The sequence below is a fragment of the Somniosus microcephalus genome, chromosome 22 (assembly GCF_052327205.1).
Source record: "Somniosus microcephalus isolate GS21.2 chromosome 22, FLI_Smic_1.0, whole genome shotgun sequence".
NCBI classification, from domain to species: Eukaryota; Metazoa; Chordata; class Chondrichthyes; order Squaliformes; family Somniosidae; genus Somniosus; species Somniosus microcephalus.
The window spans coordinates 59,251,082-59,323,170 of NC_141008.1; the positions used below are offsets into that span (position 1 = coordinate 59,251,082).

A 72,089-nucleotide genomic window follows, 5' to 3' on the forward strand; every position below is an offset into this window, starting at 1 on the left:
GGAACTCTCTTCCGCAAACGGCAATTGATGCGAGATCAATTGTTCATTTTAAATCGGAGATTAATAGCTTTTTGTTAACCAAAGGTATTACGGGATATGGGTCAAAGGCAGGTATATGGAGTTAGGCCGCAGATCAGCCATGATCTCAATGAATGGCGGAGCAGGCTCGAGGGGCCGAATGGCCTCCTGTTCCTATGAGGGTTCCAGAATAGTATCGGTGGCAGGCCGGGAGCACGCTGGCAGCAGATGGTGTGTGGAGAGCCTTAAAGGGGATAAGTGGAGGAATATCTTAAACAGGAATCGTGTGGTACTTTCAAATTTGTGCTCAGGCTCCAGAAGAAGAGCAGAGTCCAACAATGTGTGTTTGGCTGGCTCCTGTTGGAGGACATAAAGACGGAAGCGGCTGTTTTCACTGTCTCTGATCTCTATTCTCAGGATCCACAAAATGTTGGATTCCGGATGCTATCAGGTACATGGCATTCATCTTCTTTCTATCACAGTGTGCGGTCAGTGGCAGGAGTTCCCTTGTGTTGCTGACTGCACACTATTAATATAAAACTGTCTTCATCGGCAAACTAAACAGGACTAAACTATGCATGCAAAACGTATCCTATTTAGTACAAGGTGTGATAGCTCACTCTTGTTGCAACTATTTGTGTGGAGGAAGAAGTTTTGTAATTTATGTTGCTACTATTCCCCCCCCCCCCTCCCTTTTTTTTGCTCTTTTAGTTTCTGGACACCTTCCTTGAACCAAAGGACAGACAGGGGAATCTACTCCAAGACCATTAATTCTACAAGTCGGCTTTAATCTTCCTTTCCATCTCAGCACAGTTGATGTTGTGAAGTAATTCACAATGCAGATACAAACCTGCTGTGTGAGGCAACTCACTGGAACTCCAGTATTCTATAACCCTTTATGTCTCTGCTGTTTTCCTGCATGAATGCATGACTTTGTAATATGAACTAAAATAAAAATCAGAATACTTTGCGTTAATACTAAATAATTATAGAACCTCGATCCTTGCCATTTAGCACTAATGAGCCAAGCCAACCATGCTTTGTCAGGGCACGTCGAGTCTCTTGCTGTTACTCCTTTGAGACTGAGTTTTTATTCATCTTAATCCTGCCATGGTTTCTTTGGAATCAAAACTGCCAAGTTAATGATAGAGATGCACAGATAATGGGATTTCTTAGGGGTCATTCTGGTCTTAGCTTGATTTATTTTAATCTGGCTTCTACTTCACTGTTTCAGCCTTTTAAATTTTAACTAATAACCTAAGAAGCTTAGCTTAGCAATGGTCTAGCCATTTTAAGATGATGTCTGGTTTGGCTGTGATATTTGTGAGGCTTGTTATATTGAATGGGGATAAAATCTAATTACAGTAGGAACCCAATGTTAGTTATTTCAAATATTAAATTGGATGCTTAGCACTATTCAAATACAGGTTTTTTTTGTTGCTACCATCTTGTGGTCATTTTAATAACAGCTCTGTACATTACAGTCCTTTTCTCAACAACAAAAACTATATAGTGCCTTTAACGTAGTAAAATGTCCCGAGGAGTATTATAAAACAAAATTTGACACCAAGCCACATAAGGAGAAATTAGGGCAGGTGACCAAAAGCTTGGTCAGAGAGGTAGGTTTTAAGGAGTGTCTTAAAGGAAGAAAGAGGTAGAGAGGCGGAGAGGTTTAGGGAGGGAATTCCAGAGCTTAGGGCCTAAGCAGCTGAAGGCAGGGCCACTAATTGTTGAGTGATTAAAATCATGGATGCTCAAGAGGGCAGAATTAGAGGAGCAGTTTATATGCCTATATTTGGTCATATTTTCAAAAGAATGTTGCTAACAAAAGGTTGGAAATATAATGCCCCGTGTCTATTTCATTGCTGTTTGAATTTCCCTGATGCATAAGTAATCTAGTAGAATGAATATCACCACTTAAAGGGTTAACAGGATGCTTATCTCCAGTCTACCCATCTGGAACCTTGACATTTGTTCTGATTTTCTTTGATTTATATTGAAGCTGACAGGCAATTGAATTAAATATTTCTACTGGTCTGGATGCTCTGAGGCTACACATTGTTGATTAGTTATGTTATTTTTTTAAATTGGTGAATTTTTCTGCTCAAAAGGTGAGGGATGTTAGAGCTAGGGAATGTTAGAAACGTTAATTTTTAGGCAGCAGTCATCAGTATCAAGCAATCCCAGATCAAGAATAGAACAGCCAACTGCAAAGTAAGGCTTGTTCTGCTCTGCCCTATCAACATTCCTTAGCTCCAAGTTCAGAAAACCACCAGTGCATCATTTCCCACACCAACTATCTGAATAATATCCACGCTTTGAGCCAACTTCTTGGCAGTTTTGTGTTGTGGGTGAAAACACACTAGAAACTGGCATTTTACATATGACTGCTTCCAGACTTTCAGCTAATTGGTCTTAGCTGAATTTGGCCCCAGTTTCCAGAGGTGAAAGGGCTGTGTATCAACAGACTCCACCAGCCAGCTCCCCCTTTCAAACCCATCTCTTCCCTCCTCCCCCAAACTAAGTTTTGTCACTATGAACAGATGGTTGCCACAACCTTCAATTGTTCTGCCTACTTTGCTGCATGATTATATCTGACCCCTGCTCAGTATATTCCAGAGCTGGAGATTGGAAATTCACGATGTGGGAAATCACAAGTTTGAACCCTCATCCAAGGCAATGCGTGACACAACACAATGGGGTGCCAACTTGTCACATCACCTGATTCAATATTGATTCTTGAAAAATACACAGCAGGAAGAATTACATCCAAAAAGTTAACTTCTCTCAGACCTGCTGAGTACTTCCAGAATGTTTTCAGTTTCAGATTTAGAGTTAAAAAAAAAACTTGTTATTCAATTATTAAGTTGATTTTCAAATTTTGCAACCAATTAGCTCAGCCTCCTAGTTAAAAAAAAATGACCACGTGGAAAGGGTTTGTTGGTTGGAGGTTAATAACATTTCCCTCACCTCTACTGACCAACCTGCCACCACCTGGGCCAGGTAAATCGCGATGTCCAGTGACGTTATGCTTACTGATGTCACGCGGACGCCCGCCGACGTAAAAACGTCTTGACGTGTTTAGGAACGTCAAGCTCCCGCGCGCTTGCCTCGCTGCCGGCGTCGCCTGTCGGGCGCCATTTTGTTCTTCTGTCGTGTGAGGAAAATTCGAAGCGCCCGATTCACCTCAGCAGCCTCAGTGGTATATATAAAAAAGAGTAAGCTAGCACTCCTTGGCATCTTTTAACCAAAAAAAACACAGTAATGTGTATCGAAGCTTTACAAAGTGCCCCATTTGATTTTAGGCTATCTACGTGGAACAGGTTGAGGCCAACTTGGGCCTGCCTATAAAGCCCCATCGTCGATTTGTCAGGGAAAAAAAAGTCTCTTGTCTCCATTGGCGCGCAGCAGTTTTTGTGCTGTGGGTGAAAAGGTACAAGAAACCAGCCAAACTCATTCCACGGGTGACTGCTTCCAGATTTTCAGCCAATTTGTTCTTGGCTGAATTTGCTCCCAGTTTCCAAAGGTGAAAGGACTGTGTATCAACCACCCAGTTCCCTCTTCAAAGCCCGTTTTTACCTCCACCCTCCCCAACACCCCTCAAAATGCTAAGTTGTTAAGGGGCAGAGTGTATGCATTAAAGGAGCATTAAACACCTGCTAATGTAAGGTGACCGTATTTTCTAAACCGAATCCGGAACACGCAGGGTGGGAGCACAGCAAAGAAGCCCAATGGAAAATGTAGGATGCGCAGCGTAGCGAGGCAAAATGTTTTAGCAGCCTATATTTTAACAGTTGCACATATACACTACAAATGTGCATATAATTATCGCGGGTGTGACGTCACACTATTGAAGTGCATTCAGACACCGTTTATAAATAATACAATAACATTGTTCAGGAACGTCAGTTTTTCGTACCCACTGTCTACGCTGCTGCAGGCTCCTGCTGACACCTGTCCTTTTTGCCTCCGCTGTGCTCGCGCGTCGCCGACCATTTAACAAAAAATTAAACACATCATATATTAACGGAATCATTGGGCGTAATTGTCACCGACTGTCCAATTGGTTTCCGAATTATGACCATTTTGCCGTAGGTGGGGAGCTGGTGGGGTGAAAATGACAAAATCAGAAGCTCGCTGATCAATCAGCTCGCGACCGCCTGCGATTCAAACTGATACATCCCATAGCAAGGCAAGAGCTGGGAAAACAAAGTGGGGGTTTGGTTGTCGAGTGAGGCTGAGTTGGGAGCCCAGCCGAACTCGCTGGTGGTGCATGCCTGCCTCTCTGTGCTCAATTGGTGTGGAAGCTAACCAATAGACCAGCCCCTTACACTGCTGAGTCTGCCTCAGGGCTGGCCTTCCGACCAGCGCTCACGGTGGGCATGATTGACGGGGCGCCCGGGAAGGAAACGTAATCAAGTTAGGGTGAATTGGTACAGGGTATGTGTTCTGTATGACATATTCCAACATGAGAAATTAAAAGTTGGGGTATTCGGGGACAAGTTTCGTGAACCGGGGTCTCTTCTGGGACATTGGTTGCCCAGCGACAAGGTACCTCATCCGGGGACTGTCCCCAGCAAACAGGGATGTATGTTCACCCTATGCTAATGGGAATGCACAGAAAGGTGCGTTATTCTATTTGTGTTTAACGTTTTTTCCCCCCCCCTCTATTGGGTTTTCCATACTGCCTGCCATCCTTCACCAAGATGATGGACAGCCTGGCCCCAGGCCTCTGCTTTAAAGCTGGCTCCTCGGTAGTGCAGCAGGGATTAGGAAGTCAACGGGTGCTACTTTAGAGCCACTATTGCATGTTTCAGGAATCTGTGGTGGAGCATATTAGCATATACTGAAGCATCAACCTTTTAGTTCAAGTTGAGGGTGAGCTGGCCAAAATGATGGTGATGTAGCAGGTAGCCTTCTGCACCCTGCGTGTAACTGAAATACCCGACTTTCCAAAATCTACTGCAACATCAGATAGAATTTGGTTCTAGCCATTAATTTTGCATTGGTGCTTGTCTGAAGTACAGGCACTCCAGATGGAATGTGGACTAAAAATGGAAAAAATGATGAGCACTGTTCATTATCGCACCTCTGACATTGAGAGATTATTCATTATCTCAGCTGGTTGCAATGATGACTGTGTGATTTGGACTGTGGACTTTCCATAAGTCGTTTTAGTGCTGCTCCATGATCAGCGAGCAGAAGATATGTGCTGACAGTATGGTTTACTGTCTTATGTCAATTTGATCCCAGCAGTGACGGGCAGAATGGTGACAAATAGTTCTGAAACTTTAACTGGTCACAAGATGCTTAGGTGGCAGGAGTTACTGTATAACCCTGTGCTGCTATTTTGAATAGGCAACATTTTATTTTCCATGCAGATTAAAACTGTTTGTTTTAGGTTAAGAAAATGTATTACTATTAGTATTAACTATTAATATTATACACATAACATATATGAAGGTAATTTCAATATATTTGAAATGTTTGTTTCCAGACACACACAACTTCTGTAAAATTTTCTTAGGTTACTCAAAAATTATTTGTGCTTCATCATAGTCATTATTGGAGCCCAAACTTTGATCACATTTTTGCAAATTAGTAGTAATCAGAGTTAACTGTGTCTTAAAATGAATGTACATACGCATTTTTATTTATAACTTAACCAATTCAAATATTAATGCACACAGCCTTAATTTTACTGTTTTCCCCAGTAATGTTGGTTTTACATCATGTAGGCTGCTAATGTATTACTGAAGTTAATAGATGCTTGTTGTGATACAGAAATTTAACGATGAAGAGGAATATTACAGAAAATTCAACACGGGCTACAGCAGGTACTTTACCTAAAGATAGTTTTTTTTGGGTAGAGAGTGATCATACTTGACACATTCTATTAATTTGTATGATTCAAATTTTTATTTATTTACTAATTTCCTCCATATTATGTTTTCACTTCCCTCCTCCATTTTTGGGTCTTCCACACTAATACTTATCCCAAGAGTCGGCAGGAAAGTTGTCTGCTGTAAGGAATTTGCCAGTGATGCTCTTGGGCTAGCTACGAGAAAGTGTGCGACTGTGTCTAGGTGATGTCCTATTGGTTTTTCCTGCCTTCCTGTGGAGAAGTGCTCATCATTGACGCTTTGATCTTTGATAGCATGGTCAAAATTGGGAACCGGCCATGTGGGCAGTCCCAGTAGGAAAACTACATCCCACCACTCTTTGATGCAGTGTATTGGAGATATCACTGTTGATATTCTGTAATAATTAACTGTTTTTACACCTGTATCTAGCCATGACATGTTTATATGCACGTGTTACTCTTCTTGCAAGGGTTAGAACCATTCTGATCTTATCTTTTTGATATAATAAAGCCAGGTTTACATAATCCTTAATGAGAAATGCAAACAAAATAACAATCAACCAATCTGTGGTCAATTTACACAATTGTTTTTAATCCTGTTATCTAAACCATTGGTTTACAAACTTTTCTGTGTGGGGTCCCCTGCAAATATTAACATACTCCAGAGGCTCCTATAAATATTAATACACTTCCAAGGACCCTTATCCTAATTTCTAAAACACAAGATTAAATACCTAAAACAGCTGGGATGTTGGCTGATAGGTATAACTCTGTGAGTATGACATTGTCGGGCTGTTGCTTGACTAGCCTGTGGGATAGCTCTCTCAACAGTTCCCAGATGTTAGTGAGGAGGACTTTGCAGGGTCAACTGAGCTGGAATTGCCTTTGTCATGTCCTGATTGGACGCCTAGGGCGCAGCTGAGTGGTCTGGCCATATGAATGCAGTATTCAAATTCACCAGTTGTGTACTGGAAACCAGAAGCTGCACACGAAAGGGTAAAACTAGGTTGCTGACTATCCACATCAACCAGTAGAAAACATCCAGTCTGAAGTATGTTTTTTGCTGTGTAGATAAAATGATGAAAATGAATTAAAGAAAGACTTGCATTTATATAGCTCCTTTCATGACCTTGGGTCCCAAAGCACTTTATAACTAATGAAGTATTTTTTAAGTGTTGTCATTGTTGTACTGTAGGAAACTTGACAGCCAATTTGCGCACAGCAAGCTCTGACAAACAGCAATGAAATAACTTACCAGATAATTTGTTTTTGGTGGTGTTGGTTGAGGGATAAATGTTGGCCAGGACACCGGAATAACTCTCCTACTCTTCTTCAAATAGTGCTGTGGGATCTTTTATGTCCACCTGAGAGGGCAGACGGGGCCTCGGTTTAACGTCTCATCCGAAAGATGGCACCTCCGACAGTGCGGCACTCCCTCAGCACATGATGTCTGATTGCACTGAAGTGTCAGTCTAGATTTTGTGCTCAAGTCTCTGGAGTGGGGTTTGAACCTATAACTTTCTGACTCAGGCAAGAGTGCTGCCACTGAGCCAGGCTGAATTAATGCTAGAACGCCAGTTAATAAGGCCATATAAAAAGCATGGTGTGGAGATGCCGGAGTTGGACTATAACCTGGTGTTGTGTGACTTCTTACATATAAAAAGCAAACAAAGCAGAGTGGTGCATTTCTAGAGCTATAGAATTGAAAAGCGGAGAAGTTATGTTAAACTTGTATAGCACCTTGGTTAGACCACACTTAGAGCACTGGGAACAGGTCTGGTCTCCATATTATAACAAAGCATATAGGGGCACCGGAGAAGGTGCAAAAAAGATTCACTGTGATGATACCAGAACTGAGTGGTTTTACCTATCAGGAAAGATTGAACAGGCTGAGGCTCTTTTCTCTGGAAAAGAGAAGACTTGAGAAGTGACTGATAGACGTCTTTAAGATTATGAAAGGGTTTGATAGGGTCGACATAGAGAAAATGTTTCCACTTGCGGGGGAGACCAGAACTAGGGGCCATAGATATAAGATAGTCACTAATAAATCCAGTAGGGAATTCAGAAGAAAGCTCTTTACCCAGAGAGTGGTTAGAATGTGGAAGTCGCTACCACAAGGAGTAGTTGAGGCGACTAGCATAGATGCATTTAAGGGGAAGCTAGATAAACACACGAAGGAGAAATGAATAGAAGGATATGTTGATGGGGTTAGATGAAGAAGGGTGGGAGGAGGCTGGACCTGTTGGGCTGAATGGCCTGTTTCTGTGCTGTACATACTATGTAATAGAAGGTAGATATTAATGAAGTGTTCCATATATTAAATGTAATTTATTTGAAACCTGGAGATCCCCTTTAACCACTTTAGGTACTTTGAAATGCTAACAGAGAAAGATCTTGCACAGACTTCTTTTTTAATACCAGAATTTCCAATGTCTGAAAATATTAGATTAACTCTGGCCTGGAGCAAAAGGAGAAGCAGGCTTAGACTTTGGAACATGGATATGGAACTTTCAACCTTCTTTAACAGATTTGTGTAGAAATTGGTTACTAAAAAAATTGTCACTATGAAAGAAAGTTAAGTAAAATAACAGGTTAAATCTGCTCAAAGTGACTTTGAGTTAGCTATTGAAATCACTGTCTTTGGGATTGTTAATAAGTTTCTTTTGAGTTCTATTCATTTTGTTTAGTAAGAACATTTTTTCAAAGTTTAGTTTCAAGTTATGTGTTCAGATTGTCTGATTGAAATATTCACAGAATTAACTATTTTAGTTTCTTTTTGTTGTTGTGGGGTGGGGGTATACTGAAGAGCAGTTTTGGCTGTGTTTGAAAAGTATCTGTACAATATTTGCCTTTTTTCTGGTACATATGATTATGGAGATATCATTATCTGATTCAAATTGCATTTTTCAGGATGCCTTCCTGTATTACTGTTCAATCAAAAGAAAAGAACCCGACTGCCACTGACTTCAAATCCTATGGAACATGAGTCAGGCTCAAATAACCTTTTTCCTACACCAGAGAGTTTTGATTCACCACCAGCAGGTAATCAAGATGTTTCCCCTCCACTCTTTCACCATTTTGGTACTTTATTTTTCCTCTTTTTGTGCTTTATTTTCCGTCATATCTTTTTCACCGTTCCCTATCTTTTTTTATTTTTGCTTCAATGGAAACCTCTTCAAATAGGAGACTACCTGTGCAGTATCATACCTGCTTACAGGCCTCTATCACAACTTCTGTGAGTTCATCTCTAGGAGGGATGTGAAGATGCTTGGGATGTCTCTTCTGTGCCTCTTCTGTTTCCCTTCTATCCAGTGGGAAATGTCAAGCTGCCACTTAGTGCCTTTTATGGCTAAGATTGAGAACAATCATGAGCATATTTCCAGACTGCCATGGTTTAGCTGTTTCGAGTTAGTAAATCTCTATTGTGATGGCAAACATTTCAGTGTTGGCCAGCATACGATATATCACTGCGGTACCATGTTAATTACACAAATATAGTTAACACTGTAGAAAAGTTATTCTTTGTCATTTTTACATTTGAAGGAAAAGTTTGATATGTTTATTTGTTAAACTTTAAGGCAACAAAGGATTAACACAAACCAGAGCACCAGGCAATCAGACAATGGCACAGAACAATTACAGGGCCCAGTTTCAATATTCCAATGTAAGGAGCAATGTGGACAAAACAGGCAGTGGGATGGCGCCGCTGCCGAATTCGGCAAAATCCACGAATACTGGGTAGGTTATAAAATACTGTAAGGTGTGTTAATTTTGAGGATATCATTATGTTTTAATTGCTTTGGATATAAAATCTATTTTAAATCAAAACTCCTGAAGAAAAAGTATCATCATTAGATGCCTTTAGGGAAAAGAAAATCCAATTGTAAAGAATTATAGTCAACTTCAGCATCCTTTGGTTTATTTCTGCTTTCAGTTAAAACAAAAAGCATTGGAATAATTTGATTGCTGATGACATCCGGGAACGCAGGGCAGACTAGCTACGAGTAATGCAGCCTGTTAGCATCATATTATGACCATCGCAGCTTTTCCTGCAGTACACAAAAACATAAATTTCTCAACCTCAGGGACAGAAGTTATTATTCTTTGTATACTGAAAGCTTAATGTTCTTTTCAATTGCATACTGGCAGATGAGTGAGAACGCAATCGAGTGATTCACAGTGAGTATAATGGGATGATTCACCTGCCTATTTTCTCTTCCTCTGTGGCCTGCATTTGCTGTTTCCTCTTCATGGCATAGCTGGAATTGGGGGCTTGCCAAGTTTGAATCCCTCTGATCCTAATTCTGTCCCTGCTAAAGCACCAAAACGACTCTTAACTAAAGTTACGAATAACATTCTGTGTGACTGTGGCGTTATCCCTCCTATCCTCCTTGACCTCTGTGCAGCTTTCCACATGGCCCACCATACCACCCTTCTCCAAAGCCTCTCCTCAATGTCCAGCTTCATGGATTTGTCCTCACTAAAGTTCCACTTTTACCTGTCTGATCATAGCCAGATCATCTCTAGCAATGCCTTTCTCTCCCACGCCCACACTGTCTTGTGTGGAGTTTCCCAAGGATCCATCCTTGGCCCTCCTTTTCATCATCTACATGTAGCCCCTTGTCCACATCATCTGAACACTTGGGGTCAGCTCCCTGTATACTGCTGACACCTGGCTCTACCTCTCCACCACCTCTCCTGACCCCTCCACTGCCTCTGTGCTGTCAGATTGCTTTTCAGACATCTAGTCTTGGATGAGTTATAACGTCCTCCAGCTAAACATTGGAACAACTGAAGCCATTGTCTTCAACCCCTGCCACAATCTCTGATTCCTTGCCACTGACTTGATTCCCCTTCCCAGCCACTGTCACAGGCTGAAACAGACTGTTCACACTTTCGACATCCTGTTATAACCCGAGCTGAGTTTTCAACCCCATACGCTCTCCATCACAAAGACTACGTACTTTAACCTCTGTAACATCGCCCACATCAGCATTTGTCTTCCTCGTGCTTCTGTGAAGAATCTTGGGATTTTTTTTGAATTAAAGATGCTATATAAATACAAGTTATTATTGTCGTTGTTGTGGGAATTTTGGGCCAAATGATCCTGTGCCTCAATAAACATTTTTAATTTTTTTTAAATTATATTTATTTTGCTGTTTTCTTTATTTTGTCATTTTTCCTTTCTCTGTTTAATTCTCTGTGGGGCTGATTCTGCGATTCTGTGATCATGAAGAGCAGTTGCTTCATGGGCTTCGGGGATTGGAGAATTGGGAGAGCAAGTCATTTTACTGGGCTGCAGTTCTGCTGTCTGCGCCATTGTGTGTGAGAGTGCTTCTGCCCATTTTGCGCCCGAATCTCATTAAGGTCCCAGATTTGATGTAAAATATTCAAACGAGGGCCTAGCACAATTTTGTGACTTTCCCCATTTTTGTCCTTTTAGTGCTTATTTGAAATGGGTGATGGAATTCTTAAAGGTGAACAGGTTTAATGTTTTTATTACAATGCTTACAGTGCATTTTTACAACTGCGCTGTTTTTATTAGACATGTTTCTCTGTCTCTGAAAGTTTTGTTAATATTTTTGAAAGAAAAATGTTTGGGGCTCATTTTTTTACACCTTAAGGTAAGTTTGTTTTTAGTATCCTTTAATATTCCATTTTTTCAATTAACTACTGTATCTAATTTGCTTTTAAGAGTTTATGGACTCTGCTTCAAAAACGGGTTGTGGCAAATGAATTCAAACCACTCTCTGTATAAGGAATTATTTTCTAACTGTAAGAATAGACAGAGGCTGCAGTCCTTGTCTATGTACCAAAAATGAAAGTTCTAAATGCAGGAGTCAAGCTTATTAAGGGCTACATAAATATACTTACAGACAACACCCTGGAACACACAGCGATCCTTTGCTATAGAAGATCACACAGTTGAGCTCAACTTTCTAGATCTCTTCCTTCTGTTTCATCTTCTAACTTCGTGTTAACAATCTCATCCTTTTTATATCTTTCTAACTATATTACGTCATATACATTCCATGACCTTTATACACATTGCACCAACTCGTACCAGTCTTTATCAAGAAGTTCCAGGGCCTAGCAGGAGCTGTTGGTGTTTAGATTAAGCAAAGCATAGAATGTACCCTATTATGGATATATTACAGATAAGTTAGTGTCTAAGCATGCGTGAATTGTGTGAAAGTTCAGAATTAAATGGAATCAATGTGTTGTTCAACCCTGAGATCAGGCTGTTTGGGACGTCTGGGAAGACGGCCACTGTCAACAAAGTCCTGCAGGCTGCTAGCCTTAGGGCTTAATATAAAATGGATTCCTCACTTGCTCTTGACATAACCGTCCTGTCATCAAGGGCAAGCACTGGCGAACCAAACAGTAACAGCACATATACAAAACTATATGATGGAAATAAACTGGCTGCATTTTCTTTGGGCTGTATTGTGGAGATTTATTTTCAAAAGGGACATAATAATATAGCTGACAGTGGGTGGACATGTATGTATGGTAATAGAGGTAGTATTATTAGGCTGTGCATGTTGTTGAAGGGGACAATATAGTGTAATCAAGACCCGAGGACTGCTCATGCAGGGGCACATTTACAATATTAGTAAAAGTCCTATTAATTAAGGATTAATGTACCAGTCTTCCTGGCTGCACGTTGTCCGCAACCACTTCTTCCTCCTCTACCAAGGCTTCAAGCTGCTCCTCTTGATTCTCTTGCTGCATGTTTTTCTTTCTTATATAGTGAAATTGTGTAAGATACAGTAGACACATCATTTTAGACACCTTGTCGTAGCTATAGGGTAGAAGCTCCACCCCTCCACCTCCCTCATCTGCTCAGACATTGAAATCTCTGTTTGAGTATGGCAGTTGTATGTTCCACCAGAATTCTGGTCGAACATACGAAAATGACTGGCAGGAAAGGACCAGCTGGTCCATCAAGCCTGCCCCACACTCATGGTGCCTGGAGCATCGTGACTAGACAGATCCTACCCCCAGCAGCCATGTCATCTCTGGGGAGAGGCAAAAAAAACAGAAAAAAATCCAGGTCCAATAAGGGAAAAGAAAATCTGTTGAATTCCTCTCCGACATCCTCAGGCGACTGAAACCAATCCAGATCACATTAACCGTGCGTACATTAACTGCTAAACCGCTTACCTTTTTATATGATGTGATCTCTGCCCTCGCCAAAAACACCACGGCCCAGCTCTCTTTTGAAGGCGTGCAGAGAGTCAGCAGACATCGCACAAGCCGGAAACACATTCCAGAGGCTCACTATTCTCTGGGAAAAGTAAAACTGCCTGACATCTCGCCTATTCCTACTCTTGAATAGTTTAAATGCATGTCCCCTGGTCCCCCCAATCTGTCAAACTGAAATAATCTATCATTAGGTACGCAATCCAACCCTTTCATTATTTATCTATCGCTATCAGGTCTACTCTATAAAGGAAATAGACCGAGCTCTTTAAGCTTATCTGAGTAACTAAGGTTATTTAAGCTAGGAATCATTCATGTAGCTCTCCTCTGAATCACTGAGCGTCATTATATCTCTGGTCCACCTTTGATTGAAGAATTCATAATGGGGTCAATAGCCAGGGCTACAGTGGATATCGATGATGTCATTAGCTGTCCAGTTTGCTTGCTCCTTTGAGTAGCGGTGGGATGATGGATTGCCACAAAATGAGGGTGATGCGCCTCAATAAATCCGAGACTCGATGTTAGCGAAACAAAACAAGGCTTTTATTGACTTAGAAGGTAACACACAGAGGAGAATGTATCTTCCATCCAAAGGTCTGCCGTACTGGATGTGCTGCAGGCTGGGCCAGCTTACATAGGAGCCAGGTATGGGCGGAGCCCTACACACAGTACAATACAATGGAAATGAAACTGAAACCAACCACAGTCACAGGCAGAGAAATACTGATGAGTGATGAATGGAATATTTCATCACATTCACCCCTTCTATAGATTTAGTCTGTTCGGGGGTTTGATAGTCCTCTGCGACCGACGTGGCTGTTGTGGTGCCGCGGGTGTCAGCTGGGTGTCCCCGGTGGCCTCCTGGGTCTCTGCCGGGGGTGCCGCCAGGGTTGTTGAAGGGGTAGTTGGTGGGGGTACCGTTGGTCGATGTTCTTCCGGGGGTGATGAAAGAGTAGTGGGTGGGTAAGAGTTGCTGTGGTCGTTGTTGCTGCTGTTGTCGTGGTTGTTGTCGTTACCGGCTGGGGCGACGTCTTTTATGGACACGGTGTCCTCCCTTCCGTCGGCGTGCCGGACATACGCGTATTGGGGGTTGGCGTGGAGTAGGTGCACTGACTCCACGAGAGGGTCCGTCTTGTGGCCCCTCACATGCCTTCGCACGAATACTGGACCTGGGGTGGAGAGCCATGACGGCATGGATACGCCTGAGGTGGATTTCCGGGGAAAGACAAACATTCGCTCGTGAGGCGTGGCATTAGTGGCAGTACACAATAGCGACCGTATCGAATGGAGCACATCTGGGAGGACTTCCTGCCAGCGGGAGATAGGGAGGCCTTTGGTCCTTAGAGCTAGAGTGACTGCTTTCCATACTGTCCCGTTCTCTCGCTCCACTTGACCGTTACCCCGGGGGTTGTAGCTGGTGGTACGGCTCGTGGCGATCCCCCTGGACAGCATGTACTGGCGTAGCTCTTCACTCATGAAGGACGCCCCCCTATCCGTATGGATGTAGCTCGGCATACCGAACAGGCAGAACAGGCTGTTGAGGCATTTAATGACCGTGGCGCTGGTCATGTCTGGGCAGGGGAAGGCGAATGGGAAACGAGAGTATTCGTCCACACTGTTCAGGAAGTAAACATTGCGGTCGACGGACGGGAGGGGGCCCTTGAAATCTAAGCTGAGCCGCTCAAAGGGCCGTGTAGCTTTGATTAAGTGGGCTCTATCTGGGCGGTAGAACCGAGGCTTGCACTCAGCGCAAGTGCGACAGTTCCTGGTCAGGGACCGAACTTCCTCAATCGAGTAGGGTAAGTTGCGGGACTTTATGAAGTGGAACAGCCGCGTGACCCCTGGGTGGCAGAGGTCATTGTGGAGGGTCTGTAGCCGATCCCCGGTGGCGCTGGCACACATCCCTCGTGAGAGGGCGTCGGGGGATTCGTTAAGGGCCCCTGGCCGGTAAATGATGTCATAATTGAAGGTGGATAGCTCGATCCGCCACCTAAGAATCTTATCATTTTTAATCTTCCCCCTCTGTTTATTATTGAACATAAACGCTACCGACCGCTGGTCGGTAAGTAGGGTGAAGCGTTTGCCGGCTAGGTAGTGGCGCCAGTGGCGCACTGCCTCCACGATGGCTTGGGCCTCCTTTTCTACGGAGGAGTGTCTGATCTCGGGCCCTTGGAGGGTCCTCGAGAAGAAAGCTACGGGCCGCCCCGCCTGGTTGAGGGTGGCCGCCAAGGCAAAGTCAGACGCATCACTTTCCACTTGAAAGGGAGTGTTCTCGTCCACTGCCTGTAGCGTGGCCCACTCAATATCCTGCTTAATGCTTTTGAAGGCGGCATGGGCCTCAGCAGATAGCGGAAAAGTGGATGCTTTCAAGAGGGGGCGGGCTTTGTCGGAGTAGTTGGGGACCCATTGGGAATAATAAGAAAATAACCCCAGGCACCTTTTCAGGGCTTTGGGAGTGTTGGGCAGGGGCAGCTCCCGTAGGGGGTGCAATCGGTCGGGGTCTGGTCCGATTTCCCCATTCTCCACCACGCTGCCTAGTATGCAGAGGCGCGTGGTGTTGTAAACGCACTTGTCCTCGTTGTAGGTGAGGTTGAGTTTTTTTGCGGTTTTCAGGAACCTCTCGAGGTTCGAGTCGTGATCCTGCTGGTTGTGACCGCAGATGGTGACGTTGTCGAGGTAGGGGAAGGTTGCCTGCAAGTGGTGGTCATCGACCATGCGGTCCATCTCCCTCTGGAAGACCGAGACCCCATTCGTCACCCCAAAGGGGACTCTGAGGAATTGGTAGAGGCGTCCGTCTAAGTCAATAAAATTGAGGCGTTCTAAGTCAATAAAATTGATGTGCCTCAATAAATCCGAGACTCGATGTTAGCGAAACAAAACAAGGCTTTTATTGACTTAGAAGGTAACACACAGAGGAGAATGTATCTTCCATCCAGAGGTCTGCCGTACTGGATGTGCTGCAGGCTGGGCCAGCTTACATAGGAGCCAGGTATGGGCGGAGCCCTACACACAGTACAATACAATGGAAATGAAACTGAAACCAACCACAGTCACAGGCAGAGAAATACTGATGAGTGATGAATGGAATATTTCATCACAGAGGGCCTTGTGGCTGCTGCCAGGGGGTTGCACATCAGCCAGAATTATTCTGTTCCTGTGGTCCGACACTGTCGGTACATTAATGGAATGAAAGCCCTTCCTGTTCATATATACCTTTGGGTTGCTACAAGGGACCTTGATGGTGATGTGTGACCTCAATGAGACCTGTCACTTTTGAAAAGCCCAACCCCATGTATAAGTGCTGAGCCCTCTCAAGCTATTGCCTTCTTTCATTGGAGGAAATAATGAAAGAGTTTTTCTTGGCAAACAAGGCTCTTGTCATTTATTTCATTCATCACTAGACTGAAGACTGGTGTGACAAATGGCCTTGGAAGGATCCTGTTGCATAAAAGTTTAATACTGTGGTTCACAGCCACAATCAGAGTTGTCCTCATGGTAGATCTGTTCTGGAGGTTGTGCTTGACGAGGCAGCACACCTCTGACTGCTGCCCTAATGAAACATAAATGCTGAAGGCAGATCTCCCTAAGGAGATGTGCCTAGGTTTGAAGACTCCGCTCCTGGGATGAGGCCAAGTGGAATACAGATGCCAGAGGTGCTAGTTACCTGTCTTTTTTACATCTGTCAGAACTGTTTTCTCCTCATGCTGAACAGTGTGGCTGTTGCTGAGGACGCAGCTATTAGCAGCAATAGTGTTGTGGAAAAAAGTGTCTGCAAAAAGAGCCTTGCATTGCAAGAATGTAGCAGGAGCTTATGAGCCAAAGCTAATGCAGATATAGAAGAGCAAAAAGCACAGAAAAGGAGAGTTTTGGTGTGGAACTACAATTATGTTATAATGACACTCAAGTACGCTCTGTTTGAGGCCTCAAAAAGTTGGCAAAATGACTGAATTTGATATAAAAACAGAAAATGCTGGAAATGCTCAGCAGGTCAGGCAGTATCTGTGGAGAGAGAAACCGAGTTAACGTTTCAGGTCGATGACCTTTCCTCAGAACTGAATTTGATGCCTTGTAAATCAGGCGCTCAGGCCTACTAACGCAATTGAGTGAGGCAGGCTCCTGGAATGCACTTTCACTGAATCAGTTCTTAAGTATCCCTAGTTTTGTTAATTTATCTGTCTCACATAGTTCTCAGATTCTTTCACAGTGTTTCTCTATAGCTCTCCTTTTTTGTGCTTTACTCGAGGTATAGAATATACATTTTGTAGGATAAATCCAGCTAAGTAAACTTTGCACTAGCCATTAAGGTATTCAAAAATGTACAAAATATTGCCCGCCTTTCAGTCCATTGGCCTGGCTGCACTCTAGCAGATAAGACAAAATAACAGTCAGGGTTAAGTAAATATGCTGCGGAAAAAAACACACAAATACTTTGCCCTAAAGTTGCCCAAGTGGGATGCATTGTGAAACCAGTAAGCTTATTTTCCAATTACATTGTAGAAATAAAAAGAAAGACTGTGCACTGGAAATTTGAAATAGAAATTCAAAGTTCTGGACATCATGTCAGTTAGCATAATTCATCAGAACTGATGATGAAGGGGTTTATTTATTTCTGTGCTAATTAACCTGTCACTTCCAGCATAATTTTTTTATTTTAAAAATTAACCATATACAGTTCATTTTTAACTGTTTATTTCTCTGGCAGCCTGTATTGCTTTTCTACTTCACTTTCCAGCAGCATATTTGCCTATCACACCATTTTGTTTTTTTTCTCTTTGCCATTCTCTTATGTTATATTTTTAAAATAGGCATGGTAACTCTATGTTCCAATTTGGCTTTGGGTGGTGAAGTGCACTAAATGTATGCAGTTTTTCCTCCCAGTGCACACAGAAGAAAATTTCTCAATAGTACATGCCTGATTGTGATGTGAAGCAAATGTAGATCAAACTGTGACTTGCTGACATCATTCCAGTAACTGTGTGTAATCAGCACAATATTTGTAGTTCACTACATGTTGTCTTACAAAAGCCGTCATATTTTGAATAGTGCATAGCAGCATGCAAAGTTGTACAGATCATAACTGTTTAGTGCTTTCAACATTATTTACTGGCAACCATAGATTTAAATAACTTGAAAAGGCAGCTATAGACAGGTCAACAAACTGGTTAGAATGAAGGCAGAAATTGCAGATTATTCTGATCAGAACACCTAAAAATATATGCACATAATAAGGTTATATTTATTGGATGTTATCTTGAATGTGTTTATATTTGATATATATTAATGCATAATTTGAGGAAGAAACTTGGCTATGGAAAATATTGGAGCTGGCAGTTATTTTTTTACAAATTACTGTAATAGTTTCATTTACCGTATGCCTTAGATTTTGATATGTTATTATTTGACTGATACCAGGAAATATAATGAATGATTATGTGAGCCTTTTCTCTCATCATTTTTATATTCTAACATTGCTTGAGTGTTAATTACTCAAAATGCTACTTTTCTTTTAGCAAACTTCAGCAACAAGTGCCTCAGCATCAACAAATTCAAGAATACAGGAAGCTTCCCTGTGGATCTAGCATCACAGGGCAAAACGGTAAAACCAGCTGGAAGTAAGTGAGTTAAATGTTCCTGGTAAAAGTTGAGTATTAAACTCTAATAGGAATTTGCATTTTCAGATCTAGTGTTGAACATGTACATCTTATTTACAGAGGTACAACACACGATTCTGTCATTTTGAAGGTGGTGTTTAGAGAGTGGGCCCAAATGCTGGAAATTGACTTGACTGCCTTCTGTTAATCTTTGGAACTTGTTTTGTGAAGCATGTGCTTTGGTGTTGATCTTGGATTTTCATCTCCTGGGAGCTGATGACAACATCTTTTCCTGTTGGAACTTTTACTTCTACGTCCTTTTAGGTGCTTGATCTTACACATCTATTGAGGCGTTTCTGCTTTTTTGGCAGATGTTGTAGTTTGTCTTTTTTTTAAATAGTGCAGTTAGCCAGTACTAATGCTTGGCTTAACAACAGAAAACGCTGGAAACACTCAGCAGGCCAGGCAGCATCCGTGGAGAGAGAAACAGAGTTAACGTTTCAGGTCTGGGACCCTTCATCAGAACTGGAAAAAGCTGGAGATGTAACAGATATTAAGCAGGTGCAGAGACGGGGTGGGAGGGGAGGAAGGAATTGGAGGAACATACTGTGCTTATGTAAGAGGCAGGAAAGATAAAATGTTGCAAATGGGAATGGCAAAATCATACAGCATGAAAAATGGGGGCAGGGGTTATAATTTGAAATTGTTGAACTCAATGTTGAGTCCAGAAGGCTGTAAAGTGCCTAATCGAAAGATTCTTATTTCAGATTTCCAGCATCCACAGTATTTTGCTATTGTACTAATGTTTGGCTGCTTGGACGGGATATGGTGCTCTACAGACATGCTTGGTCTGAACTCAGATGCCTTTTGACTGGTAGCTGGAATGTCACTCAAAGATAACAACTTCTTGGATGAGATTGTTCCAATTGATTTGATGATATAGCCACTCTTGCTCTTTGTAGTCCTTTTGGAGTGTGTTACAAAATGGAACAATTATTCAAGGGCTCAGGTAAAAGTGAAGCTCAGGCAGCTCTATAACATGATCCTAGCCCGTTGCCACTTTTAATTTGTTTTGTGTTTGAAAACTGTAATTAAAATTACTTGTATCTACTTGGGGTTGGAAACTGTTACTTGACATGAATGCCAATTGAGCAGCCTGCATGATGTAAGCATCATCTGACAGTAAAAGGTTATTACAATTGTTTTTTTTACAACAGATGGTGGACATGCTTTCTGTCAGCATTATGTGGCAGCAAGGCAGAGTTTTCCTGAAAAGTTATACTCTCTGCTCTACTGTCTGCTCTAAGTAGGATTTAGATTACATTGCAATATTTATATATAAGAAAACATATAGCCTGAGATGTGTTACAAGATAATTACACACTGATGGATTAGAATGGTGCCATACAGCACAATAGAAGCTTATCAATAATGTCTGAAGCTTGAGATGTATTGGTGCCTTGGAAAACACAAGAGTGTGATATTCTTGATAATATATTCAAACATAAGTACCTCTTCAGGTTTTCTGTTCTTTGCTGGCGAGGGTGTCATGGCAGACAATGACAGACAGCAGACTGGTAATCACGTGATTTATAAAACGGTGACAGGAGAATTATTTCAGCTGATATAGAAGAGTATCATAACTTCAGTGGTATTTATACAAAATGCTCATTTTTAGCCAGCTTCAGCAACAAGTACCTCCACAGCAACAAAGTCAGGAACATAGGCAGTTTTCTGGTGGATCCAACACCACAAGACAAAGCAACAAAACCAGTTGGAAGTAAGTGGATTGCATAATATAGTTGCTTTAGCTATTTTTGTCATGTTCTTTTACCTGATTCCACTCACAGCTGCACTGAGGGTTTATAGGTCACAGACCTTTCTGATCTGACAGAAGTGATGTTCTGAGGGTCCACTAACTGGAGGTGTCCTTAATGATAGCCAAAAGTATCTGTTTTTCCGTCATTTGTAAGATCCTACTCTGCATCCCATCTGAGAAGTGATAAAACTCAACGGCCTAGAAATTCAGTTGGGCGCGCCAGCCGTTAGCGCCTTAGGAGGAGTAGATCTCGAGCGCTAGGCGCTTATCGCCCGGGCGCAGCGCGATCTGCGCCTCTCCCCAACTTCAGGACACATTTAGCGCCGGCGCAAAGTCTTAGCGCGCGCCCTGCTGCGCGCGCAGATCATGACGTCATTTAATAGTGCAACGCCCTTTGTGCGCCCCAAACCGGAACTTCACTCGCGCCGGCCCATTGTGCGCCGGGCGGCCCGAGCGACTGTGAAGTGGAACGGTACACAGGCCAGCCGGGCCGCGGGGAGCGCTAATTAAAGGGCACTTACCCAGCAGTATAAAGGCCAGCCATTTTGCAGCATTCACTCTTGTGCAACGGTTTTTTGGACAGAGACCAAGGAGGAGAGTTGACTGGTTTGGACCAACACTTGGACAGGTATTTTTGGCTCAGGCCAGAGCTTACCAATTATCTTTCCTTCATTCAGAGCTCAGTGTTTGCCAGCATATAATGGGGGCTGCATTGGGTGGCAACGCTGAATTTCAGCCTTATGCCAGAAGGGCTTACAGACGCCGTGAGAGAGTGGCAGCCCTGGCTAGACGCAGAGGGGGCAACAGGCGTCGCCAACTGAGGCCTTACCCACGCAGGGTATACCGCCAGCAGACCTCCTATCTGACCATGTCTGCCGCGATGTGTGTTAGGAGGCTGCGATTCCGAAGGGAGGTGGTTGCAGACATCTGCCGGCTGCTTCAGAGAGATCTGCAGCCACAGCTGATGCGCAGGACGTCTCTGTCGGTGGCAGTGAAGGTGACGGTGGCTCTCAACTTCTATGCCTCCGGCTCCTTCCAATCCGCTACTGGGGACATCGCTAACATCTCCCAGTTCGCCGTGCATTGCTGCATCCGCCAGGTGACCGAAGCCCTTTTCAGAAGGAGACATCAATTCATCTCCTTCCCCATGACCCTGGACAAGCAGCAGCAGCGTGCAGTGGGGTTTGCAAGAATAGCGGGCTTCCCCATGGTGCAGGGCGCCATTGACTGCACGCATGTGGCTTTGCGGGCACCTCTTGAGCATGCCGAGGAGTACCGCAACCGGAAGGGCTACCATTCCCTCAATGTACAGCTGGTGTGTGACCACAGGCAGCGCATCCTAGCTGTCAATGCCCGCTTTCCAGGCAGCAGCCACGCTGCCTTTATCCTGCGACAGACAACTGTGGCTGACATGTTCCAGGCACAGCCTCCCCCAAGAGGATGGCTTATCGGGGACAAAGGCTATCCTTTGTGTACCTGGCTCATGACCCCGCTCCGCGCGCCCACGACCCCTGCTGAAGAGGCATACAACGAGAGCCATCAAGCGACGAGGAACCTCATAGAACAAACAATCGGCGTGCTCAAGCAACGGTTCCGCTGTCTCGATCGCTCCGGGGGAGCCCTCCAGTATTCGCAGGATCGAGTCTCCCAATTCGTCGTCGTTTGCTGCATGCTGCACAACCTGGCTATCCGCAGGACTCAGGCACTGCCACCTCACGTTGGACCACCACCTCAGGAGGAGGAGCATGAGGAGGAGGAGGACGAGGAGTACCAGCCCAGGAGGGACGCACAAGGTCCAAGGGCCGCCTGTCGGCGGCTTATTGAACGTCACTTCTAGGCCCCCTGTCAGGGAATGGCTTGTGCCAATGATAGAACATGATTGCAGCCGCTCCGCAAGCCCTCAGCCGGTTAAGGCAACAAACACTTCAAAGATCAAACATGGACAATGTGAATAAATAAAATGCTTTATTGTACAAACTCTGGGCCCTTCCCACATGAAAACCAAAAACAGACGAAACCCCCAAAAAACACTCAAACACATTACTCGCTCCCACAACCTAGAGAGGATTAACAAAATAGAGCAACTAAAATGGCCGTCATTCTCGGCCTTCGTCAAAAACAAACATCACATCATCGGCCTTCAAAAAACAAACATCCAATTCTCGGCCTCAAGAAACAAACACAAATGGCCACACATTCGACTATTTGGCCCGCTAGGGCGATGCCTTGGCCATCTTTGGGTGGCCCCTGCCCGCCCTGCTGCTCCGCCTCAAAGTAAGGCCATTGGCTGCTGCAAGGCTGGGGGCAGGCTCCTGAGGGGCACATGTCGTGACGGCAGATGCCCTTGGGGGTCGGCCTAGTCGAGGTCTGGCCGTTGAGCGGGCGGCTGTTGATTGCTGCAGCTGTGGTTGGCCAGCATCAGTCGCTGCAGCAGCTCCTGGCAGCTCCACTGGGGGAGTGGCAGTGGCGGCTGGAGGAATGGCGGCAAGCTGGCGGATGGCAGGCGCTCGCTGGTCGCCTGAGACACTGGCACTCGCCCGGGCCAGCACTGCAACATGCGCACCAATCTGCCGAGGGACAGACCGCTGTGCTGCTGCAGCGCGCCGGTGCCCTGGCGATGCCTGGCTGACACAGCGAGTGTGGCAGCAGTGAGTGCCCGTGTTGACCTGTTCACTGACCGCATCAGAGCAGCCAGTGACTGGACGGCACCACTGATCACCTGGCCAGTCGCTGACAGATCTGCCCGGTATTCCGCCCGACTGGTGGCCTCTAAGGGCCCGAACTCGGCCACACTCCGAGAGAGGGAATCGATGGACTCAGGCAACCGTGCCACTGCCACCATGAGCTCCGTGTGCCAGCGCTCCGAGTCCGCGGACAAGTCTTTGAGGCGTTCCATCTCCTCGGCGAAGAGCATCTCCTGACTGGAGGCCGGACTCTTCCTCTGGGGAGAAGGCCGCCGAGCTGGCTGACCCTTCCTGCGCTGCTGGAGGCCGCTGGGCCCAGCAATTGGACTCCCCTCCGACGCATCCCCCCTCTGGGGAGAAGGCCGCCGAGCTTCCACCCCCCTCCCGCCTTTCTGCAGCACGCAGGTCCCAGGAGCTCCCCTCCCCTTCGACACTTCCGCCACGCTGCCCTCCAGGGAAGACGTGTCCCCTACATTGGCCTGGGTGGCCGCGGCTGAGGGTTCCCCTGATGGGCCGCCTTCCTCTTGCTCCTCCTCCTGCTCCTCCTCGGAGGGTCTGTCACTGGCAAGTTGAGGGACCTCCTCTGGACCATCTGAAAGCAGGAAGGCACAAGAGTAGCTTTAGAGTGAGGAGAGGGCGTCAGTGCGGGATGCATGAGTGGTGGCATTCAGCGCATTGGTCGGACAGTGGCAAAGGATGTAGATCTGATGCGCAAGTGGGACGAGAGAGGTGCAAAAGGTGATGTCCTTACCATTGCTGCCCAGAACAGGGTCGGCATCTCCACATGCAACGGGCCCAATCACCCGGCCACCCATGAGGCGCTCCACGCGATGTTGCAGGTCAGTGAGTGGCTGGATATGGGGTCGGCCTCCCCCGGTCGCAGTCCGGCTCTTGCGATTATTCGCCAGCTTGGCCTGCAAGAGAAAGGACGGCCTCTAAGTACAGTGTGTCGCCGTGATCTTGTGTGCACTGCCTCCCATGGTGGAATAGCCTGGCCAGTGTGTCGCCATGATCTGGTGTGCACTGCCTCCCATGGTGGAATAGCCTGGCCAGTGTGTCGCCATGATCTGGTGTGCACTGCCTCCCATGGTGGAATAGCCTGGCCAGTGTGTCGCCATGATCTGGTGTGCACTGCCTCCCATGGTGGAATAGCTTGGCCAGTGTGTCGCCATGATCTGGTGTGCACTGCCTCCCATGGTGGAATAGCCTGGCCAGTGTGTCGCCATGATCTGGTGTGCACTGCCTCCCATGGTGGAATAGCCTGGCCAGTGTGTCGCCATGATCTGGTGTGCACTGCCTCCCATGGTGGAATAGCCTGGCCAGTGTGTCGCCATGATCTGGTGTGCAATGCCTCCCATGGTGGAATAGCTTGGCCAGTGTGTTAAGTGCAGAATGTGCAATTGGTGCTCATGCCTGTCCCATAGCTGCTGGATGAAGGCTGGCCATTAGAGCTTTCAGGTCCCTTTGCCCATAATGTGAGGTGCACATGCAAGGATGAGGAGGTCATTGGAAAGGGTACTCACCCTGACAATGCGTGTGAGGTCATTTAACTTTTTGCGGAATTGGGCACCGGTCCTGGGGACGTCGCTGTTGGCTGACAGCTTGCTGGCGACATGCCTCCAGGCTCTCCTGTAGACGCGGACCGTCGCCTTCTTGCCATTGTCCGGGTACAAAACATGGCGCCTCTTCTCCACAGCAGCAAGCAGCACACTCAGATCACGCTCTGAGAAGCGCTGCGCACGTTCACGGGCCTTCTCCATGTCTTCAGGCGCTATTTGGGTCCAGCAGCAGTGTTCAGGCCTAGCTGGAGGGCTCCACTATCCAGGGCGTGGCAGCAGACACAGTCGACCCTTCCCCCTTAAGAGCTGGCCGGCGCCAGGGTGTCTGCTGTCAATCACGAGATGGCCGCACCTGCGCTGCGCCCGGCCTCGGCGCTATCGATCACCACCTCCGGCTTAGCGCCCAAAGAGAGGCGTCCAGCAGCAGTTTTAGCGCTCGCCCGAACTAGTAGGGCGAAGCTAATGAATATCGGAGAAGTGGCATAGATTTGGCGGTGGCCGCAAACTTTAGCGGACGCCCCACTTTAGCGCCCCAAAAGTGGCGTCAATGAATTTCTAGGCCAACATGTGGTTAGTGAATTTCAGTGCCAGCTGCTGATGGTGTTTGCTTATGCCAAACAAGCATTTAAACTGCTACATTACAAGTCTGTCTTTCCATGTGATTACATTTTTATGCCATGTATAGGGCTTCCAAAGCCACTCCCAATGACTTTGTGCCCGTGTGGTACTAAACCAGAGAGTTTTGGAACAGTCCAGGTTCGATCCATGGTCATTTCCCTACATTACAACAGTGACGATAGTACTTTGGGATGTCGTGGGGTCGCACAAGGTTCTATATAAATGCAAGCTGTTTCTTTCTGGTCTGTTAGCTGGTTTCAGCTGGAGTAGCAGTAATGGCACTATGTTGACCTCTGCATCTCTGGACTAGTGACAAGAAAAAAATCAGTCTGGACTCCCCATCCTGATTGGTGTCCTTTGACCTTCATTGGAAAGTGCACTATCTGTACATCAGGTGATGAAAGGATCAGGCTTGGCTGCAATGCCTCCACAGGGAGAGCCTGCGGATACTCATGAAGAATGGGCACTTGGATGAAGTACTGGGGGGTCGCCAAGCACCTGTAGGACTGTATCCCAGAATGAATCAGGGACTTCAAGAGATAGAGAAAATTAAAAAAGTGTTATAAAGTAAGCTTGTGATGCAGTAGGATATGAAGTTACATATCAGTATGTCATGATGAGGCTAGGTCAATTGAAAATGTCAAAACTGAGATTGTTAGATTTTTGTTAGGCTAGGGTATTAAGGGATATGGAACCAAAGAAGGTAAATGGAGTTAAGTTATAGATCAGCCATGATCTAATTGAATGGTGGAACAGGCTCGAGGGGCTGAATGGCCTCCTCCTGTGTTCCTACATGAGGTTCAGCAACATTCTAAGCAATGGCTTAATTTCAGCTACATCGCCTTTGCTAGTACTGCTCACTTTCCTACTTCATCACAAATGGCCACTGCCGTAATAAAGGGAAGTAAATTGAACTAAAGAATATCAGTTAGAAGTGTTGCTGTTCAATGATACTTTGTGGGATTAATAGAATGTATTAAATCTTTCTGTAGTCAATGACTATATTCATCTCCTGGCTTGCCTTTGACAGCCTACTTTTGACTTTGTTGCTCATAGATTATATGGTTGGCTCACTCGTTAAATATTTTTTCATAATCAGTTACTTGAAAATCCTCTGTTTAATTACAATGTTACTGTTGACTTTACTCCCCTACCCCATAACTCAGCCAGGGAGTGCTGGAAGAGCAGTGAATATTACACATCATCTTAATAATTCAAATATTTAATCATATTTTAAACAGAAAAGAAACTGAAGTGCTAAGTAAAATTAATTAATAGTACGAGCCAACATGCTTTGTTCATCTAGCCTTTATTTCCAATTTCGTAAAGAAATCTTAGAATCGTAGAATCATACTGCATAAAAGGAGGCCATTCGGCCCATTGTGCCCGTGCCGGCTCTTTAAAAGATCTATCCAATTAGTTCCACTCATCTGCTCTTTCCCCATAGCCCTGTAAATTTCTCCTTTTCAAGTATTTATCCAATTCCCTTTTGAAAGTTACTACTGAATCTGTTCCCACCATTCTTTCAGGCAGTGCATTCCAGATCATAACTTGTAAAATAAATTCTCCTCATTTCCCCTCTGGTTCTTTTGTCGATTATTTTAAAGCTGTGTCCTCTGGTTACTGACCCTCCTGCCAGTGGAAACAGTTTCTCATCATTTACTCTATCAAAACCCCTCATAGTTCTGAACAACTCTATTAAATCTCCCCTTAACCTTCTCTGCCCTAAGGAGAACAATCCCAGCTTCTCTTGTCTCCACATAATTGAAATCCCTCATCCATAGTACCATTCTAGTAAATCTCCACTGCATCCTCTCCAAGGCCTTAACATCCTTCCTAAAGTATGGTGGCCAGAATTGGACACAATACACCAGCTGAGATGTAACCAGTGATTTATAAAGGTTTAGCATAACATCGACCTGAAACGTTAACTTTGTTTCTCTCTCCACAGATGCTGCCTGACCTGCTGAGTATTTCCAGCATTTTCTGTTTTTATTTTAGTATAACTTCTTTGCTTTTGTACTCTTTGCCTCTATTTATAAAGCCAAGGATCAAATAGGCTTTTTAACCACCTTATCAACTTGTACTGCCACCTTCAAAGATGTGTGTATGTGAACCCCCAGGTTCCTGCACCCCTTTGTACATGATGTTACTTTTTTTCCCTGCAATGTGTCCAAAGGCATGCAAACAGCAATCCAAATGTCTTTAACAATGACCATTTCTTTAATAATGCAGTAAAATGGAAAGGAAAGTCCAGGAAGGGGGTACATTTTGTTCAGAGTACGAAGAAACTCTGGAGATGGTCTTTCTTCCTGCCAGGCCACTCTAGATGGGAGCATTCCTACCTGTCCTGAAGTGGCCCCATGACATACAGCAGGAGCTGTGACTTTGGAATGATGTGAGAACGGCCCTCAAGTAGGGTTTCCCTGGGAAAACTGGAATGCTTAACTCCCAGTTTGCTTTCCATGGTTAGATAGCTGCATAGTGGTTCTCAGGTTGGTGTGCCATCCCTACTTTGGAACTGTGACTGTACCATCTTTTCAGGTAGGGGGACTCCATTTGAGGCAATCCATGCTGACCAGAGATGGGCACTTTTTTTTAAAAAAAGGTCAGTCAAGATTCCCCTGAGACTAATAGCTTTTATAGCAAGGCTGAGTACATTTAGCATAAGACACTCTGCCTAGACTTTTTGTATCACTACTGATCCAGTTGTTGAGTGTGATAATGCACTAACATGTGCCATAGAATCACAGGATATAATTGATGTATGTGAGCCCTCTTACCCTTTAAGGGGTGGTGAGGCAGTTGACTACAGGAAGAGAAGGAGTAAAAAAAATAATGGGCTGGATTTTCATTGGGCCGTGGAGTCGGGATTGGAGGCGTGTGGGGGTTTAAAATCCTGAAATCGGGGGTCCCGACCTCATCCCGCCCCCAACCTGCCTCCATGCCAGTTTCAATGGAGGCGGGTACCCACCCCGCACTGGGACCCGCCTCCCCGAGGCGGGAAGGGGATTAGTGCCAGGTAGTTAACAGGCAGTTAACAGGCAGTTTTTAGCCTAATCCCTATTTTCATTGTTGAAATGTGGGATTCCTGACGGCTCCAAACCACGCCAAGTTAGCGAGGCAGGCTGTCGGGATGAAGGGCTTGGAATGGTCGAGATGTCCGGTGTTCAGGTGAGTGATGGGTGCATGAGTGCAGAGGTAAGTGTGTTTGGTCTGTGTAAAGTGTTTAAAGAAGTTCTACTAACCTTTACTTACCTTTACAGCCTTCCTTCCTTCAGGTCTCGGGAGTCCCTCATCTCACCGGCACAGAAAGCAGAATGGCTGCCAGCTGTCAAAATCTGCAGCCTCTGCTTTCTGTTCCGGGGAGATCTCTAAATCATCCTGAGAGGAAGGAATTAACCTGGAGTACAGATTGTCAGTGTTTGACAGCTTCAAACAGCTGTCAAACACTGATATTTTATCTGTCAAAAGGTCTTGACAGATGAAATTTCAATCTGTGACGTCACCTGTTGCCGGGTGGCCCTTAATTGGCCTGCTGAGCCCGCTGGGCTGGCTCAACAAGGTCAATCAAGTCAAGATCGCGTGGATTGGCTACAACTCGATGGAGGCGGGACTACAACCCCAAAAGTTGTAGCCCTGCCTCCTACCCGACTCCTCAATTAAAATCCAGCCCAATGGCTCTAAATGGCTGCTCTTATGCACATTCTCATGGCTGGCTACAGAACAGAATTGGAGCAATATATCTATAGCCTTTTTGTGGCATGGGGAAACAAGAAAGGGGGGAGGAACATGTAAACAGGAAATATCCTTTAGAAAACTGCTGTTTTTATCACTCTGGCAGTGGGAGACAGTTAGTGAGAGTGTGATACTTAAGGCAGTTGCTTGATTATTTCTACCCTCCCTCATAAGAGTGCCGTTATTACATTTATCAGTTAAGCACACTTTGGACTTCATGCTTGAACTTTGCCTATTTTGCTTCAGCTTTATTCTTGGCTGTTTAGTTACATTGTGTAATCTTCTAGTTAGTCAATGGTTCCTCTGTTTGTTTATTTAGTATTCTGTGTGAAGCAAAGTCCCATTGATTTTTGTCTACAAGAACACACAAAGATTGCATTGAGATGCCACTGAAATCTTCTCAAGATAATGCTTTTCTCTCTTTGATAAATTTAAATTTGACCACATTTTACTGCAAATATATTTGTAATGTTTATGTTACACTGTACTAACTTGAGTTGTTCAAATTTTAGCACAGGTGTTAGACAACAGTCTGGAAATACTTGGAAAGAGAATACTTGGCCTATCATGAATGAAAGGAAGGAATTCACTTCTACTAGTGGGAATAATCGTACTCAAACGAAAATCACAAGCACTTTCAGGTCATGTGTGCCATCTGAATCTTACAATGCACAGACAAAATCTTTTCAGCAAACACATCAGTGGCCTAAGAGTTCATCTCAGAATACAGCAAGTAGCAGACGTAGTGATCAACCAAATCCGTTTTTTGAAAACCAGTTTGAAAGTAATCCAGGTGATGGTGTGGATCAGGTACATTTTCTCATAAATTCTGTTTAAAATAAGTTTGACTTTGGACTTGTTTTGTTTTGTTTGACAAGTATACAAAGTCAAATTTAAAGTTACGTAATACAGGATAATTTGACCTAACAGTTGAAATTTAAAGTTGAACAATGACCTAGCATTTATTTTGCTGCAGAAACTCTGAGGTAGATTAGACAATATACATGTGTTCCCAGATTGGCTCTTGCACACCTCCTAATGGCTGGTTATAGAGTAGTATTGGCAGAGGCCTGGGATTAGGCCTCCCAATTGTACTGATAGGCAGGAATTTTGTGTGGGAGATTTGCAGCACTTTAAATGCATATTGGATGATTAAAAGATGAATGTACAGAAACACAAGTTTGGGTTCCCAAAATGATCTTTTTTATTGGTAAATAGCTTTAAATTTGATCAGCCATCACATTGCAGTTTTAATTTTGTTTATAAATATCCCTCTTCCAATTAGTTCACCATTTTTAATGCTGACTTTTCCCTGTTTATTTTGGGATGTTTTGCTACTGTTGACATTTATTTACTTGCATAACTCAGGCTTTCCTTTATGTCTTCCCTGTTTCAGCTTTCACAACCTCCCACAAAGGCTCACGACATTCATGCTCTTGCAACCCCCAGCACGTGGCGTTTATTTCTGATTGCTTTTTTTATTCCACCTTTTCAATACTGTGTTTGTATTTTTTGAAACATTGTTGTCTCTTTTCCTTTTCATTTGTATAAACGTGCTTCTTTACAAAACTTTTCTCTTGCTTTGCACTCATTTCAAATACCTTCCAAGTTTTTTGTTCACTTGATCCTTTTGCTTTCCTTTTGTTAATGTCTTCTGTGCCATTACGTCCTTCATCTCCTAACTGTTCATTTTGAAATCATGTAGAGTTTAAATTTAAACACAAAATGAAGTTCACTGCGATGCTGATTCAACTCAGAGTCAACTCAGCACACGGCCAATGGTATTCAGTATACTATGAAGTTGATAGTGTAATGGTGAAGTGAAAAGATATAGTGGCTTCAAATTTCCTTGCACTTTATAGTACTTTCTTGACACTGGAATAGCATTTGTACTCACTGAGGCCTGCGGATTGGACTCGATCCCATTTTTGACAGGTTTTCACCCTGTAATGCCTGTGCTGCTATTTCCAGTTGGGTCTGAGGCCTTCTCAGTGTGCATGCTTATTCTGCTGGGAGCTCATTATCATATGTTACAATGAGGAAGAACAGCATAGGAGTACCCAACATAAAAGAGGCGTGCGTACCTGTTGCAAGCATCAGTTGATGATTGCAGACATGATTTAGCAAGGAGAAGCTTTAAAAAGTGAATGCTGGAGTTATGAGAGAGCTTTTGGAGTTAAATTTTTGCTTTGCCGAGCTGGTCTTGCCTCCTGACAGCCTCAGGGCTTGTGAGAACACTGGGAAATTCTACCCCTCACCCAAAGTAAGCGGTTCTGAGTTACAGTTATGGTATTCCCAATAGAATTTCCCTTATTTGCTATGTTAATGGAGGAAACAATGAGGAATACTACAGGATGGAGGAAAGGAGAATGTGGTAAAATTTGAGAAGGATGCACCTGTAAGATGTCATTCCCCAAAAGAATTTACAGGCCATGCAGATGTTATGAAGATCTCAGTGAGGAGCTCCGTGTGAGAAGAGTGCTTCACCAAAAAACCTTGATAACCCAAACCTTGATAAGAACTACTGTTACCTGCTCCCACAAGTATGCCTCGATTTAAAAATTCTCATCCTTGTTTTCAAATCCCTCCATGGCCTCGCCCCTCCCTTTCTCTGTAACCTCCTCCAATTCTACAACTGGCCGAGGAGTCTGCACTCCTCCAATTCTAGCCTCTTGCGCATCCCCAATTTTCATTTCTCTACCAGTGGTGACCGTGCCTTCAGCTGCCTTGGCCCTAAGACCTGGAATTCGCTTCCTAAACCTCGCCGCATCTCTAGCTCTCTGCCTTTAAGATGCTCCGTAAAACCTATCTCTTTTACCTGTCCTAATATCTCCTTATGTGGCTCAGTATCCAATTTGTTTTGAACGCGCTCCTGTGAAGCGCCTTGGGATGTTTTACTACGTTAAAGGCACTATATAAACGTAAGTTGTTGTTTACATCAACAAGATTTGGCTATTATGCATTCACTATTATAAGTAATAGAATAGAAAATCTAATTTCAATTAGCATGTTGCATTTTGCATTAGTGAATGCTTCTGTGCTGGTAGATATGCTGAACCTTTACCTCTTTTTATATAAACAGAAGTCAAAACCAGTTCAGGTGAAAGTTACACAACCGGATAATTCATTACGTGTTGCGACTACAACTATAGAAGGCATGAAGCACTGGACTCAGTACAGTCACAGATTTGCATTGCTATTTGAGGTCTTTGGTATGTACACTGATTTACATTTCACTTGGTAAATGCATGACTAGTTTCCGTATAAATTTTCTGCTTAGATCAGGATTTATATAAACGCCAGGTGAAAATAGCCAATTTGCAATTCTTTGTACCACAAACCAGTTAATCAATCATTCAGAAATTTAATCTGAACTCACCAGAAAGGGCAACAAAAATGTAAATTAAATAATGTGATCAGACTTCTAAAATACAGTGCATTAACTATTGAGTGTACTGAGCTTTTGAGCTGAGGAACATTCTGTACCTGGATCAAGATTTAGTATCTCCATGCTTAGACTAGGGATTTATTGCAATTAGAGAGAATTAAATGCATAATACTTTGTCCAGGGATGGTAATAAATTTTAAGGAGTACTGTATTTGCTAATCCTTAAGGCTATATAAATTAAATTGACTGCACAAAAATGTCAAACTTGTGAATTCACACAAACCAATAGTTTGGAGCCAGTGCTGCCATATGTACTCTCCTGGTCTCATTGGGGTTGACATATTTCCTTGGATGTTCGCAGCAGCCCAGTCATCTGAGGATAGAAAAACACTTGAAGGTAAATTTGGACTTATTCTTGAACATTTTCTGCACAAGGTTAAATAATTTGCTAATTAGCCCTTATCCCTGTAGAATAAATATAAAATCAAGATGGGTAGTTGAGAGACTATGCAGGTAATCATGCATATAGATGTTAGCACCAGCACATCCCAGCCTTGTACCTGTCAGCATGTTGCAGCAAATTTCCCATCAGACAACTGGATTTTCCTTTCTGGTTCTCTGATGGGTTCCTTGGAAACCTGACTCCGCCTGCCTTTTTTCCCATACCTGCATGTCTGTAGAATGCTGAAGTGCATTTTTTCTGACTGAAACCTCTCGAGACATTCCAGTCTTGTGTTGAGCTAAATGATGCCTTTGGGCCTGAAATTGCGAATGAATAACAGTTAATGGGAACATATCAACTTAAAGTGTCAGCCATGGCTCAATGTGGTAAAAGGTTAGAAGGTTGTGGGTTCAAGTCCCATTCCAGAGACTTGAGCACAAAAATCTAGGCTGACAGTCCAGTGCAGAGCTGAGGGAGTGCTGCACTGTCGGGTGTGCCATCTTTCGGATGAGACGATAAACCGAGGCCCCATCTGCCCTCTTGGGTGGATATAAAAGATCCTATGGCACTATTTCGAAGAAGAGCAGGGGAGTTATCCCCAGTGTCCTGGCCAATATTTATCCCTCAATCAACATCACTAAAACAGATTATCTGGTCATTATCACATTGCTGTTTGTGGGAGCTTGTTGTGTGCAAATTGGCTGCTGCATTTCCTACATTGCAACAGTCACTACACTTCAAAAAGTACTTCATTGGCTGTGAAGTGCTTTGGGACGCCTGGTGGCCTGGCACTTGGAAAACAGTGACAGGATCGGACAAAGTCAACATGGATTTACAAAAGGTAAATCATGCTTGACTAATCTACTGGAATTTTTTGAGGATGTAACTGGTAGAATAGATAAGGGAGAACCAGTGGATGTGGTGTATTTGGACTTTCAGAAGGCTTTCAATAAGGTCCCGCATAAGAGATTAGCATGTAAAGTTAAAGCACACGGAATTGGGGGTAAGGTACTGTCTTGGATAGAGAACTGGTTGGCAGACAGGAAGCAAAGAGTTGGAATAAACGTGTCTTTTTCCGAGTGGCAGGCAGTGACTAGTGGGGTACTGCAGGGATCGGTGCCAGGACCCCAGCTATTCACAATATATATAAATGATCTAGATGAGGGAACTAGATGTAATATCTCCAAGTTTGCAGACGACACAAAGCTGGGCGGGCGTGTGTGCTGTGAGGAGGATGCAGAGAAACTCCAATATGATTTGGACAGGCTGGGTGATTGGGCAGATGCATAGCAAATGCAGTATAATGTGGATAAATGTGAGGTGATCCACTTCGGTGGCAAAAACAGGAAGACATTATTATCTAAATGGCAATAGATTGGGAAAAGGGGAAGTGCAACGAGACCTGGGTGTCCTTGTGCACCAGTCGCTGAAGGTAAGCATGCAGGTGCAGCAGGCAGTTAAGAAGGCAAATGGTGTATGTTGGCATTCATAGCGAGAGGATTCGAGTACAGGAACAAGGATGTCTTGCTGCAGTTGTACAGGATCTTGGTGAGACCACACCTTGAGTATTGTGTGCAGTTTTGGTCGCCTTATCTGAGGAAGGATGTTCTTGCCATGGAGAGAGTGCAGCGAAGATTCACCAGACTGATACCTGGGATGGCAGGAATGACGTATGAGGCGAGATTGGGTTGATTGGGCTTATATTCGCTCGAGTTTAGAAGAATGAGAGGGGATCTCATTGAAACTTATAAAATTCTAACAGGACTAGACAGACTAGATGCAGGAAGGATGTTCCCGATGGTCGGGGAGTCCAGAACCAGGGGTCACAGTCTAAGGATAAGGGGTAGGCCATTTAGGACAGAGATGAGGAATTTCTTCACCCAGAGAGTGGTGAACCTGTGGAATTCTCTACCACACAAGGCAGTTGAGGCCAATTCATTAAATATATTCAAGAAGGAGTTAGATATATTTCTTAAGGCTAAAGGGATCAAGGGGTATGGGGAGAAAGCAGGGACAGGGTACTGAGTTTGGATGATCAGCCATGATCTCATTAAATGGCGGAGCAGGCTCGAGGGGCCGAATGGTCTACTCCTGCTCCTATCTTCTATGTTTCTATGTTTCTTTTGTAGGCCTAGTGTGCTTAGGAGTGTAAAATTCTTGTAGATGAAGGCTACTCCTTTGTGCAGGGCTCCTTACCAGCTACTACCCATTTAGAATCTAGAGTGTGTGGATGGATAGAAGCTAGGAGCTTGTGATGCTGAGCAACTTGCTTCGAGGGAACTTTTGGCAATTGGGAAAGAATTGGATGAAGATTAAAACCATGAACCCCTAGGTTGAAAAATCCAACATATAACCACTAAATCATACATTCTCTAAATATTACCGACCCCCAATGGAAGAAGTATGTTTTATTTTTAAAAAGACAGAATTAAGAATGTCTCAAACTTTTCACAAATGGTATCAAAAGAGAAGCAAGCTGGGAAACTAGTTATGACGATTACTACAATTTGTCATCCCGATAAATGAGAAGCATGGACCAGTGCCTGGTATTGTAAAGAACTTGTATGATTTTTCAGTCTTACTGATTTTCTGAGCATTGATAAAAGTGATTTTCACTCAGAAATTGGAGACTTTCCTACTTGAATAATTTTTTTGCAATCTCTTGATTTTTTAGCTGCACATAAAAATCCTGCCTGGTGCTGTTTTCAGGCTCTTATCCAGTACCACCAAAATAAAAGTCACATTGCGACAATTTTAAAAGTGTCAATTTTAATGTTATTTGAACATCCTATGTTGAATCCCTGGTCGATACTCTTATCTGATCTCGACCATCATAGCAGTGGTAGCACGACATTTGGTATCAGTGTCAGGTTAGGGAGGAATGATAGATAAATAATTAAAGAAAATCAGGTAATACTAACACTTCTGATTAGCCAGTGACCCCTGCTGGAAAATACAAGTATGTGGATGTTAGCAGAGGACAGGAATGGGCTTGGCCTGATGCTCATAATTGTTTAGTCTGTTGACGTTCAATGTGGACTCATACGTGAAAAATGTAAGGCTTCCACTGTCCATGGAACTGTACCATAGCACAAGTTACCACCCAGAGGAGAGGATGGAAGAATAGTGAGGAGCAAATACATATTTTTAAACAGCTACATAACCAGTAAAAAAATGTAAAATTTATTGCTACTAGCAATGAATTAGGGTTTTGTTGGATGGGATTGACTTAAGAATCCATTATAAGGCCATTCCCCAATTGGGTGCTCCTGGCAAGAAGTGATGCTCATCAGGACATTGTGGACCACAGCCCCTGATTTTCTGCCTGATTGTAGAATCAGCCCTTATATAGATGGAATTAAGTCAATATAAAATTTTAATCAAATAAACACAGGCTAAGGACTGCTACCTTCTTTAATGTCAAGGAGACAAAACCCCAATCAGTTTCAAAAACAACACACGAAAACACAGAATTATGATCCATCAGTAGATGGCGTCATAATCCAGGCTATAGTGTGTGAATACAGAGCAGCAGCAGAGGTTCCTTGACAATAAAGGATATAGTTTTTAAAAAATTTGTTCCTGGGATGTGGGCGTCGCTGACAAGGCCAGCATTTCTTGCCCATCCCTAATTGCCCTCGAGAAGGTGCTGGTGAGCCGCCTTCTTGAACCGCTGCAATCCGTGTGGTGAAGGTACTCCCACAGTGCTGTTAGGGAGGGAGTTCCAGGATTTTGACCCAGCGACAAAGAAGGAACGGCAATATACTTCCAAGTCAGGATGGTGTGTGAGTTGGAGGGGAACTTGGAGGTGGTGGTGTTCCCATGCGCCTGCTGCCCTTGTCCTTCTAGGTGGTAGAGGTCGCGGGTTTGGCAGGTGCTGCCGAAGAAGCCTTAGCGAGTTGCTGCACTGCATCTTGTAGATGGTACACACTGCAGCCACGGTACGCCGGTGGTGTAGGGAGTGAATGTTTAAGGTGATGGATGGGGTGCCAATCAAGCGGGCTGCTTTGTTTGGGTGGTGTCGAGCTTCTTGAGTGTTGTTGGAGCTGCACTCATCCAGGCAAGTGGAGAGTATTCCATCACACTCCTGACTTGTGCCTTGTAGATGGTGGAAAGGCTTTGGAGAGTCAGGAGGTGAGACACTCGCCGCAGAATACCCAGCATCTGACCTGCTCTTGATGCCACAATATTTATGTGGCTGGTCCAGTTAAGTTTCTGGTCAATGGTGACCCCCAGGATATTGATGGTGGGGGATTTGGCAATGGTAATGCCGGTGAATGTCAAGGGGCGGTGGTTAGAAGCTTCCTTGTTGGAGATAGTCATTGCCTGGTACTTGTGTGGCACGAATGTTACCTGCCACTTATCAGCCCAAGCATGAATGTCATTCTGGTCTTGCTGCATGCAGGCATGGACTGCTTCATTATCTGAGGAGTTGCAAATGGTACTGAACACCATGCAGTCATCAGCGAACATCCCTACTTCTGACCTTATGTTGGAGGGAAGGTCATTGATGAAGCAGCTGAAGATAGTTGCACCTAGGACACTGCCCTGAGGAACTCCTGCAGTGTCCTGGGGCTGTAATGATTGATCTCCAATCACCAGAATCATCTTTCTTTGTGCTAGGTATGACTCCAGCCAGTGGAGAGTTTTCCCCCCGATTCCCATTGACTTCAGTTTTACTAGGGCTCCTTGATGCCACACTCGGTCAAATGCTGCCTTGATGTCAAGGGTAGTCACTCTCACCTCGCCTCTGGAATTCAGCTCTTTTGTCCATGTTTGGCCCAAGGCTGTAATGAGGTCGGGAGCCGAGTGGTCTTGGCGGAACCCAAACTGGGCATCAGTGAGCAGGTTATTGGTGAGTAAATGCCGCTTGATAGCACTGTCGCCGACACCTTCCATCACTTTGTTGATGATTGAGAGTAGACTGATGGGGCGGTGATTGGCTGGGTCGGATTTGTCCTGCTTTTTGTGGACAGGACATACCTGGGCAGTTTTCCACATTGTCGGATAGATGCCAGTGTTATAGCTGTACTGGAACAGCTTGGCTAGAGGCGCGGCTAGTTCTGGCGGACAAGTCTTCAGCACGACAGTCGGGATGTTGTCAGGGCCCATAGCCTTTGCTGTATCCAGTGCGCTCAGCCGTTTCTTTATACCACGTGGAGTGAATCGAATTGGCTGAAGACTGGCTTCTGTGGTGGTGGGGACCTCAGGAGGAGGCCGATATGGATCATCCACTTGACACTTCTGGCTGAAGATGTTTGCAATCGGTTTAGTTTTGTCTTTTGCACTCATGTGCTGGGCTCCACCACCATTGAGGGTGGGGATATTCATGGAGCCTCCTCCTCCCGTTAGTTGTTTAATGGTCCGTCACCATTCACGACTGGATGTGGCAGGACTGCAGAGCTTTGATCTGATCCGTTGATTGTGGGATCGCTTACCTATGTCTATAGCATACTGGTCCCCCAGGTTGGCACCGCATTTTTAGGTACGCCTGGTGCTGCTCCTGGCATGCTCTTCTACACTCCTTATTGAACCAGGGTTGGTCCCCTGGATTGATGGTAATGGTGGAGTGAGGGATATGCCGGGCCATGAGGTTACAGATTGTGGTGGAATACAATTCTGCTGCTGGTGGCCCACAGCACCTCATGGATACCCAGTTTTGAGCTGCTAGATTTGTTCTGAATCTATCCCGTTTAGCACGGTGGTAGTGGCACACAACATGATGGAGGATGTCCTCATTGTGAAGACAGGACTTTATCTCCAATGCAGTCATGGACAGATGCATCTGCGACAGGTAGATTGGTGAAAACGAGGTCAAGTAGGTTTTTCCCTCGTATTGGTTCTCTCACCACTTGTCGCAGGCCCAGACTGGCAGCTATGTCCTTCAGGACTCGGCCAGCTCGGTCAATAGTGGTGCTACCGAGCTACTCTTGGTGATGGACATTGAAGTCCCACACCCAGAGTACATTCTGTGCCCTTGCTACTCTCAGTGCTTCTTCCAAGTGGTGTTCAACATGGAGGAGTACTGATTCATCAGCTGAGGGAGGGCGATAGGTGGTAATCAGCAGGAGGTTTCCTTGCCCATGCTTGACCTGAAGCCATGAGACTTCATGGGGTCCGGAGTCAATGTTGAGAACTCCCAGGGCCACTCCTTCCCGACTGTATACCACTGTGCCAGCACCCCTGGTGGGTCTGTCCTGCTGGAGGAGTTTTGGACATTGGCTGAAAGGTATGATTCTGTGAGTGTGACTGTGTCAAGTTGTTGCTTGACTAGTCTGTAGGACAGCTCTCCCAATTTTGGCACAAGTCCCCAGATGTTGGGAAGGAGGACTTTGCAGGGTCGATTGGGCTGGGTGTGCTGTTGCCGTGTCTGTAGCCGGGTCCGAGGTCGATGCCTGGTAGTCCGTCCGGTTTTAATGGCCCAGAAATTCGGGTCGGGGGCTTCCCGCGGGTGCAAGCCCCCGACCTACACTTACATATCGCGCTGACATTTGAAGACTGGGCCTGCTTGGATTTCCGGTCTGTGGCCCGGTTCAGCTCCCGGCGCGCTGTGCGTGCGTGATCCAGCGGCGTACTTAGTGCGATGAGCCGGCTGGGATCACGTGAGCACTGGGCAACCAATGGGAGTTTACAAAAGTCCATTCATGAGTTAGACATAAGACCTGTCAAACTCATGAAAAGTACGGGCGCCCAAAACACTACTTAAACTTTAAATAAAAGTAAAAAAAACATGCCATTAATTAAATTAACTATTAATAACTTTAAAAAACTAATTTAAACAATTATTCAAATTTCTGCCAAAAATTTTTTTTCAAGAAATCGGGTCCAAAAATACACTTACCTTACTGTAAATTCTTTAAAAATAATAAACCTGTGGAAAAAAATTTCTAACTTTAATTATTAGACCACTTACCTTATAAAACGAAGTCCTTACGTCTGCTTTTTACATTCGTAAAAAGTGGAGGCCTTCACGCACGGACAAACCTGTCAAAAAAAACGAAGTTCAACGCGTACGCGCTGCCTCAAACGTCGCTAGGGAACTGCCTCTTAACCCCTTGGTTCAGAGGAGAGGAAATGCCGGTTTTCCGCGCATGCGCTGTGCATGCTGAAATCCGGCACTTCCAACGGGCCCACGCGTGAGTACCCCGTCCGTACTCACGTGTTGGGACCGGAATTACTGGGCCATTATTGTTTTTCACAAGTGAGTGGCTTGCTAGGCCATTTCAGAGGGCAGTTAAGAGTCGACCACATTGCTGTGGGTCTGGAGTCACATATAGGCCAGACCAGGTAAGGGTGGCAGATTTCCTTCCCTAAAGGACATTAGTGAACCAGATGGGTCTTTTACGACAATCCGATAGTTTCATGGTCACCATTACTGATACTAGCTTTTTATTCCAGATTTATTTAATTAACTGAATTTAAATTCCCCCGCTACCAGGGATTTGAACTCACGTCTCTGGATCATTAGTCCAGGCCTCTGGATTACTCGTCCAGTAACATAACCACAATGCTACCATTCCCAATTTAATTTTTTAGCAAAATTAAATATGGAAAGGACAAGTGGCGGTATTTTCAAGGTACTACAGGCCCCAGTACTTGAATGATCAAAATCAACTGTGATTCGTACTGTTTTGACAGTTCCTGGCAGATTATTAAGTGTAATGCTGTATACCAGCATCCTAGTATTGTTGTGGTGTGTTGGTTTGTGAATGACTGAACAATGTGGACACTGAAACTAACTGAGTATTACCTGTAAAATTATTTGAATGGAAAGACTGCAGCCTGTAGCAACAGCTGGCTTTATTAGGTACCCAAATGCAAACAATTTTGTTAACATAATAGTATGTTCAGAGAGGTTTTTTGATCCAGATTTCAAACCGTGAACTGCAAGATGTTCTTTGTAGGCTGTTAATTGTAGCTGGATGTAAAACCTGTCCCTGCTCTGTTTAAAGTTAATTAGTAGTCAGAAACTATGCACACTTGAATTTACTGATTGAAGATTGCAGGCACCAGTACTGCCACTGAAGGATCAGATCTAGTGGATTGGTGAAATGGGATTAATGGGATTATTGTACTTGGTGGCCAATATCATGACAACCCAAAAAAATAGTCTAAATAGGCATTGCTGCTGATGTAAAATAAAATGAGAAGCTTTTGCTAATTTGTTTTCTGCTTTGTTAGATGATGTCATTTACATTTTGAAAATGTAATTGCATCACAGAAATGCTGCTGCATTGCCTGTGTTGACTGTAAAATACACCCACTGAATCGTAATTCACTCTCCGATGGTGACTACCTCCTTTCTAAAATCACCAATATTGTATTAGGTAGGGAAAAGAATATTGGATTTGCATGCTAATTTGGTGAAGTCGGTATCATTTTGAGACACTTTTACTTGTAGTTTTGATTTTGGGAACGTTTCACCATGACTCTTTCCTAGTGTAGCTGACGTGGAAGAACATGGTGTCAGTTACACTTTTACAGCATAAAAACATTTTTGGGGAAACTAAGCAAATGATAAACATGAAGTTGGACTTCCCCAAGACCCATAAAGCTCTTGAATTCTTGTAGCCTAAATGTTTTGCAGTGAAACAGAAGAAGATATTATTTGTTGAAAGTACTTTGTGTATATGATCATGTCAGGCTGATAGCTTACTAAGGCATTAGAAACTTAGGTGCTTAGAAACAATATGCTGTTACCTTTCCTATCCTTTTGCGTATGGGTCCAACAAAATAAACTGTAAATTTCTAATTTAAACCTCATGAAATGAATACAGAAAAGGAGAAAATACATGGAAGAAAACAATATTGGGTTATTTAGGAATTACTGTGAATCTTTTTTCCATTTTTCTTCCACTCCACTGCCAATCTCTCCTGAAGGCATTGAATTGTGCTGGAGTTTAGTTCCATATCTATCAACTAAGTACCTCACCTACTTCATGGGTGAATCTGGACAATGAGTGTCAGCAGCCTACTCAACCTAGAGCGGCATAACAGACGAGTCCAGTCTTTTCATGAAACATCCCCACAAGCACACTTTCAAGCAGGAGTAGGGATCCTGGTTGATTATGCCCTCACCAGTGAAGGTGGGCATCCTGTCACATATTTTGCGGGTTGTAGGGCTGAAGAAGATTAGAGATCTGGAGCAACAAGGTCATGGAGGGATTTGAAAACAAGGAGGAGAATTTTTTAATTGAAGCCAGGAGAGCATAGGAATAGTCGAGTCTATAGGTAACAAAGGCATGGATGAGGGTTTCTGCAGCAAGTGAGCTGAGGCGGGGCAGAGATGGGCAATGTTACTGAGGTGGAAGTAGGCGGTCTTGGTGATGGAGAGGATATGGGGTCGGAAACTCAGCTCCGGGTCAAAAATATGAGCCAGAATAATAATTAACTTTTAAACACCAGGAAGTGAGACATCAATGAAGGTGGGTGAGGATCACAGTGCAAACCAGCTCAGAAAATACTCTATTTCTCAAGTGTGCTACTTTACATTGTGAGAGCATGTAAGCTGGAGACAGGCCAATGACCGGGTAAAAAGGAGGAATAAAATGAACTAGAAAAACAAATTTGTACGTGTGCTATTACATTTTTTGCACCTAATGACTAAGTTACCCATACTTCATTAGTATTTAATTAGGTTCGTTCTCATCAGTAACTTCAGTTTTACATAATGAAGATAGATGAAAGGAATTAAGTAAAATGGTAATTGAACTATTAGCCGTATTGCTTTAAAATTGTTTGGAAGGGAGGAATTATACTCACCAGAGAACTGCTGAATAAAAATGTAATCAGTGGATATCTGCTAAGTGGATACAAGACTTGGGGCTGCTGTTATTTGACAAATTTACAGATGGTTATATTTTTAATGAGAGAAAACCAATCAGTGAAACAGAATAGTAAAAATTTGATCTGTGACTCTTCATCAAACTAAGTTATTTGAGGCCAAAAGTAGTGTAATGGCGGTAATTTGCAATCATGAGGAGTTCAAAATAGGATGTGTATAAGGCATTGTCTTGGGTCACTTCTGAGCTTTGTCTTTTTTTGTAGTTTGTGATTTTAAGGTTGCCAAGGGCCTTCCAGCTTCTTGATCTTTTTTCCTTGAGAGTATCTATAATTACTCTAACCGTATGTACTGCTTTTATTATGTACCATTGGGACTGGTGAGGGATAAATTTCTTATTGTAAGGATCAGAGTGAATTCGTTTTCAACTACACTAATCCCTGACTGAAGTATAGCTCAATAAAGCCATGACCTCTGCTTGTGGCACCCCTTCTAATCGAGAAACCATGTGCTATAAGTCAGAAGGTCATGAGTTCAAGCTCCAGAATTTGAGCACATAATCCAGGCTGGCACTTCAGTGCAATCCTGAAGGAGTCCCACATTGTCGAAGATGCTGTCTTTCAGATGCTTTCTCAGCTGGAAGTAAAAGATCCTGTGGCACTATTCAAAGAAGAGACGGGGGTTCTCCCAGTATCCTGGCCATCATTTCTCCCTTAACTGGCATAACCAAAAATTGATTAACTCGTCATTTATCTCATTGCTGTTTGAGGGACCTTGCTGTGCACAAATTGGCTGCTGCATATGCTTATCTGACAACAGTGACTATGCTTCAAAGGTAATTCACTGGCTGTGAAAAGTTTGGGACAACTGGAGGACGTGAAAGGTGCTAAATGAATATAAATTTGTTCCATCCATCCCATCCCTCTCTTGGTATGACTTGTTTCTAGATTAGCTCTGAAAAGTAACATTCTATATCTGCTCTAATGTACTGCATTGTGAAACGCCATATTATGTTACACCCGGTGAAAAATATATAATTGATCTGGTAGAGACTACTAGTAAGGAGCCTCTTAAAACTCTTCCTCTGGTTTTCTTACAAAATTTCAACCAATTATTTATCATTGTCAAAAGTGTTAGTCTGTAGAGCTATCCCTGGTGTCTATTCTCATTTCCAATTTGGATTGTTCTAAAAGTATGATGTGTTATTGAGAAGGCAAATACACTGAAGGTTTGTTAATTGCACAAAAAATGTTGATTTTAAAGTTAAATTGAAATACTTTGCTTATGTTTGTGCCTCCAGAATTTTGTCAGTAATGCCGGTGTAATATAGCATGGTGGTGATAACTGCCATTACTATATTCTTCAGTGAGCAGAAGTGCCCCTGGAAAATATTACAGAATAGCAATGTGGCTGTGTATCTCATTGACAATAATAAAACACAACAGTGAGGGGTGAAATAATACAATTGCAACATGTGATGGATTAGTCTGTTTTCAACAAGTATAATATGTGATTGAGTGAGCAATTGATTGTTGTACTCCATAGACTGAAGTAAAACTAGAAAATGTTGGAAATTCACAGCATGTCAGGCAGGCATCTGAAAGGGAAAGGTACATTAATATTTTGGGGTTATCCCTCATCAGAATTGGCATCATCAGGCTGGAAAAGCCCAATTGTGAGACAGACCAAGGTAAAGAGTGGCGAGAAACAGAAGAAAATGTAGAGGTTAAGGGTTCAAAGATGAAAAAAGGAGGGGCAGTACTGACAATGAACTGGAAGACAGAGACAAACAAAAGTCACAACAAAGAGAACAGAACCTCTTCTGGGAAGATGTATCTAGAAGAAAATTGGCAGTAAATAGTAAAGATTTAGGCCCGGATTTTGTGGCCAGTGGCAAAGGAGTGGCCATTCACCTCGCTGACAGCTGCCTACAAAGTTTTTGCAGGCTTTAGAGCGCAGACTTGCTCTAATCTGGCATCTGTTCCAGTGCAGTGCCCTCTACAGGGCATCTGTGAGCTGGTCAAGAAAAGGCGAGGCTCTTTAACCAACCAACTTGAAGAATCGGCACTAAGACATGCACAAGAAGTATAAAGCAGGAAATATAAATTTCTTTACCCATAGATTGATGAGAATGTGGAACTCGCTACCACAGGGAGTGGTTGAAGTGAATAGTATAGATTTAAGGTGAGGCTAGATAAACATATGAGGGAGAAGGGAATAGAGAGCTATACTGATAGAGTTAGAGGAGAAAAGACGGGAGGAGACTCGAGTGGAGCATAAACACCAGCATGGACTGGTTGGGCCGAATGGTCTGTTTCTGTGCTGTATATGCTATGTAATCCTATGTAAATTACATTTAAATGATGTACAGAAAGCAAAATAAAGATTGGAGAATACAGATGGGATTAAGGGAGAAAGATAAAAGTGACAGACAAAGTTAAAATTAAAAAAAAAAAATATTTCTTAAAAAGTCACCAACACTAATTTTCTTCTGAGGAATGAGATGCCACATTTGTAAAATTTAATTTTCTGGGCCAGAGAGGTTGTTCAGCAGTAATTATCACTTATCACGCCGTTAAAAACTCACTTACTTCTGAATGCACTAGCCCTTACTTTTTCAGTCATTTTTAGTGTGGAACTACTACAACAATAACAACAACTTACATTTATATAGCACCTTTAATGTAGTAAAACGTCCCAAGGCGCTTCACAGGAGCATTATCAAACAATATTTGACACTGAGCCACATCAGGAGATATTAAGGCAGATGGTCAAAGAGGTAGGTTTTAAGGAGCATCTTAAATGAGCAAAGACAGGTAGAGAGGCAGAGAGGTTTAGGGAGGGAATTCCAGAGCTTAGGGCCTTGACAGCTGAAGGCAGGGCACCAATGGAGGAGCAATTAAAATCGGGGATGTGCAAGAGGCCAGAATTGGAGGTGGGCAGATATCTCAGAAGGTTGTAGGGCTGAAGATTGTACAGAGATAGGGAGGGGTGAGGCCATGGAGGGATTTGAAAAGAAGGATGAGAATTTTAAAATTGAGGCGTTGCTTAACTAGAAGCCAGTGTAGGTCAGCGAGCACAGGGCTGATGGGTGAACGAGACTTGGTGCGAATCAGGACAGGGGCTGCAGAGTTTTGGATGAGCTTAAGTTTATGGAGGGTGGAAGGCAGGCCAGGTGTGCGTTGGAATAGTCAAGTTTAGAGGTACTGTAACAAAGGCATGACTGAGGGTTTCAGCAGCATATGAGCTGAGGCAGGGGCGGTGGCAGGCGATGCTACAGAGGTGGAAATATGCGGTCTTATTGATGGCACAGATATGTGGTCGGAAGCTCATCTCAGGGTCAAATACGACACCGAGGTTGCGAGCAGTCTGGTTCAGCCTCAGCCAGTTGCCAAAGAGAGGGATGGAGCCGGTGGCTAGGGAACAGAGTTTGTGGCAGGAACCAAAGACAGTGGCTTCAGTCTTCCCAATATTTAGTTGGAAGAAATTTCTGCTCATCCAGTACTGGATGTTGGACAAAGAGTCTGACAATTTAGAAACAATGGAAGGGTCGAGAGAGGTGGTGGTGAGGTAGAGCTGGGAGTTGTCAGCGTACATGTGGAACCTGACATGTTTTCGGATGATGTCGCTGAGGGGCAGCATGTAGATGAGAAATAGGAGGGGAGCCAAGGACAGATTTTTGGGGGATACCAGAGGTAATGATGCAGTAGCGGAAAGAGAAGCCATTGCTGGTGATTCTCAGGCTACGACTGGATAGATAAGAATGGAATCAGGTGAGTGCAGTCCCACCCAGCTGGACGATGGAGGAGAGGCGTTGGTGGAGGATGGTGTGGTCAGCCGTGCCAAAGGCTGCAGGTAGGTCAAGAAAGACGAGGAGGGATAGTTTACCACAGTCATAGTCACATGGGTTATTATTTGTGACTTTGATAATAGCCGTTTTGGTGCCCTGGCAGGGGCGTAAACCTGATTGGAGGGATTCAAACATGGAGTTCTGGGAAAGATGGGCACAGATTTGGGAGGCAACAGCACATTCAAGGACTTTGAAGAGGAAAGGGAAGTTGGAGATGGGGCGGTATTTTGCAAGGACAGAGTCAAGGTTTTTTTTTTGAGGAAAGGGCTGACGACGGCATGTTTGAAGGGGAGGGAGACAGTGGGCTGGATTTTGCCGGTGCTCAGGGGGCCGTCAACCCGCCTCCAAACAATTTTCCCAAGTGTCGGGTCCCCGATTTGTGCATGGACCCGACACCTAGCGGCGGGAAGAAGATTAAAACCAATTAACTGCCTATTAACAGGTAGTTGATAGTAGTTGACAGGCTATTTTTTAATTTTGCCGCTTCTGCCTCGGGTTTCCCGACGTCCGGACACCACGCCAGGTAAGTGTGGCGTGTTGTGAGTCTGCTGTAATGTTTCTGGATTGATGACAGCTGCAGAAGTGGTGTGAAGGATCCAATGGTGCACTGGTGAGTCTCAGAGGTAAGAAAATGTTGGGAAATTCATTTTTAATGCATTTACACATTTCTTTAGGTAACAAGTTTTGAAATCCATGTCCAGTGCCACCTCATTTGGGAGAACCTCTCTCACCAGTGACAGATCACTTCTGTCACCTCACTTGCAGCTACCATCTATTCCAGCCTATGAGGGGAGTCATTGGAGAGCCTGGGTGCAAGAGCTCACCTTTGTACAGTGATTGCCAGTGTTTGCAGCACCTCAATGCTGTCAAACACTGAGAAATCAACAGTCAAAACAAATTGTGCGTGGTCCCTTTAAGAAAACCGGCAGATGACGCGTCATCAAATGATGTCATCTGACCGGCTTCCTCTTAATTGATCGGCAAACCTGCAGGGCGGGCTTAACAAGGTCAATCAATGGAAAATCACATCTGTGGGCCGGATGCAGTTGGAGGTGGGACCGGAAGCCGGAAACCACCTGATAGGAGATAGGAGAGAAACTAGAGAAAGATGCGAGTTCAGGGCTAGGGCAGGGGGGAATCTTAGAGGATGTTTGGCCTGTTGGGCTAGGGCAAGGGAGGGAAGCGGCAGAGGCAGCTGAATGGATGGTCTCAATCTTAGTGACAAAGAAGTCCATGAGCTCCTCATACTTGTTGTTGGAGGTGAGGGTGGAGGAGGCAGGAGAGAGGCGTTTAAGAAGACGGTTTGCAGTAGAGAAAATAAGCCATGGGTTATCTTTGCATTCCAGGATGATCCTGGTGGGCTAGTGGGCAGGTACCCCAAGTTCACGCCATTGCATTCATTTCAGTGTCGAGTCTATTAGCGAGGACTGCAATGGCGCACCCTGTGAAGGAGCAGGGTATCTGACAGCAACTTCTGGATTTCCATGTTCAACTGCGCATGTGCGTACTCCAGAATTTGCTGTCAAATTTTCTCCGTTATAACGGTGAGCACGATTATTCTTACCATTATTCTTATCGTAAAATCTAGCCCGCAAAGTGTTGAATCTTATACCCAAAATATTAATCTATCTTTCTAAGTCTAATGCTGACTAATCTGTTATACATTTTGAGCACTTGTTTTTATTTTTATATAGTTTGTTCGTTTCCGCTACTATAAATTGAGCCAATATTTATCTGTCTTGTCTTGTTTCTCAGGATGTAAATGCAAGCCATTTTAACTTAAGCATTTGTTCCAAATGAAGATTGTAAACATCTATATGTGAATATGCTATTAAATACAGCTTCCTTGTAAGAAACAAAATCAATTATTAATGAATAAATACAAAATAAATACTCGTCTATAGCACAGAATCAACCTTCCCCCATTTACATCTGGACAATCTTTTTTTACAGCTACCCTAGATTCTGCAGTCATAGCTGGAGAACGTAGTGCTAAAAATTTTCTTCTGAGAGATAGAAAGGATTCTGTTTCTTGTGTGTTCTATGAAATGGTAAGTATAATGTTAAATCACATTGAAATACTGCCAACATGGAATTTTTTCATGATCATAAATCACTTCTGGTCCACTGGTATGGCAGCTGCTCCAAAGGGCTCCCGCAAAGTTTTTTTTTTAAATCGATAAACCTTGGGGCACAGAGATGCCAAAGAACTCAAAAAACAACTGAAGTAAAGCAAAAAGATCACAGACTGCATGTGAAGTTTCAGTGACTCAGTTAAAGTAACAGGGGAGCAGGAAAGACAGATGGAGCAATAATTCTAGCAATTTTGTTAAAGGGAACCCAGGCAGAGTAGATTTAGAAGGAGATTACCTAAGAAGTGTAAAGTGCAGTGGAGAGGAACTAAGATGAAAGAGAACATCTGTGAAGTCGGTGACAAAGAGGGGCACCTGAAATAAGCCAAATTAAATAATACCCAAGGGAAGTAAAAGACAAAACAAAACACATGAGGAGGATAAAAGTAAAGGAAAGCATCACATAAAATCAAATGAGAGCACCTGGGATTAAAACAATTAAACCAAATGGAAACAGGAGAAATATAACAAGAAAGGAAAACAGCGGTGAAAGGAAAACTAAGAGGTGTGTTTGCTGTCGGACATTCACAACCGAGAAACAATAACAACCACACGCATTTATATACCGCCTTTAACATAGTAAAACACCCCAAGGTGCTTCACAGGAGCTTTAGCAGAAAAAGTGTGACATTGAGCCACTTAAGGAGATATTAGGACAGGTTGGTCAAAGAGGTAGGTTTGAAGGAGCGCCTCTGAGGAGGGAGAGGGAGGTAGAAAGGTGGCAAGATTTAAGTATACCTGATAGAGACGCCATAAAAACTCTACATTCCCAAAACTAACAAGCTCAGACTAAACAAATGTGACCTAAATGGATCAGCAAATAAATTAAAAGTGAGATAAAGAGGAAAAATGGCAAATCCTGCAGGGAGACGGGCCTAAGAAATTGCAACAACATATTACAAATGGGATCAGAGAGGTAAAAGGAGAGCTGGAAAAAAATCATAGCAGCTGAGGCTAAACCGAGGATGAGCATTAAATAGTAAATACTCTGAACAAAGGGAAGATATGAGCAACAAGCCCTCTCCAAACAAAGATATCCCAAGTAAAATCAATGACTTTGTTATAAATGAGATGGAAGTTCTTGACAGGCTAATCGGGCTCTAAACAAATAAATCCCATGGGATAGATGGTAGAATTCTGAAAGAAACTAGGGAAGAGATTTGTGAAGCACTGAGAATCATTATGAGGGAGTAATTGGGCACTGGGGAGGTATCAGGAGATTGCAAACAGGCCGATATGGTGCCCATACAAAAGGTGAAGAAAACAGACACAGGCAACTACAGCACATCAGTCTTCCATTTCATGTAAAATATTGGAATTGATTATCAGGAGTAAACGTGAAGACCATCTGTATACTAACAATCTAGGAAACAGCAGTCAACATGGATTCAGAAGGGGAAGATCCTTCCTGACTAACCTCCTCGACTTCTTTGAGGAAGTAACTACCCAAGTGGACTGTGATAAGCCTTATGATGTGGCGTATCTTGACTTCCAAAGAGCCTTTAACAAAGTTGCACATAAAAGGCTAGTAATTAAACTCAATGCTGTGGGGATTCATGGTAAACCCTGGGAATGGATAAGGAACTGATGGAATGGTAGGAAACAACAGCAATCATTATGTCAGAATGGGAGAAGTACTGAATGGTGTCTCAGGGCTCAGTACTGGGCCCACTCCTGTCTCTAATTTACCTAAATGACCTAGATTCAGAAACTCAATGCAAAGTGGTCAAATTTGCAGATGATACAAAACTAGGAGGGGCAGTGGAATCAGAAGAGGCAGTTCAGAAACTATGAAAAGAGTTGGACAAGATATGTAAGTGAGCAGAAAATGGCCAATTAAATTTAATGCAGACAAACGTAAAGTGCTATACTTGGGAAGAAAAAATAGACAATATGCACACTGTGAATGATGTTGAAATAACTATAAATGAATCTGAAAGAGTCCTAGGAGGCTTAGCAGACTAAATGTGTCCAACCAATGCAGAACAGCAATCAACAAAGCCAATAGGATGTTGAACTACATATCCAAAACAGTAGAATGTAAGTCAGAGGAGGTAATAATCTTAACAATTTACAGTGCTCTAGTCAGACGGTACTTTGAATACTGCATCCAGCTCTGGTTGCCGAGAAACAGGAGAGACATTCAAGCACTGGAGGCAGTACAGAGAAGAGCCAGGAGGCTAATACCCAATGTGAGGGGTATGAGTTATGAGAAAGGACTGGAGAAGCTTGGGCTTTTCAACCTGAAAATGAGGCATCTGAGAGGTGATCTTACAGAGTATATAAGATTGTTAAAAATATAGAAAAAGTTAATCCGATATATTACTTTAAATTAAACTGCTGGAGTAGAACTTGAGGAGAGCCAAACTAGAGAAGTAACTTTTAGAACAGATATCGAGAAATTATTCCTCACACACCCAGTGATCAACATGTGGAATAAATTTCCAGGTAGCTTAGTGGAAGGAAAAAACTGGAATTATTTACGAAACAATTGGATGCTACAATGGGGTGTGTGATTTTAGAATCTCTCTGAACTGAATAACTCAAATGGTGGCCTTCATCCATAATTATCTTGTGACCTTCAGATACATTGCTAGGGAGCGGTTGCATGTATAAGTGTTGTAATTTTCAGCTGGACCACATGGTGGAGCTCATACTGCAGAAGAAAAACTTGCCATACATAAGGATTCTGGCTCCTTTAATATAAGTGCATCTCCTATAGTCTGCTCTATATAATTTAATGTTAGAACTGTGGAATGAGTCTGCAGTTCCATTTGATTAACTCTAGTAGCTCTTTTTAGTGGTGAATCTTGTGTTCATCAAGGCAGGGAATAATGATGGTGGGCTATAAATCATTCATCTTCTTTAGTCAATCCCAACGCCAAATATTCCCATATAATGTATAATATGTGCCAGATTTAGTTTAGTGCTCTCACGATAAGGTTCCAGTGGGCAACATTTCTAGCGTGATGCAGCAGTACAAAATTACAAGTGCTATTTGCAAAGCCGTAACTAATTTTGGGTCCCTTCACTGGCACTAGCTACTATTACATTTTGTCCCTCTATAGATTTACTGATATGAAGGAATCGGACACTTGGCTATATTAAAGGGTCACGAGCAGTAGCTTCGTTTGCATCCTTCAACCTAATGTGTTCAAGTTTACCTTTACCTCCTCCCCAGCCAAAATTTCTATAAGAAGAGCTGAAGGCAAGATTTATCAAGGGACAAATTGAAAAAAACATAAAATTAAAACGATTACAAACTTTTTATCAGCCTATAAAAATAAAAACGGAAGAGTAAGTTCATGTAACTTGAAGCAGCATGTGTGCCTTGGACAAGTGTCAATATAACAGGCAACTCTGAGTAAAATGATACTGTTACATCGAGAACTAATTTACAAGTGATAAAACGTATCAGCGAATTCTGCATGCTAAGTGAGACTAAAATCATCCCCCACAATAAGTTGCTGAACAAACTTACCAATGTTCTTTAAATGTAAGTTCAAAAAATTGCATTACATTTACTTTTACACATCAATCATCCTTTTGCCTAATTGGTGTCAAATTATTGCGGTTTGGTTCCGTGGACCTAATACTTTTTTCACTATAATTTGTAAAAAGGAAAACACCCTTCACTAATTTCACTCTAGCTTTATAACAGCTGTGAACAGATATTTTCTCATCAAAAAGCTACCTGTTGTTGTTTTCAATTCAGCATCACAGATCTCTGGCCAGTAAGGTTTAAAATACAGTACGGTTTTGAAACAGCTTTATTATTTTCCCACAGGGTTCAAACCTCCTGCGCTGGCAACAGCATGCTGTGTAGTTGTGTTGTTCTCCGAGAGATACCTAGTTTAAGGTTGCTGAGTAAAACTTGTCTAAGCTTACTTTTCATTTGATGTATTCTTTGAGTTTAAGGAAAAGGAAAAGAAAAGAATGTTCAACAGATTAAAGATTAATTAACTTGCCGATATTAGTTGATGAACACTTAATGTGCTCAATGCCATTCTTCTGTGTGATATTTTAAGGGAGGCATTAGCCTAGTACCTTCATTAAAATACCATACACAAAAATATCACATCAACATGTAAAGAGTTTGTTAGGTAATATCACTGACAATAACTTATAGCCTCATCCATATATTATTAAAAATCTTATGTATGATACACATTTCCTGTCCACAAATCTTACTTTCATTTATCACTATTTTTAGTTCCGCTTTCTGTCAGCATTTACCATTGTAAATTACGATGTCAATATTTCCCCTTCAATTTTGCTGCGTCACCTATCATAGTGTAGTTGTGCGATTTGACCACTAGGTGGTTCTGTGCAGTGAGTTTCTATAATCTCCCAACTCTGTTGCAACTTTATATGTAAATAAGCTTCTATTATCAGCTGACTGTAGACAGTTAATAGGAAGTCTACAAATTCAAATAAAAGGAATCAGAAAATTAGAAACAAAGACATTTAGGGGGGAAAATTCGCTTGGTTTGCGCCTCCCGTTAGCGTCTTAAGAGGGTGCTAATGGGCACAAAGCAACTAGCGCCTGGGCGCGGCGATGTTTGTGCCGCTCGCGAAATTGACCAGACATTTTGCGGTGGTGCTAAACACTACCGCCACGATCTCCTGTGCCCGCAGATCGCGACATCAGTCGAGCGTGCAGCGCCCCGGACTGGATATTGAGTGGCGCCCCCTGCCTTACCGCCTGCCGCTAGCAACGACAGGTTGAGGGGAGCATTTTGCAGTCAGGAAGGGACTGGGGAGCGCTATTTAAAGGCGACCGCTTCCTGCCTTTTTTTGTTGGTGACATTTTTGCACCACGCATTCTGAGTGAGAGAGAGCCTTCTGGAGAGATTCAACGCTGTGTTGAGGAGTTTTGGGTACTGAGCAGCACTTTGCAGGTTCATTTTGATTTGGTCTTCCTTGCATCAATTTAGACAAGACTATGGGGGCTGCACCCTGAGCTCTTTCCCTGGGCCTCTCCATTGTTTTTTCCAGCAGATTTGATGTACTGGTCTCTCCAGGCCGAAATTCAAGGCTGCAATGAGCAGGGTGTGGATGGAGAGCAAGATCGACCCTCCCCTTTAAGAACTGGCCGGCGCCAGTGTGTCTGTTCCATTGCTGACTGACATCACACGAGCTTCGCCAGCGCTCTGAGGTAGCACCTCGCTCCTCGGCGTTAGCGCCTTAACAGAGGTGTGTAGCGCCTGATTTAGCGCTGCAATCACCTCCAGGGGTGATAGAAGCCAAGTTTGCAGTCGGAGGCGATAATTAGTGCTAGGTGCTAAACTTTGCGCCCGGACGATAATTGCACCCCAGATGGGGCGATACCGAATTTTTCCCCCTTATTCTTTTGCTGCTCCCCCACCCATGGTCAAGACCGGAAGGAAACAGGCAAAATCACAATGTCCTCTAACATGATACATTCCTATATTTCAATTATCTTTAGCTTGGTTTTACTTTCATTATAAGCAATGAAAATAATTTCTGGAGAATGCTTTTCATAATTGTGTGACCTATTTGCCATGCTACTCTGAAAAAGATGACAGCCGTCCTTGGTGAACTACAGTTGCTAAAGTTCAGTGGAAGTGCCGTGGATGTGGCAGATTATTGACATTTTAGTATGAATCCTAACAGTTTTGAGTAAATTATATTTCTGTGTATAATATCATCATGTGTACTCTTTTGTGGGAGTAACCTGCATTATTTTTATAAAGTGGATACTTATACACTATGCACCATTTTCCCAAACAAGAAATCAAACATAACATTTGGTATCAGGCTGCTGCCAATGTATCACTCAAGCCAAACCCAGGATGACTTGTCTACTGATTTTTTTTCCCTCCTTGTTTATGGAGCAACACCAGGCCTGTACTTTATGCCTCCTTTTAAGAGCACAAACTGAGGTGAGGAACTAATCATGTGTGGTACTGTAGACTTGAACACATGTTTCACCACTCTGGCACAGTGTGTTGGTACATTCTTGCATTGCCTCTTGTCTATTTATTTAAGAACAACTTCAGAATGCATTAACAATACTAACTGCTGCTCAACTCAGAATAAGATTTTATGTCACTGTTAAAATCTGTATGTTCTTGGTTGTTTCATTTTATGACTGTGTTCTGGCAACTGAGTCTTTCTAAATTTTATTTAACCTTAGCTTGGGTTCTAATGAATAAATTACAGTACTTGGCAGTAGTTTCAATTTTGTATTTGGCCACTGCACCTACTATATTACCATCTAATGCTGGTAAGATTTGTAGCATATCAAGCATTTTGAAATTTTTCTCACTGAATGCTAATGTGCTGGTTGATATGTCAAATCTTGTATTTGCTATTTCCAACAGGACCGTGACCTTCCACGGCTGATCAGAGGACAGGTACACAGATGCATGGGGACCTATGACAAGAGAAGAAACCTTTTTAAATGTGTCTCTGTCAGGCCTGCCTCGACTGTAGAACAGAAAACCTTCACTGAATTTGTCAACGTAGCAGATGCTGCGATGACACAGTTTGTTAAGACACTAAATGAAGTCTGAATACTTCTTCATAACCAATATCCAAATTTGTCATTTTTTTTTGTTATGTAGGAGGTTCAAAGAAAGGGCGCTGTAAAAATGTAGTTTGCAATCTGAATTTAATACTGTTTGAAAATCTTAATTTTAAAATTACAACTATAGATTGGATAAATGTGTTTTGTGAATCAGAAAATTTTGACAGGACCTTTAAACCTTTTTAAAATTGAATTTATGTATGCAGCAACAATATGCTTTCAACAGATTTCAAGTGCTTGTTGGGCTACAAGGATTCCATTGTAGGGTTCCTTTGAAAACTGTAGGATTCAGAAAGCTAAACTGTGTTGCCTCTTGTGCACATCCATTCATCTTTAACTTATACACAAACCTGTTACTTATCAGAATACTTTTTTTGTTTACCACCGGTCCTTTAAAGTCCTCCCTTGCAGCATTTACTGAGGTGCTATACTTGGAATACAATTTAGGGGAAATTTTTATCCCATTGATTGAAAGGTGGCACCCCAATGAAGAAGTTTAGATGAGGCTATAAAATGCAAGCGCTGTCATCTAAACTCTGAGATTGTATTACTGCCTATGTAATACGTACTGTTTCAATTTTATGCAGAGATTTTTTTAATTTGCTCTTTTCTTGTGTTATTGCAGACACTGGCTGTCAGTGAGCTCCATATCTGATGTGTCATGATGTTCACATAAGAGGATTAATGATTGTGACATTATTGCAGGGTTATTAAGAAGTAATCAGCAGTTGATTACAAGGAAATTCTATGTTTAATATATATTCCATAAAAATCAATAACAAATTCTGCATATTGTGCCACAATCTAATACATTTTAAACTGTTTTTCATTAAAGCCTACTTTGCCGCTGCATTTGTTGAGCTATTACTCTGTTGTAACAAAATTCCCATCAGAGCTATAAACTAATAATAGTTTAAAATAGCAAATCCAGGATTTATAAATTGGAAAGGTGTTTTGTTAACCTTGCGTCAAGATTAATTGAAATTTTAAAATAAGCTGTTTTGTGCTAGGATAAGAAGCAACTGCTGCCATATATGGCTCCCTAACATGGGAGCTCACAAACTCACTTGGGATATCTGAGGGGGACACCAAGGAGGAAGGGGAAGCCAGGAGGGGAGCTCAATTGCACCAGCTTGGTAAAGCTACTGGGTGTTGTAAAAGTGGCATTTGTATTGATGTGGTAACATATCTCTCGATTGTCCTTGGTCAAGGAATGATGAACTTTGAGGGCAGCAGGGATGAAAAATGGTGACATGTTAAGCTTCAAAACTTTTGGATTGGGGGGGAAGAAAAATAATATTAAACATGTCTTTTATGTAATCATAGATGAGGCATTGTTAAAGTTGGGAAAGGAGGTTCGTCTGGTGGTTTGCAAATCTCAGTGTGCTTTATCACATGCGGTACGACACAAGGTTATGGTTACTATTTCTTATGCAATGTGCATCCAGTCTTGGCTGGGTAATTGGGGGAGAGACCATGCGCTTTTCACGTGGGGGGGGGGGGTGCAACCGGGACACTGGGAACCATGTACGCCTCAGGCAGTTGCAGTTGGTAGTAGTCATGGAGCCAAACTGGGAGAGGAATTAAAGTTAAACAAAGTGAATGAGTTCAAAAGGGACTGGAAATGTGATAAGATGCCCTCCTGATAAGACCAGGTTTCCGGTTGAATATGCTGTTTGTAGTCACATAAGAAGTCCTGGTTTTCTTTGCCACAATAAACGCCCCAAGCTGCTTATATACGAACATTTCGGCCAACTAAATCCTATAAAAGGTAATCTTGACCAATAACTGATTTGGAGGCAAATGGTCCCTGCTGGTATGAAGTGAGCTTCCCACCAAATCTATATTACTTCTATTTCCAGGTTTCATTTTTTAAAATGTTTTGTTTTAATGTAAAATTTAGCTTGCTGGTAGTCGGAACAGCAACGGTGTTTGTTTTTAGGAAAAATTGCTATGTGGGAGAGCTGGAGTGGTAAAACCATGGGTAGGCATCTCTTGACGCTTCATGGATCATGGGATTGTCCTGCAATATAAACGGGACAGTTCCATCAAACGAGAGTCAGCATGTTTGAATGTTAAATCCAGATTACAACTTAGTTTAATGAGAGACAAGTTTCTGGTAATGAGATGTGATTATACATGTTTCTTATAATACAGCCTCGGTTACATGATTTTAAGTAATGGCGTCTTTATCTTTTTTTTATTCATTCACATTATAATTATACAACATGTGGGATCTGTGGACTACTGCTACTGCTTCATGTTCAGTGGTTCATTTCTCCAGAGAGGTGCCATCAGTATTTTCTTTTAAATCATTGACAGTGGATTATTTTATAGTAAACCAACCACGCTTACTGTGTGTTTAATTTATTTTAAGATGTTTTGCTTAAAAAAGCCTCACCTTTTAAGCAAGTGCACATTATTATCTCTCAGATTTATTGTAATTTTTGGGGCATTTCATCTGATGTGATTGAGTGTGTCACTATAATGCCCCTCGACATCTGCACTGGTGAATCAGCCTGAAACAGTGGAAAACTAAATAAGTAAATTAATTTAAATTGACAGGATTTTTTAAACCTCAAACCCAGTTGTAAAAATAAAATAGACATTGAGGACTGGTGGTTTACTAAAAATAAACGACTTGTGTTTTGATTGACATCATTAACTTTTGCTTGTGGCATCTTTGAGTTATGAGATTGGTTGCACTTGATTTATTTTTCTACAATCACTGGTTCCCATCTTATATCCCCTATTGTACTGGGGATTTTGTTCGGGTAGATTATTAATTAACTGCAAATATGGAGATTGAGGAAGATATTCTATTAACAGCATCATGTTTCAATCACAACAGAACCTATAGAAATATAAAGGTTTACAGCACAGAAGGTCGTCATTTGGACCATTGGCTTTTTGCCTCTTTTAAGGCGATCCAAAACTAACCCCATTGCCCTGCTCTATCCTGATTGGCCCGTATCTTCATCTGCGTCACATATTTATCCAATTTTTCCTTACAAGGTGCAATGGTCCCTGCCTCAACCACTTCCTGTGACAAAGCATTCCATGTTCCACCAACCCTCTGTGTAAAGAAACTTTTCCTAAACTGTCTCCTCACTCTCTTAGTCACAGTTTTAAATTGATGACCCCCATCACAGACTCCCCACCAGATAACATTGTCTTTATTGACTATCAAATTCCTTGATAATTTAAAAAACCTCTATTAAATCACATCTTAGCCTTCTCTGTTTTAATAGAAATACTTCTAGCATCTCAAATCTCTTTTAATAACAATAGATTCCCATCCCTGGAAAATCTACACTGTATGATATTTATGGTATTAATGTTCTTTCTCTTCGCTGTTTGCCAAGTTCCCTACATTTGCGCTAACAGCAAATTTTGAGGTTGTACTCCCTATACCCAAGTCCAGATAATCTATATATACCAAGAAGAACATTTCAGTTTGTTTTCCATCTCTATTTATCCATAGAACAAATTTTTGCTGCACCCCCACATTACTTGTTCGGAATATATTTATTTAGTACTTTATCCATCTCATATTTGAAAATTTCTCACTGCTGACCCACTGACCAGTTTTCTAACTTTTCTGCCCAGTTAATTTGTGCTAGATCCCTTCTTATCTCACTAAACTTTGCCTTATTCCAATCTCATGCCCTTATTTTTGAATTGTACCATTTAGCTTCCTTTTTTTATTGTTATGGATTCTGCCTTAACGCAGCCTTCTGGGCCATCCTTGTGTTCTAGTGCTGCGATAGAATCCTTCACTAACTGCAACTCCACCCCTCTAACTTCTATTCCACGTAAAACAATGGAATCAATTATTGGGGGGGGGGGGCGGATGAAGTACAATAATAACCTAAAAAACAGCAGTAAACATGGATTCAGAAATGGATGATCCTGCAATCTTCTTCTTTGAGGAAGTGGCAACTCAAGTGGCCTGTGGAAAGCTCTCTGATATGATGTACCTTGGCTTCTAAAAGCCTTTTGACAAAGTTCCACAAAAAGACTATTAATTAAACTCAAAATTATCGTAAATTCAGGGTAAATCTTGGGACTGGATAAGAAATTGGCTGAAGGGTAGGGAACAATAAGACTCATCTAGTCAGACTAACCTTGAGTACTACATCCAGTTCTGGTCGCCAAGAAATGAGAGACACTCAAGCATTGGAGACATTGCAGAGAAGGGCCAGAGAAGAAAGATGGGAAAATCCGGGCCTTGCAGCCTTGAAAGGAGTCAACTGAGAAATTATTTTATAGAGGTATGTTTAAGATAATACAGGTGACAGCTTTGACTCAGATGTAGAACTCGTCTCAGAATTAGAAGGTCATGGGTTCAAGCCCACCTCTGGTGACTTGAGCACATAATCTAGGCTGACGCTACAGTGCAGTACAGCTCTCAGGTGGACGTAAAAGATCCCATGGCACTATTCAAAGAGCAGGGGGGTTTTACCAGTGTCCTAGCAATATTAATCCCTCAACCACAGCGCTTAAAAAAAAAATCTGGTCATTTATCTCATTGCTATTAGTGGGACCTTGCTGAATGTAAATTGGCAGTGTGTTTCCCTATATTACAACAGCGAATACACAGTGACTGCAGAACATGGGACACAAGTTCAAACTAGTAAAAGGAAAATTTAAGATCGGTGTCATGAAGTTCTTCAACAAAGAGTGATCAATACAAGGGATGGACTTTTGTGTAGGGTAGGGTAGTGGAATATAGTGTCTTTCAGGATGGATGAGCCAGGATCAGTCCTAAATTTGCCATTATTAAACTTGTGTCTCTTCTACTGCCATGGTTTAATTTGAAGTAGTGTTCCAGATTTACTGTAAATGGAATTTGAAATATTTTTTCTTTTAACTTTTCTATTATGTTAATGTTTTTACTTTATCTTTGCACGATATAAGGTGTGGTAGGCTACAAGTTCTCCTTTGTGATTCCTGAACATATTTTTATTTCATCTCATGATGTGGCCAACACACTTACTGTCCATCACTAGTGTCTTTAGAAGCTGGTGGACCTGCTACAGCTGTATGGTGCTTCGCAAGAGCTGATTTTACAACTGGCTTGCTAGGCCATTACAGAAAGAAAGAAAGACTTGCATTTATATAGGGCCTTTCATGATCACTGGACGTCTCAAAGCGCTTTACAGTCAATGAAGTACTTTTTTGAAGTGGAGTCGCTGTTGTAATGTGGGAAACGCGACAGCCAATTTGCGCACAGCAAGGTCCCACAAACAGCAATGTGATAATGACCAGATAATCTGTTTTTGTTATGTTGGGTGAGGAATAAATATTGGCCAGGATAGAGGGAATTAAGAGCCAACTACATAGTATGGGGCACTAATTTTAGTAGAAAACGTCTTATATACACACACAATACAGGTAAATGGACTTCACATGTATATATTTAGTTAATAACCGTTCAGTAATCAAGGAAGTACAATGATCAAAAAACGCTCATGCACTCTGCTTTTTGTCTTACAATTTTACCAATAAATGCATATAAAGGTTAAAGTCCACATGCATACGCCTTGTGAATATGTGTATTGAGTTCACATGCACAACGATAGTGTCTATTACTAATTTTTTATTTACTAACGAGAAATGTATTAGTCAGATCTGGATTCCTATTTATCCACATGGCGGCTGACATATTGCACAACACGGATATAAATTCATTATCTGGGTTTACCTTTTAAGTAGATTTGTGATATATAATAAAATAAATGAAAACCTTTTGGGCTTGTTAAACACCATTTTATTCAATAACGAGTAAGGTACATAAATTTATTAACATTGTGGAAGGTGCAGACAAGTCAACGTAAAACACATAAACAGATCTGGTAAAGTACTTTAAAATCCATTGTGTACTCGCCAACATAAAAATTATACATTTAGAATGTTGAATAAACCCTAACAATCAGTTTGCTTATTTATTTACAACAAAATCACTGTACAAAATCGAATTCACAACAAACACCAGAAAGCGGTCCATAATAGAGTGGTTTACCAGTGTCTATGTGCGGAGTTCTAGATACGTGTTTGAAAGTAGTCATGTTACCTTGAAGCACTTATCTTGTTAGTCCTTTGTAGGGATAGATTAAGGGATAATTTATCGCAGCATTGTACTGGCATCATACCACGCTAGGGATGATCCAATGTCTTGAGTTTTATAAAGTAACTGAACAGCATAAGTCTCCTATAAAAAGTTATAGATTAGACCAGTTAAGTTTGTAATTCACTTATCCCATGAATTTAATACAGTCTTACGACTGGGAGGATAAGTGAATTAGTTCTTCTAGGGTTTAGGGACTCGGGGAAGCTTGTGGGTTGAGGTATTAAAACTTATTTTAATAAGCTATGTCTTATAACACATCTTAACTGGATATTTTGTACTGGTAACTGATTTGTGTGTATGTATGTTTTTATTTTGTACAGAAATATTTTATTTTATAGGCAACTACATTACAGAAGAGGTTTATTTAGTTAACCTTTTCTGCTATTCTAAACAGTGGGAGAAGGAATCACATGTATATCTCATTTCGATTGGGATAGGATGCATTTTTCTTTTCTACATGCTTGTTTTTCAGTTGGAGTGTTTGCTGGGATGTGTTATAAATAGATTATTTATGCTGTCTTCATTTTAGGATTGAGACAAATCTTCTCCGGCTTGATTGACCAGAGTTATATCAGGGCAGGATATAAAGGAAGCCTGAGTCGCAATTATCAGTGAAGGTGGAAGATGAACCTTTTATATAGTTGTTTGGAAACCATGTCTAGCATTCTGTTTTATTTTCATAAACTGAAGCACAAGATTAAGTAACAGTCGAAGCAAGACCGTGATTGTTCCAAAATGAATACTTGTTGCTGACACGTTGAACATAGTTTTTGCTGTATTTCTAATTTTGTCACATGATCTACCATATATTTTTAAGCACAAATAATATGTAACATTGGTTCAGTATTTTTAGCTGAAAACCAATCTCATAATTTTTGCCCCTCCAGTATCAACCTTCTTCTCTCCTCTGGGATCCCAACTGGCCTACACTGATACAGTCACCAGCCTCCCTCTATTAGCCACTCTTCTTCTGTTAGCCTTGATAGTAAGTGTTTATGTCTATTTGACCATGGGAGGGATGGCAATTACAACTGAGCTCAATTCTGTCCTTATCAAATGTTGACACAGACATACTTTCCAGCTGGATCACTAGATAAGCTGGGTCAGTAGATAGTAAACAGAAGCAGGAGCCTTGATTGATTATTCCCCTTTTCTAACACAAATAATCCAATTGTAGCAGCCCCGATGATCACCTTATCTGAGATCACCCACCTCCGCACAAGCCAAGGATTAAAGCTCGGACCTTCCCATTCTGTATGACTCAATATTCCCATTCTGTATGACTCAATATTGCACATCCCAGATGATCTCCTTCGCTGCAGTCAATCTATTTTAAGCTGAACTTCTTGATGCCAGAATTTACCAACACGCTGCATATTGCCTTCCAAATATTACACCCAACTAGTCAAATACAATACTGCCACTATTTTATGCAAATATACAGCTCAGCATGTGTTGTCTGGAATCAAGCAGAGGCACATGTTTGCTGATGCAGCAGCCCCCAAATGCTTACATATCTCAAATCCTTACATATCTCAAATCCTATCAACAATGCTATGCATAAATCACACTTCAAATCATTGAGCTGACTAACACCCGATTAAAGAAAAACCTCATTAGTATTCTGAGTGAGAGTGCTGGAAGATAGCTTGGTTTTAAAGTGACAGGTCAGGCCATACTTTTACTTTTTATTATATTTAAAAATAAATGCAGAAATATATAATTAAATATCTTCAACATGTTACATCAGGCAGTGTATTTACCCAATGAGTCATTGGGGTATCTAACATGCTTTGTGATGGCAACTTTTAATGCCTTTTACATTAAAAGTGTTGGGAGTTAATGCTAAAAGTGATGGATCATGTCCAGCAACATGATAGCATGTCACACTAGACAGCAGAGTGCTATCGCGAGTAGGAGAACGGTCTGGCATCAGAACAAAGCTATTTGCCCACAGAAGCTTGTCCCTCTGATAAACAAAGATCCTAGCATCCAACTATATTTTGGCAACCCCCAATTTTTCATCTCTGCTAGCATGCCTGCTGATTATTCCAGACATTAATCATCCCTTGTGTAAAAAAAGATGTTCCTGATATCTTTCTAATTTACTTTTCACAACTTTAAACTTATGTCTTATTGTTTTACCAGCTCATCCTAATTTGAAGTAATATTCTGGGTTTACTTTATCTAAGCATCTTTTCTCTAGGCTATAGAGCTCAAGCTTCTCTTGTCTTTCTTCATAGCTCATCCTTCTTTACACTTAGGATCACTCTTGTTGTACCTCTCTGCACCATCCCCAGTGTATGTACGCTCATTTTGTAACCAGAATTGGCAAGGGCCCAGGAGTAGGTCACTCACGACCCTCTTTGCTGAGAAAGGTATGTGGTTTGGGAGAAACTCATGAAAGGGGAAGAGAAGAGAACAAAACAGCTAAGAGGTTACTTCACCCTCAGTAAAATAAATAAGTAAATGCCAAAAAAATTGTGTCTAATGTACTAATCCTACTGCGATGCAGGAAAATTAATACATTTTCTAAATATTTTATATGGTTTAAATTAGCCAGTTGATGTTATACGAAACTAGTTGCCCTTATTAAGTTAAAATAATCTACAAATTATCACTATTTCTAGTAGTCAAGGCTAAATATTTGGAGCATTGTGTGACCGGTATATGAAGCCATTTTGCACACAGGTACACAGTGAAAACTGTTCTTTTTGGCTTTATTGAACTGTTGGCTTTCTTCAACAGACAGTTGTTCTCAGAATCAACAAGTTTCTTGGGCCTTGATATTACGATGTGCAAATATCACCACACATTCATATGAAATTCCTTTGTCATCCATTTTAATGGTGGTGTTAAATTGTTTGGGGGAGAAATTGGGTGAGTAGCGCCACTTGTTAGTGCCTAAAGAGGCAGGCAGTGGCTGTAGCGCCACTGGCTGCGCTTCCCGCGATATTGAGTTGGGGCGATAATGGTGGCATTAGCTTTTTGCGCTGCGCCGCCACCGATGACGTCATCGGTGTGCGCAGCGCCCCATTCGCGCCCTGTTCGCAATATTTGGTTGCGAACGCCGCAGTTGTGCCGTTCGCTACCTGCGCCCGGTTCACGGGGCCTTACTGTGCCGGCAGCGGCGCAAGTTAAGGTGGAGGTGCGGGGCGGCCGCCTGCCAGCACCTCCGTCCCCGGCCTCCTGACCCCCTCCCCCCGTGGCATTGCCGGCTGTTTCCCGAGAGCCCAGCACTTCTCCTCGGTGCCGGGCTCTTTTGTCGGCATTCGCGATCGGGGATCGCGCTGTTGCAGGCCCCTCCCCCTTAACAATGGGAGGAAGGCCTACAGTACCGCAGCGCGCCGTAGCGTGTGGCGCTGCGGCACGTTGCGCTGCGATATTCAGTTTCAGCGCCCTAAGAGGGACGCGGAGCGCCTCGAGCCTCGCCCCGTCTCCCTCTAGGGGCAATGAAACTGAATATCTGACGATCGCTAAAGCCTTGAACACCGCACTAAATCCTGCGCTCAGGGGAATTTGGCGCCAGTTTGGCGCCTCAACCCAATTTCTAGGCCTTTATTTTTGAATGGCTTTACACCTCTAGTGAAATAATGGAAAAGGAATTTCATATGTATATTATTTGCACAGCACAATTTCAAGGTCTTTTTTATATGGTGAAATGAGATCGACATCTGATTTTGGCTCATAGTCACTAAATAACAGATCAGTAATAGATTAAAACAGCCACCATTAGCTTTCATTATTGTTCAAATTTCCAACATAGTTGGTTTTAGAACAAGGCAATTGGTTACTTGTCACTTGCCTTCAGCAGTCGATTTGGTTAACTCCCAAAGGTGACTACTCTCACATTGGGATTCAAGACAGTTGCCAGAGTAGCTGTTAGCAATACTTTGTAATGTTCACCATGCCCCCCAAATCTTTTTGAAGCACAAACACTGGTATTTGACCACCACTCTATTGTTCACCTGCAAAACTTTCTGTGAAAAACGAACAGCCACTTTTTTACACCAAACATTTAGAAATCAGTTCACACACAAAAAAGGGGAAAAAAATATTAAAACAGAATTCCAAACATAGAACACATACTTTTTGTACACAATGTACAAAACTTTCTTTTGTACGAACTGTTAAGTCGAAAACCTGGTTATCTTGTTTGTTGACGTTTCTTGCTGTTAGATAATAAAAGGCACGAATTGGTTCGGTCAGAACATGGTGTAAGACAGAGGAATAGAATCAGTTTGTAGTTATATCTTCCACATTAAGTACATACAGTTGAAAATGCATTAATACAGTTGTTCCTTAAGGTTTGGGATAACATTCTGCACTTTAAATGGCAGAGATCGGCAGTAAGAAACTTGATACATTTTGCATTCCATTCACATAAAATATATAATACATTTTAGCTGTGAAAGAAAATCCTGGACTCTTCCATTGCATCTAAAAAGAATTGCACTAAACAACATAGCAAGTTAATTCACCTCCCTGTGGTTGTGGCCTTGAGTCCCAGGGCAGTCGTACATCTGTTAATCACACATGTGATTTTGTCAGCTTCTGGCGAGGCCTCTTCTTGAGGCACCTGGCAAGAGCTGAACATCTTACCTCAGTTTGGTCGGAGGGGAGAGGACCTGGGGTAGCGAATAAAGAACTAGTGTTGTACGATTGCCTTCAATCAGTTGAAGATGAAGCTGATAACTGTGGGATCGGCTACTAGAGTTTTCTGCCCCCACTGTTTTGGTTAAAGAAGCAGGCATAAGTGGGCAGGATCAAATGTTAAAAAGTGGGGGAAATAGGTATATTACTACAAAAACGAGCTGGTCTAGTGCCAGACTACAGTGAGCTCTGAATGCAGGCCAAGCCAATGAAGCTATAGGAACATAGGAACAGGAGGAGGCCATTTAGCCCCTCGAGCCTGTTTCACCATTCATTGAGATCATGGCTGATCTGCAACCTAACTCCATATACAGTACATTCTAGAAATAGGGGAAGAAGATTTTTTTTAGGTGTGTTATGCAAACACATTTATAAAAAACACGCCGGCAATTTTACTGCACAAAGTGGAAACCTTCCCCAAGATGTCTAACTTGATAATTCTATGTTGCTGAGTGGACAGTGGTATAATTTGTCATTTCATTTTGTCAAAGAAATTAAGTCATGATAGCTCCAGCTCAGAATTTGTTTTGCCCGTTGGACTGAAAACACAACAGAGTAAAATTAAAAACCAGAGTAATCATATGGCACCGTTAGTTTATTGTCACTGCTTTCAAAATCAGAATGATCCTTTCAGATCCAATTCTTCTTTCTATTGATCTAAAGCTGCATTGAATTTTGTTAATGTAGGGGAGACATTGCAGCTGCTGTAGATCACCACTGCAGACACAATACCTAAATAGATGGACGGTGGAATCTTAGTCGCACATTCTTTCAGGATCCATCAATAAGTATTTACGCCTGATACCTATTGATCTTGTGCTAAGAACATTTTCTTTTGGACTTTAAATACATGTTCTGGATGGTGCCTCTAGCTCTGAAATCGAATTTGATATCCACAGCTTTTAATGATGTTGCCTGCACTTGCAGTCCTTCCTAATGACCTTGTTTGAATATATTTTATCAGCAGTCTTAAAAGCTTCTAATTATTCTTTTAATCTGTCCTAATCCAAATCCTAACTCAGAACATAAAATTTAACAGATTGCATTTGCCTCATTATAGGGTCAAAGAGAACTGTAGGTCTTCTGATATTTTAATTGCAAATTAGTGGAACCACCCTGGTGAACCAAACATAGAAAGATCTCAGCTAGGTGAATTTCATTAAATAGGCTGTTAACATCATTTGTTAATCAAACTGGCGGAATAATTTTCTGGTGTGAAAAAATCCGATGCAATCAGTTAGCATTTGGAAGTAGGGGAAAAATCTGAATTGCTAGTGGTAATGAGAATAAGACATTTTTATGTTACTGCTTTCCTGTTAAATTTGTGTCCTGTTATTATGGTGCTGTGTGTTGGTATTATTAAAGGCTGTAGGCTTTCATAGATCAATTTAAAGATACAAAGAAGCTGTAAGATGCCTATTCCAAATTTAAGATGACAAGTTAATTAATGTTCGATCAATACAGATGTAATGGGTAGTTTAGTGCTTATTTGGTTCAAGATTAGGCCAGCACCATGTGGGGTTAACATTCAGACTGTTTGGTTTAAGAATAGAGCACAAACATCTAGTAGTGAACAGAGTTACAACACTGTTAAATATAGTACAACAAGTCCTCTGACAATCAAGGATCCCCCATCTAAGTCGATAAGACATAATCATTTTAAATGAAAAATAATAAAGCAAATAGCTTCACTACAAGTAATTGTAAGTGAATGAAATGCCAAGAAAGCTGATCAATCTAAAATTATCAATAAGATTTGTAATTGTTTTCTTTGTGGAAATGTTGTGAGTAAAATCAACTTAATTTCTTAAGTTGTTAATACATCATTAACTGAAAATTTCGCACACTAATAATAGATTGAGGCATCCGTAGAGGGGGAAGAAATCTTAGTTCATTGGCTAATTCCATTTGGCAACATTTCCACTGCAGTCCTTGACCCCAGCAAGGATACAATTGCTGTTGGAGCTGTGCAGAATGGATGTTGGTCACAGCAAGCGGCAAATCCAATGGCTCTGTGTGGTGAAAGAGTTAATAAGGAAGCAATTTCATTGCATGTTAAAAGGGCACCACTGTATTAAGTAATGACTGATGAAGGTCAAAACCATATGGAGCAGATTGTATTTATCCAGATCTTCATTCTGAATTTGTTTCATTGTGGCTGCACTGCATATTCTGATGGGTTTTATACTGACATGAAGGTCAGACAGCTGATTTTGAGGTTCTCTATTTAAAAGTTAAACATACTGGATTGATTGTTAAAGCCATTAGCGGAAAGGACTGCACGAGTGTGAAATGCATTCAAAGATTTTAGTAGTGTGCAGGCCCTTTGAGAACTTGCACAGCACTATTTTGATCTTCCAACCTTGGTTAGAAGCACTTGTATATGCAATTCTCGGTCCACAGTTTGTTCCTTTTTATCTCCATCTACTTATGTTTGATAAAAGTCTCAGTGTGAGGTCCATCACTGAAATTCTGATCTTTGCTATAAAGTAAGACAAGATCTCCAGTTATTTGATAAGCTTTGCTTTGCTTTTAAAACTGGAGTTATCTGCAGTCTCCAGCATGTTCTGGTTGTCTGCTGAATAAGCGTTCGTTTGTAATTTTGATCTCAAAAAGCATACATTTCTAAATCTGTTTCCTGACAGTCCTGTACACTAGTTAGAAGTTTGTTCTGATGTTCGCAGGCATTGAACAGAAGAATATTTTGGAAAAAGGAACCCGATAGCCACAGAATTGCTGTTCATTTTCTCACAGTTCTTTGTCTCAAGGCATGAGCCTCAGTTTCCTTCTTATGAACTAGTACACACCACGTTGCCAATCTGTTACTGTGATATCTTCACTGAGCCCATTCCTGTTACTTTGTTCACAATAACTGAAATTCTTCAACAAATTGAACCCTCTTATATCTGACTGTTACCCAACCTAGCAGTTTCCTGGAAACTACAGCCAATCCAGGCGATGGTACAAATTGTCTGAAATGAGTAGATATTTGCTTCAGGTTAAGTTTATCATTAGTGTAACAGCAATACTGCTCACAGGACACATTACTTTCTTGAAACTGATTTCCTTCATCAATTGCTAACGTTGGCAGCTTGCTGTGTATTTTGAGGAAATCAGGAAGAATTTTTTTGTGTAATGCACTTTGGGTCACTTAAATCAAACTGACCTTTTAGCTCTTCCATAGCTTAAAGAAGTGCTTTCATATCTTCTGTTCATTTCTGAAAGTGTAAAAGCAGGATTTCTTTTTTAACAGTGGTACATTTGTCCCTTTTTTTTAGTAACAAGTACTATAAGATTGTAGGTATTGGAGTGGGTGAACTGGATTCTTTAGGTGCATATTTGGAGAAGAAAGGCAGAAAGACTGCAAGCATGACTCCAACAATGGCTAGCATGTAACCCCATCCAATCTGACAATCTGCTGCATGATAGATGCTGGAATTTCCACAATATTTCTGCACAAGGGGTGAGTTCAGTCCAAAAGGGTAGACCAGAAGTCCAGAAGCCATGATAAACACTGCAAAGAAAAACAAGAATGTATTAATTTAAGAGCTTAAATATTCTCATTTCTGCCACAATCTCCTCTACTGGAAAGAAGAATTTTTTCAGACATTTCTAGACTGGTATCAGTAACAAATGATATGATGCACTAAAGTAGTAGCACAAGAGTTCTCAACATTAGGGAAGGCTAGGAATTACATTTTAAATCCACATGAGTGATGCAGGTTGCAAACTCCATTAGAAATACAGATCGCTGTTTATTTTTAAAGTAGTATGTTAAAAATTACATGTTTATACCAAAGTGAGTACTTCTCGTAAGGGACACTTAGCAAAGCTGTAATAATGCATATTTATTAATTGTTGATAATGAATTTGTATATTTTTGTACTTTGCATGTGCGAGTGCTTTTAAAACTCCATTTGGCACATCTTATTCATTTTCAGCCATACTATTTGGTGTCGTCTTTCCCAACCTTACCAACATCTCGCACCTTTCCACATGAAAGAATGACTGATGCTGCTCATGCACAGAGTAGTGCCAGAAGATATGAAGGAGGTTGTTGCCTGTTTACCAGCTGCCCTGAGTAAAGCGGAGACCAATAACATTGGAACTGAGCACCTTACTACTTATTCTAGGGGGTTGGGGGAAAGCCCAGATTCAGTGCATTAAGTGTGTTTACACTGAACTTTTGAATTTGGGAATTATTTACGTTGCCACCCAAATGTTGCACAAATAGGACTTTATAAAATTGCTTATGAATTGGGCTCATCTTTGATGATATGACCACTTGGAGGATACCTATAGGTCGACTGTAATATTGTTAATCTACTTCTCACCATATTTAAGCTCCACAGTCTTGCCACTCGCCACTCCAATTCCCCCTGCAGAAAGGCAGGATGGTTTGTGGCACCTACTTCTCCATATCTGGTGTCCATACTAGTTGCTGGCAATGAGCTGACAGGAAGGCTGCTTTTAATGGGGCAGAACTGAGGTGACAGCTATTACCCACCACCCAACGTACACTTGTGGCTCGACGCCTGACTGAAGCTGACAACATTGCAGTGAGGGGATAGTGAGTTTGTCCGTCAGTCCGGTGGATGTTTGAGCTCCAGACCCAATCGGGGTAATTTGAATCCCACATAACGGGTCAGAGAGGGTCCAGGGAGGTGAGGGGCGGTAAATCGGCAAATTTGTGAGATTAAAATCACAACCTGCTGCGAAAGTGCCTACTTCCGCTTTAACCGCAATAGCAAAATACTGCGGATGCTGGAAATCCAAAATAACAACAGAAAATGCTGGAAAAACTCAGCAGGCCAGGCAACATCCGTGGAGAGAGAAACAGAGTCAATGTTTCGGGTCGAAACCTGTAGAAGGGTTTTGACCTGAAACGTTGACTCTGTTTCTCTCTCCACGGATGTTGCCTGGCCTGCTGAGTTTTCCCAGCATTTTCTGTTGTTATTTCCGCTTTAACTGCGGTGGGTTTAAGGGACAAATTTATATCGTGTAGCCATCTGAGTGACCCACTCTGGAGGGGCGGGCCCATAATTAGAATATTCAAATGAGGGGCGGGCCCATAATTAGAATATTCAAATGAGGCTCCGTGTCTGAGATTTTCACAGCCATTTGAATTTAACACCTCCTGCACGGGAGCAGCCGGGTCCAGCAGGTGAATGCTTTTTTATAGCACTGCTTGTGGGCCAGGAGGAGGAGGAGGGCTTCCTCCCACCACGCACACCCCCTCAGCCCCACGAGCAAAAAAACTCTTCGGCCGATCCAACCCGCAATGGCTAGGCTGACCCGCCCGGTCCCATCTCCCTCCCGGGACCGGCCCCAATGGACCACGGCTGCGGCAGCCTGGCCAGCCTGTCAATCTGATCGGCTGCCAGGCAGGAAACGGAGTAAATAAAACGAGAATGAGGTCCTGCTGTTTAAATTCGGCAGGACCTCTAGCACTCCCGGCATTTCCAGGTCTACCCCACACACACACAGATATGGGGGGCCAATAGATGGGAGCTGAATGCTCTAATCCCTGAGCTACCAGGCTGCTCTGGAATAGTTAAGATACGCTGATCTGTATTTTCAACAATAAACCACTAGGAACTGCTTGAAAGTGAAATAGTTAAATTGCTGCTTCCCACGCACGCAGCCACAGATGCACTTAACCTTGTGCTTTTGTTTGGGATGCCTCGATGTCACAGAGGCCACATGGAAAGATGAACAATAAAAGCACTTCAGTACCACTTATAATGATGGAGCTGAACAATCTAGGAGTGTTTCAATCTGCAATTGCTCAGTTAGCTAAAAGCAGATCATAACCTTTTATTAAATAATAGTTCAGTGCCATCTAACCAGTCAGCAGAATCTCCAAGTAAGCAATACCCTATTAATCCTGAGAAAACTGTGTTTGCCAAAGTGTATAGTTGGCAGACAAAGACAGCTATAGGAAAAAATTTAGAAACTTTTGAAAGCATTAGCAGGCGGCTTCTTAATTGGGTTCCAGTCCGAGTGCTTTCTGATGCCTGAACCGTCCTATCAGAGCTGGGTAATTTCTTGGTCAGGCAAC

The 72,089-nt window shown here is 42.6% G+C and overlaps 2 protein-coding genes across 3 annotated transcripts in view; one reads left to right on the top strand and one right to left on the bottom strand.

The window, feature by feature from the left end:
- Positions 1-3,154: 3,154 nt before the first annotated feature.
- On the top strand, positions 3,155-56,092 carry spata22 (spermatogenesis associated 22). Of its 2 annotated transcripts, XM_085964855.1 has the most exons (10): positions 3,155-3,236; positions 5,803-5,855; positions 8,792-8,923; positions 9,460-9,619; positions 18,598-18,699; positions 20,357-20,458; positions 29,609-29,906; positions 32,179-32,308; positions 48,511-48,608; positions 55,037-56,092. In XM_085964855.1, exons 2-10 carry the CDS (start codon positions 5,813-5,815, stop codon positions 55,226-55,228), a joined length of 1,257 nt encoding a protein of 418 aa, XP_085820981.1. In that variant the 5' UTR covers positions 3,155-3,236; positions 5,803-5,812; the 3' UTR covers positions 55,229-56,092. The 2 variants fall into 2 exon arrangements, with proteins under 2 accessions (XP_085820981.1, XP_085820982.1); XM_085964856.1 differs by lacking the exon at positions 20,357-20,458.
- Positions 56,093-60,967: 4,875 nt separating this feature from the next.
- Positions 60,968-72,089, bottom strand: part of lhfpl7 (LHFPL tetraspan subfamily member 7) — a 381,715-nt gene continuing 370,593 nt past the window's right edge. The window contains exon 3 of the mRNA XM_085964857.1: positions 60,968-69,542. Coding sequence (XP_085820983.1) covers positions 69,316-69,542 — 227 coding nt within the window. The 3' untranslated portion in view covers positions 60,968-69,315. The remainder of the gene's footprint in view (positions 69,543-72,089) is intronic.

Bases quoted from the DNA above. Each gene is read 5' to 3' on its own strand.
- spata22 (XM_085964855.1), top strand. From the start codon at position 5,813: ATGAAGAGGAATATTACAGAAAATTCAACACGGGCTACAGCAG. The intron at 29,907-32,178 runs GTACATTTTCTC...TTATATAAACAG, and splicing joins CAGGTGATGGTGTGGATCAG to AAGTCAAAACCAGTTCAGGT. The intron at 32,309-48,510 runs GTATGTACACTG...CTTTTTTTACAG, and splicing joins ATTGCTATTTGAGGTCTTTG to CTACCCTAGATTCTGCAGTC.